The following is a 63,648-nucleotide window of genomic DNA, read 5'->3' as shown; positions in this document are numbered from 1 at the left end:
CGCTCCACTCCCGCCGCCCCGCACGCGCCCGCACCGGACGCCGGGCCGTCGCCGCGAATAGGGAGGCGGCCACCGCCGCGCGAGCTGGGAGCAGGGCTGCCGGCGTAGAGGTCCCAGACGGCGACCAGCGGAGAGCAAGGCAGCCGCCTTGTCACTTCGTCTCCCGTGCCCACGTCAGCCCGCCACCGCGCCAGGCCGGAGAGACGCCAGGCTGTCGTGCCGCCGCGAGTGGGGAGGGGACCGGGTGACCGTGTCGTCGCTTCGCCTCCCTCGCCCGCGTTTGGCCGCCGCCGCGAACTAGATGGGAGCCGGCAAGGCGCCGCTCCGCCGCAAGTGGGGAGGGGACCAGGCGGCAGCCGTGCGAGGCCAGGGCCGGGGCCCTGCCCTGCCACCGTCATCCTTGGCGATGGAGGCAGCCGGCCGTCGGGGTGCCGATGGAGGCGATGGGATTTCATGCTGTTTAGCTATTTGTTTTCCAAAATTGTTGTTTAGGTGTTTGTTCTCTATCTCCAAGATTGCAGCAGCAGTAGTTTAGCTGTTTGTCCTTCTGCTTCATGGTGTACCTGAACCTGATTACCTTAGGCTGTGCATTGTCCTGAAACAATAATTTGTTGAGGTTGCACTGTGTTAACCATTGTGGTTGATAAGGAAGTTGTCATTGCTGCTGGGAGAATGATTCTGTAATTTTTTTGTGAGCAGCAACACCTGGGAAAATTGAGAGATTGGTTTGGTTGTATGACCTATGCTGTAATTTGAATGAATCAATGGATGAATAAATCAGTAACTTGTGTGATGTTATTTTCTGAAAAATTTGACAGCATGTCCCCATAATTGGTGGATGGATTGAGACAACACAGAAAGAGATAAACAGCCATATAGAAGTTGATAAACAGCCATATAGAAACTTGGAGCATTCAGACATCACAGATAGCATTAAGACATCTCTCATATAACATTCAGCCCATTTCTCTTTCACCTTGTAAATGCTATCTAACCATGTTTGCTTATGAACTTTGGATCTCATAATCTGAAATGCCTCTTCAAATGATGCCTCATCTTCATGGCCAAACATACAAGCACTAAAATCAGAGAGAACATGCGATTCCTCTTCACCTTCGTCTTCCTCTTCACCTTCATCTTCCTCTTTACCCTTCACTGGAGATAAATGCTTCACAGCATTCTGCATTATGTGAAAGGTGCAGAGACCATGATATGATTCTGTGAATACTATCTTTATGGCTTTTCCTATTGCTGCATCTTGATCCGTGTAAATTGTTTTAGGTTGCTTTCCATTATGTGCAGGTAGAAAAGTCTCAAACAACCATGTAAATGATGCTTCTGTTTCATCAAATAGAAGTGCAGCACCAAAAATAGTGGTTTCTCTAAACTGATTGAGCCCAAGAAAAACACCGAATGGCCTATATTCTTTGTTTGTGCCAAAAGTTGTGTCAAATGTGACAACACTCACTTGCAATCCTCCTCTGCAGATGCTTGGCTCACTCTGGCAGCCCTCCTCCCCGAAATCTTGGCGGCAGGGCAGGGGCCTCGGCCCCCGGCCTCACGGCGGCCGGCCTACCTCCCCAATCACGGCGAGGGGCACGCCTGCCTCCCACCTATCCGGTGGCGACGGCGGGGCAGGCGCTCTGGCCCCGGCCTCGGCTGGTTGGCGTGCTGCACTTCCCCGGCGCCGGCAACCCTGCTCCAAGCGGGATTGGGACCTTCGCGGGATTGGAACTCTGCCGGCAGCCCTGCTCCGGTGCGGGATTGGGACCTCCGCAGGACCGGGCGCGTGCGGGACGGCAGGACTGGAGCGCGCGTGTGGGATTTGGGCGAGCCGCGGGATTGGGCATTGGGCGGCAGGAAACGGAGCGCTTGGGGGTGAAAATGGAGGCTGCAGGTGGGCCGGCGCAGCGGACCGTTCGATCAGATTTCAACGCTCCAGATTGCTCCAATGTCACACTGTGCCATGCCATAGCGATGTCACCGAATCCGAGTCCCAAAAGACGGATATGTAATGATATATTCCTTACCATCTTCCTCTTGTGTCAAAACAGCACCAATGACTTTGTCTTCGGAGGCAATATATAACCGAAACGGTATTCCGGCTTTAGGCGCCCGCACCACGGGTGGAGTAGACAAATACCTTTTCAATTCCTCAAACGCCTCTTGTTGTTTTGCCCCCAAGTAAAATTGGCTTCTTTTTTCAAGCGAAGTATAGGGACAAAAGCATCGATTTTACCAGCTAGGTTAGATATAAATCTCCTCAAATAATTCACCTTACCTAGTAACTTTTGCACCTCTTTCTTGCATGTCGGCGCTTTGAAATCACGAATCTTTTCTATCTTCTTAGGATCAATCTCAACTCCTCTCTCATGCACCATAAACCTTAAGATCCTCCCTGCCGACATACCAAAAGCACACATGAGTAGGTTCACGTTCAAACCATACCGGCGCATCCTTTCAAAAGCTAACTTCAAATCGGCTATATGTCCCTCCATACCATCCGATTTGACAACAATATCATCAATATAGACTTCTAAGATGATACCTAGAAAATCATGGAAAATCAAATTCATTACCCTTTGATATGTTGCACAGGCGTTCTTTAATCCAAAAGTCATAACCACCCACTGAAATAAACCAACAAATCCCGGGCACCTAAAAGCCGTCTTGTACATATCCTCCTACGCCATAAAGATTTGATTGTAGCCGGCATTACCATCCAAAAAGCTAATCACCTGATGACCCGAGGTATCATTAATCATTATGTCAGCTATAGGCATAGGATATTCATCTTTTGGAGTAGCTTTATTTAAATCTCTAAAGTCTATGCAAACTCTAATCTTACCACTCCCTTTCTTCTCCACCGGGACTATACTAGATACCCACTCCGCATAACGACATGGCCTAATAAACCCCGCTTTCAATAACCGATAAATCTCCTCCTTGACCCGGTCATATAACAAAGGATTGAAACGATAAGGTGCTTGTTTATAAGGCCTAAAACCCGGTTTAATTGGAAGCTGATGTTCGACAAGACCACGGCTAAGACCTGGCATCTCATGATACTCTCATTCGAAGCAATCAACATACTCCTTAAGTAGCTCGATTATTTTAACCTTATAATCGGCTGTCATGTTTTTGTTTACAAAAGTCGGCCTTGGCTTAGTTCCATCACCTATGTCTATTTCCTCCAATGGATCGGCCGATGTAAACCCTTGACCAACCTTTTCTACTTCGTCAAAATCTTCAATAGTTTCACCAATATCGTTCTTTGTAGATCGATATTCTTGCACCCTTTTTTGCAACCACTCTAAATTAGCTTCTTTACTCATTACATAAAGTGATATGGCCTTGTCGTGCTATGTTAGCCGGCTTTACAGAAATAGGTACAAATTTGCCATCAGAAACACTAATGAAATCATAGCTAGAAAGATCCATCCCCGATAAGCATTGAATATTACCGTGACGCCACTCAAATGTTGCATCGGCCATTGCAACCTCGGCCGATGTATCCGCTTGAACAATCTCAACATCATCGTCGTCCCATTGAATTAAACATTGATCCAAGGTAGAAGGCGCACAATAATTGGCATGGATCCAACAACGACCCAAAATAACATTGTAGTTACCTTGCACATAGACGATGAAGAAAGCGGTTGGACGTCTTGTTTCCCACGATAAGCTCCACCGAAAAGATACCTTTTCGCCTCCGTTGGTCTTCTTTAGCTCATCATCTCCACGCCCCAACTTCTTGAACAACGAGTACGGCATCAAATTCACGGCGGCACCTCCATCCACCAACATCCTAGAGACCGGCTTCCCATCAATATGACCTTTGAGATAAATAGGCTTCATATGACAGTTTGACTCATCGGGCTTCTCAAAAACCGCATCTTTAGGACCTAGTGAAAATTGAGCAACTTCGGCTTCATCCATAGCACAAAAATCCATAGGCAACATACACATCATGTTGACATCCATGTCTTCCTTTGGATATGATTCATCAACCGATTGTTCTTCCTCCTCCTTTTGCACAACAACCAATTCTTCAATATCTATGGACTTACGCCTCCACATCTTTGTAGGCGGTGGTCGCAACTCATTGAACCTTCTATCTCTTTGCTCTTCGGCCTCTCTCTCTCTCTCTTAATTCTTGGGCCTGAAGACGTTGCAACCTCCTCTTTTGAGCAGCTGTCAAATCCTTAGGCATCCACCTTAGTTTCGGCTCTGTTCCAGAAGGTAAATAATGCCCACTTTTGATTTTACTCGAAGACGATGAAACCCCCGAACTACCCTTTGAAATTCTCCCATCAAACCGGCGCTGAAGCCCGGTCAGACCGGCCAGAAGGCCCGGTCAGACCGGCCTGCGACAGGCGGTCAGACCGGCCTGAAGGCCCAGTCAGACCGGCCTAAGAGGTTGGTCAGACCGGCTGACTGCGATGAGTTGGTTCTGGCTTCGAATTTGTTGCTTGAAGACTCTCCAACCTCATGTCCAGAAGGTATTAGCACATCATGAGACCCCACTTTGATAGTAATCACTTCTGAAGTCCTTGTCTCCACCTTGATGCGCTTTCCTTCCCTCTTTCCTTCATTGACCTGATTTTTAGCATAAAACTAACCATTATTTGGTGAAGATAAACGCTCACGAGCTGGCCTCCTTGGTCCTCCCCATCCTTGGTTGTATTACATTGGAGGCATATGATTGAACATTGGCGGTATTGCCCCCCATGGCACGTAGTAAGGAAAAGGATAACCCGGCGGCGGCATTGGATAAGGCCCCCATGACATGTCTTGAGAACGATGATATGTAGGTGATTCCGAACGTCTTGGTGAATGACCAAATCGCTCCCTAGGAGATGATCTTGGTCTCTTTCCTTTATTGCGAGTTTTCTCACCACCTTGCTTCTCATACTTGTTCAAAAGCATAATGAAGGTCATCTTAGTCTTCTTAGGAGCTTTGGAACTTGAAGCCTCACTCCTATTCTCCTTCCAAACACCAACTTCTGGATTCTTTGGCACAATCATCTTTGGCCTAGGCTCTTCACTGACCATTCCTTTCCCCTTAGTAGATTCGGCTTGCTTCGGCCAAATCAACACCTTCTTATCATTGAAATTAATTGTATTCGCCGGAAAAGCATCATGATCAAGCTTCATCTTGGAACCATCGGAAAATTTCAATCGTTCTTCATCTATGGCCGATTGAACCTATCGTCGAAACACATAGCAATCATTGTAGAATGAGAACGAGAATCAATTTGTTTTTCTTGTAAAAGATAATCAAAAATCTTATCACATTTGGCCACATCAAAGCTATACTTAATCTCACTTTGTCGATCTTTACAAGGAGTCGGCATTAAATTAGAACAAACAAAAGGCTTATTTTTATTAGTTCATGACCACTCGGCAACATACATATCATGATCACCCTCATTATTAGAATCACTAGCTTCAGGGTAATCAATCAAATTAACATATGATCTAACAAATTTCTTACTATCTTTAATTCGGCTTTCCTGAGCCGGAGCTTTTTCCATGAGTTGACTAACATCAAGAAATTGTTGGCCAACTAATCTTTCCTTAATAGGAGCAATTAAACCATTAAAAGCAAGATCAGCCAAATCTCTATCAGTTATATTCAAGCTATAACATCGGTTTCTAACATCCCTAAATCCCTTACCATAATCAATGACAGATTCATTGTATTTTTGCCTAACCGATGTCAAATCACTTAGCCTAAGTTCAGTTTCACCCTTATAGAAATAATCATAAAATCTTTGCTCTAATTGAGGCCAAGTATGAATAGAATTTACCGGTAAAGAACTAAACCATGTAAAAGCAGTACCGGACAAAGAAAAAGAAAACAAGCGCAATTAAAAAGTATCGGAACTACTAGCCTCTCCACATTGCGCTAAGAATTGACCTACATGCTCCCACGTGGTCCTACTATCCTCACCACTAAATTTGGTAAATTTGGGAACTCTATACCCATGAGGATATAGGATATTGTCATAGTAATCAGGAGGAGGCTTTTGGTAAACCTTAGCAGGATTCCCAGCTTCAATCCCGAATTTATCCCTAATGATACCACTAATTAATTCCTCTATATTCTCAAGCCTATGCTGGTTTGGTGGTGGGTTTGGTGGTCTAATAGGTTGTGTTTGCGGCGCAATATAATTATATTAGCTATATCTAGTATCGGGAGGACATCCCCTAGTAGGATCGTTGTAAGCATTAGGGATATGTGGGGGAATTTGGGGACTAACAGTAGATACGGGGGGATTAGGTGCTGGAATATGGTATAAAAACCCATTGTTTGTCATTGGATCTACCCCCTGTATAGGAATAATTGCGCCGGTCTGACCGGTCTAGGACCCAGTCTGACCGGCGTCCAGAGGCGCGGTCAGACTGGTCTGACCGCCAGGATAAAACCCGGTCTGACCAGCCGTTGGCCCGGTTGAATCGGCTGTGTGCGTAGCCCACCCTTCGCAGGTTGTTTGCATATTCGCTCCATCGGTTTTACTATATATTTGATCTACAGGAGGCTTGCTAGTACTGGTAGAGGCTTTATCTTTGAATACAAAATCGGCTATGACAGAACCGAGTTTGTTCCTTATATAATCATCAAAACGAGATTCAATAGATGCATCTAATTTAGTATTTAAAGTAGCAATGGATGAATCTATTGTACTCGCTATTTGTTGTTGGATAGAAGTTGATACCTCTTCAGTACTTACCACATCGAAATTAGGTTTAGGCAACCATCCCGGCTTGAGAACCACACCTTGACGGGTCCTAGTGCACGTCTTCATCAACATTTCCTGGGTATACGCCTTGAGATGTTCCTCCATGGCCTTGAGTGCTCCCTCATCAAGCTCCTTCAATGTGATTGGTATGACATTGGATGGTTCCACCTCCGCCTTAGTTGATGGAGGCTTTGTTATGGCGACGTCAAAGCTGAGATGACGTTGAGCAGATTTCCCCAGTGGAGTCACAAAAAATCGTGTTGGCAACTTTTTGTGACAAGTTGACAAACATGATCACAGCACCTAAAGCTTTGCGGTGATAGTAGAGTCGCCAACCACCTCAATCTAGTCAAAGCTAAATCAAGATGGGTTTTGATAACTAAACCGGCTTGCAGAGCCAATTCTAAATAGAACGATAGATAACTACCCATCTCGTGGGAAAAACGGAAGGTTTTCAGGACAAACTTAAAAAGAGGTGTCGCACTTTCGCAGCGGCGGCGGACGATTTACAGCGCAAATCGACAAAGATGGACAAACTAAGCAAAAAACTAAAAGCAATATGAAAAACGATTCGATTGATTGTTTGTAGAATGAACCGGCCATGTCCCTTATATAGGGGTTGGTCTTGCCCTCTACAGGCCCTCCTCCACGTCCAACTAGGGATAGAATCCAAAGGAAACCCGAAACATGCCTTCCCGAGTAAGGAAACCTCGAGACCCGATGAAACAGTCCCAGACTCAGACTCTGCCGGTCAGACCGGCCACACACTGCCGGTCTGACCGGCCTATACATGGCGGTCAAACCGGCCCAACCAGAGAAAAACCGGCAGACTTCCAAACTGGTAATTTTCCCTATTTTATCCCTTGGTGCCAAATTTGGGGGTAAACACCTTCTTTCCTCTCTTCCCCTGATTCCCCGTCCAAATCTCTCTATACAGCTTCTCTCCTTGGTCATCCATGCCCAACCTTATTCATCGGGGGGGATTTACAATTATGACACTGCAAACATTAACTTTTGCTATAATGACACTGGACCCACATTTTTATAGACACAGATGGACCCATTTATCATCCACTCGGAGTGTCAAAACAGCGAAGCCCCAATGTTTGCAGTCCTAGCTCCTCTCCCATCGATGCCGTCGTCGGCTGCTGCTCCCAACGACGACGACGCCAACCGAAAATCCCAGGTTGGGAATTCCCCAACCCCAGCGCCCTTGAGTGAAGCATGGCTCGCACCAGCTGTGTCTCCCCAAGCTCCTCCTCTCTGATCCCCTTCTCTACCTACTTCTGTAATGTGATTTGAATGGTGTTCTTCTGTGTGGTAACATGCTGTGAATTTTTATTCTTGAACTAGTCCTAATGACCAACTAGATAGTGTTATACTCAGGATTATACTGCTGGCTCTAGGGTTCTAAATCAATTGATTTACTATAGTTGGATGATGACTATATGCCATGGATGAATACATGGATGCATGCTCAAATGAATCAAGGATGTGTATTTATTTTTTTTAGTACAGATATTAATATCATAATAACAGGATTGATCCTTTTATATACTTATGCAATGGTTATCAAGATATTGAATTTTTTTTACATGCTACTGCACTAGAGAATCAGATCCTTATGTCCTTGTGCTGAGTAGTAATTCAGATAATTAATATGAATTCCTGTATACCAAATGCATCATAGTAATATAACTAAAGTGATCAAATGACAAAAAAAAATTATGAATCTTGATTTTGATATCAAAATGTACTGATTACTTAAGTAACTTGTAATTAATTGTGTTCTATGGTATTGGTCTTAGCAAGGTTATGTTGATCACCTACCATCGTTCTAAAACTGATATATGTTCTTCTAGGACTTGTGATAAAGACTCGTAGATTCCTGCATATGTATCTGCACCTAAACTAAATATGTACGTTTACACTTGCTATCCATATTAATTCTGCAGATTCGGTATTACTTATATGAAGAACTAAATACATTGGTTGATTTTTGAAACAGTTTCAGTTCACTGTGGGATAAAATTTGTACAAAACTACACTGATGAAAGCTAATAGATGCATGCCCTAGTCTAAATATCATTTACTCTAACTACCCTGTTATAAGTAAATATACCTACTCTGTTATTATACCATATATTCAGAATAATTCTTGTACTGAACATGCTGCTACATGTTCTACTGGATACTAATATAAACTACTTATTTCTCTAAAGTATTATTGGAACTAGAGTCTGATTTGTTTAGGTTATAACTAATTCTAATTAAATATGCACATGTCAATGTTATGCCCTGTTTAGATGACTAGAATCTGAAAGCTTATAAGTTACATGCATGATTTGGTTCTTCTATATATGCTCTATTCCTAAATAATTTATGTCATGAACACTAGTTGATTTTATTAAAAAATTATAGCTACAGACGCTTATTGTTACTATTCAGATTTCTTCTATGATAATTTATATATGTCAGGATTTAAAGACATGAACTTATCTTTAACTTTATCATCAACTTTTGTTACTTTTATTCATTTAGAATTGCTAAGGTTTTAGGTCAGGATGGATGGTATATATCTGCATGAAACTCTAGCTCTAACAAATGCTGTTACTATAAATGCAGGATCTACTCTCCTCCCCTATTTTAGTTTTTGGTTACCTCTGATGATTCTACAGTGATTGAAAAATGTGTGGTTCAGCTCCTCCTTCAGAAATCCAAGTCTTCTCTTCTACTGCTGCTCTTTTAGATCTAAGGTGATTTTGCTAGAACTGAGCTTCTCCACCTTGAGCTTGGTTGATTGTTCCCCTTCTTGAACTGAACCCCCTACTCTACTTGGAACTCAGGTAATTCTCCTCCTTGGCTCTTACCCTACTGGTAATGCTTGACTACTTCCTGACATCTTTCTTGATCTGCTACTGGTGATTCTCTTCCTCCTCTTGAGACTGATCCTCTTGCTTGATTTTTCGCTCCATCTTGCTTCTTGACCTAAGTTTCATCTCCTCCTATAGTTGGAGTTCATCCAAGAACTGAACACCTCTACTTTTCCTTTAGATTTGGTTCACCGCTCTCTGATTGCTTGGCCATGGTTACTACTACTGTTGGTTCATGTATTGGTTTGAGCTGGACTTCAGTTGAGCTATTTCTCTCTGGGTGGAGCTAACACTCTAGCTGATTTTCCTATAGCTTGGTTCTATGGTTGTAACTACTACTGCCGCAGCTGCTGCTTGTGTTGTTTTGCACGACCAAAACGAGACTTGGGTTGGAAATGATTCACACAAATTATTTTATCCCTGGTGGATCTTGTACTGGTGATTCACCTGCTTGCATGGCTATTCCCATTCTGTACCTGTGACACCTCAACATGGCTTGTGTTGGCAACTTTTTTGACAAGTTGACAAGCACGATCGCAGCACTTTAAGCCTTGCGGTGATCCTAGAGTCGCCAACCACCTCGATCTAGCAAAGAGCTAAACCTAGATGGGTTTTGTAAAGATGGACAAACTAAGAGAAAAACTAAAAGCAATATGAAAAACGATTCGATTGATTGATAGTAGATTGATTTTTACAATGAACCGGCCATGTCCCTTATATAGGGGTTGGTCTTGCCCTCTACAGGCCCTCCTCCACGTCCAACTCGGGGTAGAAACCAAAGGAAACCCGAAACATGCCTTCCCGAGCAAGGAAACTTCGAGACCCGACGAAACAGAGTCGGACTCGGACCTGCCGGTCAGACCGGCCACACACCGCCGGTCTGACCGGCCCTCAACCGGCGGTCTGACCGCCCAACACACAGCGGTTAGACCGGCCCACTTCGGAGGAAACCGGTAGACTTTCAAATTTTGGTAATATTTTCTATTTTAATCCTAGGTATCAAATTTAGGTGTAAACAGCTTGTTCGGTGGAATAACCAGACCTATTTGTTAATTTCCCTAATTATTGGAGAATTGGTAGTCTGATGTGTTTGATCTTTTGCACTTGAATCCCTCAAGTATGGTAAAATTGTAAATTACTACAAATTTAGGGACTGATATGCAATTGCCCTAGAGCTTAAGAGTTTTTCTGAAAAATAAATAATTATTGAATCTTTGACTGAGATGATTCAGTTTATGATAATCTATAAGCACCATGTATATGCACAATATATGTGATGCATGCTGTATAAGATTTCTATTGTACAATTATATGCATATATGTATGCAGACCTGTCGTGGTAAATTGTAAATAAAGAATTGTGATTTCTACTGTGCACATGTGTACCTCGTGACAACTAATCTACGCTACAAAACTAAATTATCCCACTCCTCACCAGGTTTACTCTAACTATAAATAAATCAATGATCCATATGGATATGGACGACTTGATAAATAAATGACAAGGAAACGATCAAAAAATTATTTGATCCATAATAGAACAACAATCAACATATTTATAGGTCCTAGCCAGCATCGTGGCTCCATCGACACCGCTCTCAACTAGTGTGACCAAGTCATTAGCGTGACCAGGACTACAGCTAAAACCCGGGATGTTATAGTATGAGGAATAAGAGATGGACCAAAATTAGCAAATACATATGTATCGGGTCGGGCATGGATTATCTGCTGGCAAAAAACAATACCCGGCTACTCCCGCTATGTTCTCGAGTCTCGGACGGGCATGCTCACGGGAAAAAAATTACACCCATGCCCGTGCCCATCAGGCCGGGTATCTAAGGATATCTGGACCCGTGTATGTCTAATAGCAAACCTTCTTAGATATATGTTTATATAGTATCCTAATAAGCCCCTACATTAATAAGATTAGCCATGTGGTGTCCTTTTTCCTTCCTCCACACGCACCAGATAAGTTCATGCACCAAAACGAGCATTTTACAAATTCGTCAACTAGATTGCACCTCGTGTACCAGCGATGCAATTTACTATTCATTTATTTATAGCTTGACAAATCTATTGATCTGGTTTTGCTGATAATATTAATTGTATGAATCATTTTTATTTAGATAAAATATATATTTTTTTAAAATTACTAGTACGACACAAACACTTACAACGCACGTACACTCACCTGTATGAACGCACGCACGCAAACTAGGAATAAAAATAGAATGGATATAGTGTTCGTAGAAAAAGATAAAAAAACCGAGCAATGATATAAGGGTTAGAAATATATAAAATTCATCACTTCCATGATAAAGGATAATTAAAGTAGAGACCAAATTTATAAATATTACATATCTTAGTATACTCGCTACACGTATGCACGTCACATCCTAATCAATATCAGTTCATAAAATTAACATTGTCAAGCTATTTTGGTCCTTGTTCGCACGAACTAGATAAATTCATGTATCAAAACTATCATTTCACAAGTTTATACAGTAAGTTACACCGAGCATCACCAACAGTCTACCTATATGATTCCCAAAACTAATTTTGAGAGATTTTAGTCCAAAAGTCAGCTCCAACAGATCTCCTACGCTTCTACCCGAGTTTTGGAGTTCCCTTCCCCCGGTTCCTCGCTCCGTTTATATGCGGGCGCGAAAGTCGCTCCCAATCACGCAATCCCGCCTCTCTCCTTCGTTCCCACGCGTGGGAGATAGCGATCTTTCTGCGCGTGAAAGAAAAAAAACGGAATTTTCTCTTGGTAGTTTAACGTAAGGGCCCACTTTTAAGTTTTGAAGATTGAATTTAGGCTATCTCTTGAAGAGAGGAGTTTTTTCACTTCTTATTTTCAGTTTAGGAAACCAAAAATAAATTTTTAGGAGAAAATTATAGATAATCTGTTGATGATGCTCTAAACAGTACTATCAATGCAATTTACTCGTAAATGAACAAACCCTATGTCTCACAAAATTTTCTTCCCAAAAGGCCTACAGGAACGCGCTAGCTCTTGATTCTGGAGCGATTCCCGCAGCCTAACCAGAAGCCCCATCCAATCCAGGTCGACCAGCGCGGCGGATCCAGAGCCGTAGCTCCTCGGAGTCCCTGTCTCTGTGGACGCTCTCACCCTAATCCGACGCCGGGCCTCTCCGATCTTCCTTCGCCTTGTGCTGTGGCTTCTCTTCCCCCTCTATATATCCCTATCAGCGAGATGCTCCACTCATGGCGGCATCTACAACGGGCTTCCCGGTGAGTTCTTCCGTTTCCCTACTTCTGTAGCTCGTTCTGCTGATTTTTTTTCTTTTGAATCTGGATTGGGCGAACTATGAATCTAGAGTGTTTAAAATCAAATTCGGACAAAGTTTTCTTAATTCCACATTAAATCTAACCGGAAGAAAAATTGAAATTGATATATATTCGAAGAAATTAAGTTCTCAATCTGATACATCAGCTTATTTAGGTTTACAATTATTTATTTAGCAGGCTTCATTTGTAGAGTAGAAAGAGATTACTGCTGCGAAGGTTGTAGCGGTGCTCGACGGGGAGGCCTCGCCCTCCCCGGAGCCGTGGTGTAAGAAAGGAAGGAAGTTTGTAGATTAATTTTTTCTTGATTTATTCCATCACGAACTGGCCTTCTATAGGTGATTACAATCTGCTAATGAATAGGAACTAACTGAAACAAACCTCAAACATTAAGGATAATTCTTATCTAATGCGAGCAACACATGATGGCGAGAACACCGCTGTGGCGCACCATGCGCACTTACTGGTCTCTCGCATTCCTGCGACGTTCCAAGGGAATTCCCCACATAGCAGATGATGATATATGGTAGTATCTTATTTGACCCATACACTAGTCATTTGTGCTCCTTGGTACTAGGTTTTCGTATGGATCAACAACAACCAGCATTGGAGGGAAAGGGGAGAACAAATGGGGCAAGCCATTTCGGAGCAGATGCTTCCCCCCTCATGCCAATGCATCTTTGTACAACACTGCCCAAGGCGACCACTGAGCTGTCACTGAAGAGATGTATCGAGCAGAGAAGAGAGGGGGAATTAATGGGCTCGTTGTTAGCCATTCCGCTGTTGACATGTTCTCGATGACAATCATTGAGAATTCAAGACACCGTGATGGTTCTATATATAGAAATAAGGCCTTTGAAGGACATTTCTGTATCACTAACCGCGATGAGAGTAAGTGATCAAAACCTTCTCCTTCTTTTTCTAATTTGATATGATTTGTTTTAGTACTAATAAATATAATATGGATTCTGGTAACCAAAATGCCAAGTAAATTTGTTACTCTAACTACAATATGATTTCTTTATATTTTCTTCTTTCCTACTATTGTTTTCATTCGTATGTGCAATCAATCCACTTAGGTGAAATCCAAATATTGTTGTAATTCTAGCCGATCCTGCTGCTCATTATGTATATATCTATGGTTCAAACATACCATCTATTATGTAACTGCCTAAGACGGGTCATTTAGGTACCAGTTACTGGTCGGCAGGATATTAATGTAAATTAAAATTTCAATTCTTAAATTTACCAATCAAAAGTTTAAATTTTTGGAGGTTAGGAGACCAATATTTTTGTGAATACCAGTTTTCAAAACCTTAGCTGTACTGCAGCATAAAGCACTAAAGCATCATTCATATCTCTCCAAAAATTATACTGATCCGACAAAACACCTTACAAATATAAAATTAAAATGTAATAGCTAATTAGTTGTTCTCAATCATAAAACACATATACATGATTATGTTAGAAAGCTCTACCTACGTACTCATATGCAAACATGCATTGTTTTTCTAAAATTTCACAAATAACACACATGCCTAAATATTTATGGCCATGAAATGTTCCCAGCATTACCACATATGTATAAGTAGCCATAAAGTGTAATAAGAAAAGCCTACATATTCTTGTCCTAACCAATGTGGCTATTAGACCTAGAGAGTGTATTTGGTGGTGCCGGACTTATTATTCTCTTAATTCTGCGTACTTACTTAAGAACTCATGTTATTTTATTAGAATAGTCCCAGAAAAAACCTATGCTTGACCTATGCTGCAGACATGGGAAACGATCTACTTATTGGCAATATGGAAGTTTAGCATGCTCTAACAAAAGACAATTTGGTCAACTTCAATGTCCCTTTAAATATTTTCCACACAAAATTCGGTACTTAGCACATAATAGGGAAAGCATAATTATCACTTTGTAATAAGCATTGTCTATTGTTATAATTTGTGAGTTGATATCTTTTGGTGAAGCTCGGTTGGAGCCAATGATGTTCTCGGAGCCAACAGATTGCCGACCTAGTTGGGAAACTTGCAGTATGCATTCAGCATGTGCCATGATGCAAATTTTCTCACTAAAGTTGGCTAAAATTCCTATTGACAATGACTGCATACAATTATATGGATACATAGCAGTGCGGGATGATTTGGATAAATTGCTTAATTATGTTGTCAACTATAGCAGGGATAATCCCATCATTATGCGGCAGGTACACATTTTGTTCATGTTCTGTTGATATGGCTTCTAAAATATGCTTGGAGGTGATTAAATATATCCAAAAGTAGGACATGGGAACTTTCGATTTGAAGTCATTATGATATTAGACAAGTCTACTGCTATGGTGAATGACAATTATAATTTTCTTAGACATTAAACTACATAAATACCCTTTCGACTTCTTGTTTCCAATAAATATTTAAGTTCGCAAATCTTCTCCACCTTCAAAATCTTACCTGGATTGTTTCGTGAATACATGAGCCTTAGAGGATCTGCAAATTATGCTTTCATTTTTATTTGTACTCTGGAAAAAAAATATTCACTCATGCCATGATTTTATATGCGATCCGCATATTGATGGTTTTTTGTTTGCATGATAAATTTTGTTGGGTTTCATAACCCTTTAAAATTTACTTTGTGGACAACTTATGTTTATTGGAGAAATTATATATTAGTTTCGAATTAGGCAAAAGTGCCTATATTTTGCATCTTTTGTTGTGAGACAATAAAATGTGGTGCAATGCTCTCGTGTGCTTTCAAGAAAAAAATTGTGGCTCAACCAAGGGGCGCTCTAGTTTTGTGGCTATTTGGATAACACACGCTGGCAATTATCGTAATATGCATGTGTGACTTAAACCAGAGATAAACCGAAAGAAACTTTTGACCTTAATTTGTTTGCTAGACCAAATGGATGACTTAAGCCTGACCAGTTCTGGATCCATCCATTTGCGGATCAAAAGTATGACTTCTTTCATTGTCAACTGAACTGTTGAATTGTCTCGGACTGTTATGAACACTGGTTAGGCCATACAGTAGTTTAGTTAGGAAAGATGAGGCGCACATGGTCTGTTCTAGGTAACGTAGAGAAAAACACTCAAATCAAGGGTAAATTTACCTCTTGTTTAGATTCTCTATCCTGTTTTGGTAAGATGTATAATAGTGGCCACAGATAGTTGCAAAATTATGCGGCATAGCCATAGCTGCGCCAATGATTTTAGTGTCCTACAGCACATGCTACAAAGTACAAACTATCTTGTCACATGGCCAAATTTGCCTATAATTTATGTTACTGTTATTTGAGATCTGCCTATGCTTTGCTAGAAAAGAAATCAAGCTTTGCATTCAGTTTACTATGAGATGCTATTAAATAATTTTAATGATGTTTTAGGGAGATCTGATTGAAATGACTGGCCCCAAGCGAGGCATATCAATGTGTTGCTCTGTTCTATTGGAGTTTGACATGAGGATAAAAAAAGGAGAGCAAGAAAAAGATGACCTACAGTTAATTGATGGAGCAATAGATTATATCGGGCTAATTACAGCAACGTTTCCATTCACAAAACGCATTAATGGTGATTGTGGTGCAGTTGATATCACTTTAGCACGTGTTTACTGGGCCGTAGAGGCCACCATACAAGTTATCATATCAGATGTGCAAAGTGGTTTCAATTTATATCTCAGTTCCTTGTGTTTTGTTAGTGATGTATGGAAAGAAATTCAACTCTTCAATGGCCCTATTGGTGAGTCATGTGGCTTAAGAAGATATGTGGTTGCTGTATCCTTGGACACTTGGATGCATTTGAAGTTGAAGGTAGGCCAAAAAGGCTCTAACCATTATGTTGAACGCTATTGTTCTTTCAAAGCAATCAACCATGGATGTTCCAGTCAACAAATATTGGGTGAGCTTGCATCTATCTCGATGAAGGTGACCTGGTCAACTTTACTAGATTAAACTCCTGGAATGTGTTTCTTACCAACCGTCACAAATAAGTGATGTTTTTATGATGCATGCAGTCAAGATGTTAAACTTTGACCACTAATATCTCTTTGAATATTTAGATTCAACTTTTAGAAATATTACGGCTAGATTTGGCTTCAATAATTGTTTTAATATATTATATTTCCTCTATTTCATATCATAAGCCGTTTTTAGTTTTTTTCTTACTCAAATTTCTTTAGCTTTGGCTAAGTTTTTTGTCTAAGTTTATAGATAAATTTAGCAATATTTACAACACTAAATAAGTCTCATTAAATACAACATTGAATATATATTTTGATAATATGTTGTATTGTATTGAAAGTATTGTTATATTTTTCTATTAACTTGATCAAACTTTTAAAAAATTGATTAGGAAAAAGTCAAACGACTTATGTGATTATAATTGGAGGTAGTACTTACCAGTAAGTATGCACGTGCACCACACGTCTCTACAAATATTAAGCAGCCATGTTTTTGCTGATTAATTTTCCTCTCCTCCGCTATAGGCCATGCTTACATGTGTTGTATGCCTGTATATACATACATGTTGTTACTTTCAAGTGTATGAGTAGGGCTAACCATAAAATTTCAAGTGTATGAGTAGGGCCAAAAAAAAAATAAAAGTGATCCAAAAATTTAGTACTCCCTCCGTACTCGTTTAGGACAACTGTTTAAGTCAAACCTTTGGAATATAAATCATGAATAACTCTTAAGTTGTTGAGTTTGTAATTGTAAAAATTATATGAATAAATTTGTCTTGAAAAATAATTTCATAAAGAGTGAATTGCATATTGGGCTAGTTATTATGACCAAAGTTTCACTTTGGACCATGGCACATCCAACATTTTTAGTTTAGACCAGAGTCTTTTACCTTGGGTTGCACATTAGACCACCCTATCCATTTCCACATCCCCTGTTTCCACTCAGCCACTGCTTGCTCCTACATCAAGATGCTGCTGGCTGCCAATCGTTTGTAACTTTGGCAGTGACATTGGGTCAAGCCGGCAGGTGAGCACAACACCACCAGCCTGAGGTATTGAGAGCTGCGGGGAATTAATGGCCTTGAAGAGAGGAGCTTTGTCTACATTGCCCCTGATCTCGAGCTCGAGCTCCATCTGTGGCCACCTTTGCCAGCTGCGTGCTTGAGCTCGACCTCCGCCTAACATGCCACGTGCTCGAGCTCCACTTGCACCGCTGTGGCGCCTCAACTGCCCTGCCCTGAAGCTACTCTTTTTTCTCCCATGTGTTCTGCTGATTGCTCTTGCAACGGTAGCGGCAGCAGGATCTGGTTTAGTGCTTGATCTAGTCATCAAGCTCCTAATCTAGATGCTCAAGCTCGACGGAAACAACAGATGGGCAGCGAGACTACTATAGGCAGACTGGAAAGGTAAGTGGAGGGAGCGATAGTGGGGATGGGGATGACTTTTCTGGAGGAGGAAGAGAGAAGGGGAAGAGGGAGAGACACACCTGGTCTGGTTGACATGTGAGCGTCTAGTCCAAATTGCATGCTCAAGTAACTATAGCTGGTTGAAAATAAAAATGTTTGATAACACCTAGATCATTGTGAAACAAGGGTAAGAAAATATAGTCCAACATGCAGTTCACTCTTTCATAAAAGTATACATATATCACTTTTCAATAAATATTTTTAGAGAAACAAGAAGTCAAGGTTGTATTTTGGAGACCGTGTCGCTGTCCAAAACGATTTTCTTTACGAGTACCTTTACGAGTACGGAGGGAGTACACTATAGCGAAAATCTTGTTGTCCATTTCTCCAGAAAATTCATTTTAGTTGTCGATGATTCTTCATCTGAAATCTGAAAAAGAAGGAACATACTGAAATTATTAACTGGAAAAAAGGAACATCTGACATCACTACATATTTCGTCCTGGATTGCCAAACAATACCAGAATTGAACACTGTAGGGATCAATATTAATGATCCACGAAACTGCAGAAAAGCCCATCATGCAAACATTTTGCCTCCCAAAATCTATGTTGTGAATTACAAATTATGACCAGAACAATGGTAGTGTTGTCGAACCTGACATTGCCGGCAATGCATTGTAACATCCTGAAAAATCCTGACAATAAAAGTCACTAAAATTTTGAATTTTTTAAAACTTTTGCATCATGTTGGATGTTATGGTTGCTATTGCTTGCCAAACTTTTGCATCAATGTAACTAATCAATCTACAAACAATCAATCGAATCGTTTTTCATATTGCTTTTAGTTTTTTGCTTAGTTTGTCCATCTTTGTCGATTTGCGCTGTAAATCGTCCGCAGCCGCTGCGAAAGTGCGACACCTCTTTTTAAGTTTGTCCTGAAAACCTTCCGTTTTTCCCACGAGATGGGTAGTTGTCTATCGTTCTATCTAGAATTGGCTCCGCAAGCCGGTTTAGTTATCAAAACCCATCTTGATTTAGCTTTGACTAGATTGAGGTGGTTGGCGACTCTACTATCACCGCAAAGCTTTAGGTGCTGTGAAAAGAACATCTGAAATTATTAACTGGAAAAAAGGAACATCTGACATCACTACATATTTCGTCCTGGATTGCCAAACAATACCAGAATTGAACACTGTAGGGATCAATATTAATGATCCACGAAACTGCAGAAAAGCCCATCATGCAAACATTTTGCCTCCCAAAATCTATGTTGTGAATTACAAATTATGACCAGAACAATGGTAGTGTTGTCGAACCTAACATTGCTGGCAATGCATTGTAACATCCTGAAAATTCCTGACAATAAAAATCACTAAAATTTTGAACTTTTTAAAACTTTTGCATCATGTTGGATGTTATGGTTGCTATTGCTTGCCAAACTATAAATTGTCACGATTGAAGATTAAGCTAAAGCTATACAACTACGTAACAATTATAAAAATAAGATATTTATTATGAACCCTATAGATATTTACGCACAACACAACAAAGCCATATAAAGAGAAGGTTAATTACTAATTTAATTTATAGGTCAAATATTAATATTGTGACTGTGTCATGGCATCCACTCATATAAAATAATTGATCACATAAAATAAATTGATCTTTATATATAGAGATTGAATGATGGGAGTATATAATTAAATATTTAGATCAATATTGTGCCAAGTCTCAATTTCTTTTGTGAAATAAATAGATTAAACCTATCCGTGTGTAAATACATTGTTAATACAAATAAACTCGACCAATGTGCCATTGTATTAATATGGTGATATTAGTATATTATAATTAATAATTGTCCAAGCCTACAAGTTATATAGGATAATTATGTTAAACCAACACATGGTGAAAACGAATAAATACCAAAATCCCAAAAGTATAGGAAATCATAAAAGGTATAGTACAATTTAAAAATTTGGACAATATTAATTTTGAACAAAATTCACATTTGAATACTTCATATTGTCGTTAAAATGCATTGGTGAAAATATAAATTGAAATAGACCTTTTTCCTCAATTTATAAAATCAATCAAAAACCCTAAATTTACAGCCTGGCTCTGTTCATTGTGCGCCAGGTGTTCGACTCGGTTCTAACCCGGCCAAACACCCAGCGCAGCATCCGCCTCCCCGTGCACGCGCACGCGCCTTCTCTGCTCGTGCGCCGCATTGGGCGTGCCCGTGCGCCACACCGCGTGGGCCCGCCGCCGACCGAGCCACCGAAAACCCGCGCCAAAGCCGCGCCGCCACGGGAGCGCGCATCAGCAACGTCGCGTCGCCCATCGTCTCGGAGCCGAGGGGTAACGGCCGCGACGTCACCCCCACACCACCCCTAAACCCTATCCAACCGCCCTACACCCGAAAACCCGCCCTCACCAAGCCGCCGCTCTGCCATCGCCATGTGCGCGCATCGCCGTCGCCACGTCCGCCACCTTATCCGAATGCGGATGCCGGGTCCCTCCTCCATTGTAACCAGCGGGTAAAACGGAGCCTTCCTCTCTAGCTAGGGCTAGAACACACAGTATAGGGGTCATAGATGCAATGATCTGCTACAGAACTTTAATGGAAAAGGAGGAGGAAACATAGCCGCGTCAACCTCCCTAATCTAGGCCGTATAGACAGCCATTGAGTGCACCAGCTGCCGATCCTATCCTCCACGCCATCCTGGCTTATCCCCAAGCCAATCCCCCCCATAAAAACTCCATCCCTATCTGCCTTTTCCTCGAATACATTTCATCGAACACCTTGTGAGCATGCTTCATCATCACTGGTTGGAGCCGAAGCCGGCGTAGCTGACCGCGGGAGCTGTGGCTCGGGCCGCCTCTACTTCTTCTGCTGCCTTGCATCAACGCCGGGAGCCGCTGGACGTCGGGGAGAGTGCGTCGAACACCTGCGTGCGCTGCCGACGTCGATTCGCCCCTGCTTCACCCGCACCGTGCCGCGCATCACCGACCTATGCCGTTGCTCCACCGCACGGTAAATACTTGCGCTCTTAGCACCCTCTACTGACCTAGAAACATTTGGCCCCCTCGATTTGAGGTGTGTGTGCCGCTGCTAGCCTGCCGACGGGCCGCCATTGCGCCACCGTTGAGCTCACCGTGGACGGCACTAGTTCCAAACTAACCTAGGCCATATTATTGCATGAATTAGTTCACTAGAGACCCTAGATGGTGAATTTAGGCTCGGTTAGGTTTAATTCGTCCTCTCCCGCGCCATGGCCGAGCTCGCCGTGAGCTCCGTGCCACCCGTCCGTCGCGTCATGCCCCTTGTAGCCGCCGCGCCTCGTTGCTGCCGGCGGTGGGTCTCCGGTGGTGCGCCGCCGCTTCCCTCACCACGGCCGAGCCGTCCCGGCTCGGGCTGGTCGCATTAGCCGTGCGCCCGCGCCGCTGCCCTGCGCGTCGGGAGGAGGAAGACGACCGAGGGAGAGAAAGAAAGGAAGAGAGAGAGAGAAGCTGTGGGCCCCACATAGAGATTAGTGCACAGTAATCACCTATTAATCCAATGCAAATTAATCTATTACACGTGGGATTGGATGATTAGAAAAATCAAAGAAAAATTGATTATGAAGTTACTGTCAATGGCATGCGGGACCCACCGGGATTAAAGGGCTGGTTTGGACCCAGGTCAAATAGGGCCGGTCCCACTTGTCAATGACTCTCTGCATTTTCTATGGGAAAATAAAAACAAAGGAAAAAGAAATGGGGTGACCCTACATGTCAGCCACTGTAATCATGCCCCTCTCGGCTGCACAGTGCCATTTCACAACTGTTTGAATTAATTCAAATTTGAATCTTTAAACAAGCATAGCTCACTCATTTTAGCTCGGATTTAAATGAAACTTGAACCTAAATTCATCTAAAATCAAGATATAGCTGATGGAATCACTTTTGCTATTTATTTTTGTACTGTTGAATTTTGGTGATTTAATTTGAATTCTAATTGAATTCAAATCGAATCTTTCGCACGTACATATAGATTCCGAGGGAGTGGTTGAGTTGACTGCAAAACAAGGACAGCAAGACAGTGAGCAAGGCAAGTCATCACTAATCTTTGAGCATATTGGACCTATTGCGAACTTATTTTGATTTAAATAAAGTTTGCATGCTATTTATATGTGAATGTCCTACTTTGTTATATGCCATACCTTTGATATTGATTATCCATACAATCTTTGTAATCCATAATATCGTGTGTTTTTAGTCAATGCTTGACCAAAGCATGGGTATGATTTGACTGATAAACCTGATGTTTTATTATTTTTTTTCTTTTTACTTCTAACTTGATTGCCATTTTTTTTGAGAATTCCTTCGTAAATCCCACAGCAAAGCACGGGGAATCACCTAGTCAATACTCCCTCCTTCCAAAAGTCTCAGTCGTATTTGGTTTTCTTGTTTTTCCAGATGAGATGGGCGCATTCCACTCTGCATGCATGCATGCAGGCTTTAAATGTGTAGCTGGTCTCTTCGTTAAACATGCATGGATTTAATTCCTCTCAGCAACCGAACAGTATTCTTTTGCATGCATGCAAATCCATCCGTTGCCTATTCGCGAGCGGTGGGCGCGGACGGTTGCGGTGTTGCACACACGCGTATCGTGCATCAACCGAAGCGTCGCTTCCTCTAAATCCATGCAGATGTAGCGATGGTTAAATGCGTCGGAGAGTTCCTTGGTCTTGGAGCAAAACGTAATACGACTGAGACTTTTGGAAGGAGGGAGTATATATGAGTGAGACCAATGTTTACTTGAACTTTATCTTATTTAGTCTTCTTTACATTGAGAACATCAACATAATGAAGGTTTGTATTTATGTGTCTTTATTATTGCTACATGCGTTCTCCATGTGTAGGGAACAAACCCCATTGGTTTTTCTCTAATTATGCATATATTTGTCTCCATTATATATTCCATTATATGCATATATTTGGGGGAGCATATCTTATACATATATCGTGCATGTTCTAGATCCATGTTGTTCACCTATTATCCTACACTACAACAAATCTGGGCTTCTGTGACGATTACCTAATGACAGAACACATATATGTCATAAACAGAGAGGCTGTTTATGACGACTGTTCATAGGATGATAACTGTTTATGACCAAACTGTGTATTTGTCATAATCATCATCATAGTATACTTTGCATGGGCTCTGTGAAGATAGCACGATGACAATAGTGGATCGTCATAAAATATAGAACTATTATATTTTTAAAAAACAAAAAAAATCTTGTTATACTACATTGCTGCTAGATCACAAATCGTTTGTCCTAGGTGGACTCTTCTTGTCTCTCATTTTAGTATTTTAGGATTGAAGTCATCGCTAGTCTTATTTTATGAATAAAAAAATCAGAATTATGGCGTTTCATTTTATGATTGAATGAAAAAACTTTAAAATGGCTATAAGTTGGTTTGAACCTACATTACTACAAGAAATATGACCTTCTATGACGAATTTCTCGTAACATCGGAGCTATTCGTCATTAGCACATTCCATTTTATGACGATTAATTAGTATGAGATGGGGAGGCTTAGTGACGAAAAATTTTGCTTTAAAAATCATGGCTGGAAATATATTTGTAATATTCTACGTGGTCTAAATTATTCTCTGAAATTTTTTTGTGAATTTTCGGAGCTCAATAACTAATTTTCATACCACAAAGTTCATTTTAACCTATTATAATAAATGGAAAACAAATTAAAATTCCTCTCTATGTACTTGGGCCATTTTCGGCCCAAGTATTACTCTCACCCTCCCTCAGCCTGCAGCCCCTCTCTCTCTTCCTCCCTCTTCAGGCCACCGGCCCAGTCCTTTTGCTCCTCCCTTGCAAGGAAGTCTATTTTCCTCCCTCCTCTCAATTCAAATAATTTTTCGGTAGTAAATGATTTCAATTGAAAAAATTGTCAACAAAAAAGTTGTATAACTTATTAAGATCTACAACTTTTGTTTTGGTCATTTTGCTATATGACTTTGGTTCAATAATTTGAATTTGAATTTCAAATTATGATAACTTCAAACAACATTTTCAAATACTAAATAATTTCAACTGAAAAAGTCATCAACAACAAAGTTGTATAAGTCATCAATATCTACAACTTTTGTTTTGGTCATTTTGCTATATGGCTTTGTTTCAATAATTTGAATTTGAATTTCAAATTATGACAACTTCAAACAACATTTTTGAAATACTAAATGATTTCAACTGAAAAAATCATCAACAACAAAGTTGTATAAATCATCAATATCTATAACTTTTATTTTGGTCATTTCTTCATCCGATAAAGTGATGGTAACATTGTTCACAAAATTTACACATCTCTTATATAGTTTATAAACTATAAGAGAGATATATAAATTTTGTGAACAATGTTACTATCACTTTATCGGATGAAGAAAAAACCAAAATAAAAGTTATAGATATTGATGTTATAACTTTGTTTTTGATGACTTTTTTATTTGAAGTCGTTCACTAATAAAAAATTATATTTGAAGTTCTCAAACTTTGAATTTTTCAAATTTCAAATTATTCAAATAGAGTCAGATGGAGAAATGACCAAAATAAAAATTTTGCATCTCGATAAGTTCTACAACTTTGGTTTTGGTGACTTTTCCATTTAAAATTATTTATTAAACCCAATTTTTGTTTGAAGTTGTTAAATTTTGAAAATTTAAAATTTGAATTGTTCAAATGAACTTATTTGTAAAAAGGACCAATACAATAGTTGTAGATCTCGATGAGTTCTACAATTTTGTTGTTTATGATTTTTGCATTTGAAACATAAAAATCAGTCTAAAATTAAATTTAAAGTTCTCATAAATTAAAATTAAAAAGTACAAGATATTATTTGTATTTTTTTTTGAAAAAAAAGTTAATGCTGGAGAGGCGCCAAAATTTTGGTGTGGCTGGAACCAAATTTTTAGGCGCCAATCTTGGCGGTCATGCCAAAAATAAAATTTAAGGTGAAATGTTCGTTTTATCCATACAATTTGGTAAATACTGTTAAGGGTGTGTTTGGTTGAGCTTTTCAACCTGCTTTTGCTTTTGCAAAAGCTAAAAGCCAACCAAAGGGCTCAAAAGCCACAGCTACTTTTGCCAAAAGCCAGCTTTTGGTGTAGTACAACTCAAAAGCACCTCTACCCCTGCTTTCACCTGCTTTTGGGGAAAAAAAATTACCCACCTATACCATTAAAAAAAACGGTTCGCTTCTTTTCTCTCCCATCCTTCTCCCTCCTCCTCACTTCGCCGTCGCTGCCGCTCCTCCTCGCCCGAGGCCGACGCCGCCACCGCCGAGGACTCCGACGACGCCACAGCCGACTCCGTCGTCGCTCCTCCTCACCATCGAGGCCGACTCCGCCGATGCCCGAGGCCGATACCGCCGCCGCCGCCGACTCCGCCGCCGCCCGCGTCTACCTCCCCTCCACCGCCGCCGCCGAGGACTCCTCCGCCGCCGTGCGATCTGCCTCCCCGCCGCCGCCCGAGGCCTCCGCCGCCGCCGCCGATGTCTCCGACGACGCCGCGGCCGACTCCGCCGCCCGCGTCTACCTCCCCTCCACCGCCGCCGCCGAGGACTCCTCCGCCGCCGTGCGATCTGCCTCCCCGCCGCCGCCCGAGGCCTCCGCCGCCGCCGCCGAAGTCTCCGACGACGCCGCGGCCGACTCCGCCGCCGCCCGTGTCTACTCCCCTTCGCCGCCGCCGCCGCCGAGGACTCTGCCGTCGCCGTTGAGGCCGAATCCGTCGCCGGCTCGCCGCCGAGGCCGACTCCGACACAGCCGAGGTCGACTCCCGCGCGTTCGACTCCGCCACCGCTCGCGTTTGCCTCCCCGCCGCCGCCGGGCCGCCGAGGTCGACTCAGCCGCCACGCGCGTCTGCCTCCCGCGCATCTGCCTCCTCCTCCGCCGCCGCGCGCGTCTTCCGCCGCCGCCGAGGCCAACGCCGCGCTGCCGACGCCATGCGCGTCATTTTTTTCTTTCCTCTTTTTTTCCCTTCTTTTCCGACGGCGACTACCACTGCCGCCGCGACTCCTCCTCCAACGGCTCATCCGCCGCGGCGGTCTCTCCTCCCTATTCCCCTACCTCAGCGTCCCCCGGAGGTCGGCGGCCTATGGGTACGGGGTGCTCGTCGCCTCGTCCCGCACCACGGGCGGGAAGCCACTCACCTACATCCCGTAGGCGGCGGCAGGCCGGCCTCAGGGCCACCAGATCTGGCCTCCCGCCGGCCAGATCCAGCGAGGAGCATGGGGCAGGGCACTCCCGGAGGCATGGGCAAGCAGGGTGGCACCCCCGGTGAGCGCAAGTCTGGCGGCGACGGCGACAAGAAGGAGCGCACGTTCGAGCCCCCCCCCCCCCCCCCCCCCCGCGGCGCCCTCCGGCGAAAAAGTTACCGGTGGCGGCGGCGTCCACCATGCAATGGAGCACCGACCATGACAGGGCTCTCCGCTCCCGCCACCCCAGTCAGTACACTAGACAAGTCCCTTCACTTCATCTCCCTCACTCTTAAATCTCAATCTCCCCCAACCCCCGCGACGTAAGTGAGGTCAAAACCCTGGTCTCCGGAGCGGAGTTGCTAGATCTGGGGGGTTTGATTTTATTTGTTTTACTCGTGTGAGAGCTCGTGTAGTTGGCGATTCCTCCGCGTGGGAAGCTTAGATTAGTGTGTGGTCTAGTCGCGTCTCGCAGATACGATCGAACACTACGATGAATTCGTGTTTCTGGTGTTCCTTTACGGATGAAATTGATCGAAGTGTTTCTGGCTATGAACTGCTTCGTGCCAAAATTCCTGCCTCTGTTTAGCTGTAATTTGAACTGTGTGTGTAACCCTAGCAGTCTAGCCCCCTAGAACTCATTCATTCATTCATTCATGCTGTTACCTTTTCAGTAAGAGCTAAAGCTAATTCCTAAATTTGTCCGGGGACCAAGCTAGTCCTGTTTTATGTAGCAGCTCCTATTTTCATAGCTTCCAGCTGATTCCTGCTAGTATAATACTATAATTTATAATATGAATATGCCATGGACTGTTTTATTGTGGCTGGCTGTTTTCGTCTGCACAAGTATTGTGTCTCACTGCTTGCCTTTCTTTCCTCCGTTGATTTTATTGTTCTATGTTATATTGGAATCTAGTAAGCTAACACAGTGCACCGACTTTTATAATAGCATCTTGTATATAGGATGAGCTCATAGGTAAAAATGTGATGATACTCTCGATGCTATCTGTCGACTTTATGTTCTGAAATTGAACTTACCAATAAAGCTGGCTAATGTTCTGAAATGGAGTAGTAGAACATAAGGGACTAATGATATATTTTGCTTTATACATCGATCTTAGCTGGATGCTCTGCATTGTTTTTTTTTCTTCCAGTTGTTTTCACCACATTGGTAAGTGTTGGCAACTTTTTTGACAAGTCGACAAGCACGATCGCAACACCTAAATGCCTTGCGGTGGTATGGAGTCGCCAACCACCTCAATCTAGCCAAACGGCCAAATCAAGATGGGTTTTGAGGAAAAACAGCTAAACCGGCTAGCGGAGCCGATTTAGAGATCAAAATCAGCCTCTAGGCCGATTTAGATCGATATGAGGATAACTACCCGTCTCGTGGGCAAAACGGAAGGTTTTCAGGACAAACCTACAAAGAGGTGTCGCACTCTCGCAGCGGCGGTGGATGGTTTACGGCGCAAACCGACAAAGATGGACTAAACTGGGGTAAAATAGAAAAACATAGTAAAAAAAACAATTCAAGTAAATTCTATTCAGGGGTTTTACAATGAACCGGCATTGTCCGTTAAATAGGGGTTGGTCTTGCCCTCTACAGGCCCTCCTCTATGTCCAACTCGGGATAGAAACCAATGGAAACACGAAACATGCCTTCCCGAGCAAGGAAACCCGAGACCCGACGAAAACAGACTCGGACTCGGACCCTGCCGGTCTGACCACCCACATACCTGCAGTCAGATCGCCCATACACCTGCGGTCTGACCGGCCCTGTGAAGGAAAACCGGTACTTTCCAAACTTTGGCAATTTTCCTCTATTTCGTCCATAGGTGCCAAATTTGGGTGTAAACACATACCCCCGTCTTTTTGGTGAACATACGTGAACCTAAAAGCATAGAACATGTTATCTCAGGGCGATAATCTAATTACCGGCCATAGGACTTCCTAAGCATCTTGCCAAATGCTCGGGAAGTATTTCTTCAAGTATTTCCCATTGATTGCTCTCTGAAAACACCGTCTTGAAGTATCTTCATCTCCTCAAAGTCTTCAAACGCTTGTTGATGACGTCTTCAAAATTGCCTTCTATCAAAGGTATTGTAATCTTCAATCAACAAGTCGTCTTGCTTGAAATACTGAAGAAAGCCAAGATTTACCTCAACCGACAAAACAGCTTTTTGTCTATAAACCAACTCAAAAGGAGTGACTTTAGTAGCATCATGTTTAAATATCCCATGAACCCATAATGCCTCTGAAAGCACCTCATATCACTTCTTTGAGTGTTCTTCAATTTTCCTTTCGACTAATTTCAACAATATTTTATTACCCGACTCGGCTTATCCATTAGCCTGAGCGTAGTAAAGAGAAGAACTCAACAACTTAAAATCATAAAATTCGGCAAAACTTCTCACCTCCTTGGACATAAAAGAAGATCTTCGATCAAAGTTTAAGGAATACCGAATCTATGAACAATATGCTTTAAAAATAAAGTCAATTACCTCCGTGTAAGTAATATTCTCGAGCGGCACAGCTTCGGCCCACTTAGTGAAGTAACCCATTGCAACTAGCACGAACCAATGCCCTTTTGATGACGAAGGATAAACTTGACCAATGAAATCTAAAGCCCAACCTCGGAACGGCCATAGTTTAATGATAGGATTCAACACAGCGGTAGGCGCTAATTGAACATTGCCGATCCGTTAACAAGCTTCACTCCCTCTATAGCATTTGAAACAATCATCAATTATTTTCGGCCAATGAAACCCCACTCTCCTAAGCAACCAATTTATCCTATGGGCCGATTGATGAATTCCACAAATCCCTACGTGAACTTCTCCCATAGCAACTCTAGATTGATCATTATCCAATCACTTTAATAGCACTCCATCTATATTTCGGCGATATAACTCTCCATCAAGCAAAGTGTATTTGAACTCTTGCCGCTGAATTTTTGATCAACCTTAAGACTAGGATCTTTCAAATATTCTATTCAAAGGAATTCTCCAAGCTATTTCTAACTCATGGGCACAAATGTCCGAATTCACAATTAATTCGGCCTTTTAATCAATTGTAACGTGCCCCCCAGCCCCTGTCCGGGATCGGTCAGACCGGCCACACAATACCGGTCAGACCGCCCTATCTACCCGGTCAGACCGGTCATGCAGAGCTGGTCAGACCGCCGGTACCACCGGTCAGACCGGCCGTGCAATGCCGGTCAGACCGCCCCTGGTCTATGACTTTGCTAATTTCGTCCAAACTTTTGAAATCAAGCATCGGCCTTTAGTATATAATTTTTTTTCACATAATAGCCAGATGCTTGGTGTATCAAATTATTGGACCAAAATTCCTTCTCTCTAGACATATGAAAAACTATAACATCCAACTAACATGTCTAGATGAATACTAATTCAAATGGCTTTTGAAACAATAATCATCATGGCATCAAAACACTTAGCCAATTGAAGTATGATCAATAATGAATCACCAAAATCATATGTGTCACATGCATAGATTCGAATAAACTACAAATGTAAGTAATCGGCTTGAGCATGTATGCAAAATATTAATAATCCCAATGTTCCTAAAGAAAACCACTCTAGAGCAAATCATCATATTCACCATTGACATTAGCGGAATTACTAAGCAAAATTTTCATGGTGCAATAAATATGAAATCTATATATTATATGGCGATCCATAAAAACATCCATAATTTGGCTTCAAATAAATATCAAAGACTCATGAGCCAAATCATACATTCAAACAAATTATATGCCAACTTACCAATTCCACTAATTAGAACTGGTATTTGCAACATGTATGTATAATATCAATTTGATAAGCAAAAACACACATGTGCTAGATAGTAAGCAATGTTCTAACATGGCATAGGCATATAATATGATGATGAACACAATAAACCCATACATTGCCTTAGCATCCAACAAACGACAGCTCAAAGATGTGATGTTGTATCTATCGCCGTTCATCCTCTCTTGGTTCCTTCATAAGCATAATAATGTCTTGCCCCCCAAGCAAAATCGGCTTTCTCGACTGCACGATTTCAAAGGCAAGACGAACACCGCACCAACATCCACAGCATCATGTGAAGGAGACTTATTTTTTAAGGGAAAATTTGAACCATGCCACACAAATTTTGCAAAATTTGTAATATGCCATCCTGACCCACATGTCATTGACTCATGTGGGTCCTACATGTCATTGAGATACGGGTGGCATATCTCAAATTTTGCAAAATTAGGGTGGCATGGTTCCAACAAACCCTTTTTTTAATGACCGATGATTCTTCTCTCATCAAATTGAATCCATCACTACTCCATGAAATCACCGATCTTTTAACTTTTACTTCTTTAGGTCTCCACACTCGCTTAGGTGTCGTTCGAGGCTCTAAATTATTACATGTTTTATTCTCTACATCTTCGGCGTCTTTTTCTTTTTGACCTATGGCTCGAAGACGCTGTAGCCTCCTCTTTTGAGAGCGAGATAAGCCAGAAGGTATCCACTTCGGCTGTGGTTGTTTTCCAGGAGCTAAACAATGATTCTTAATAGTTTTGGGCGAAGTAGAAGCTCCTGTGTTGCTCTCAATTTTCCCGCTCACCTTTAATGCCCCTCGGTCTGATCGGCCTCTGGGCCCGGTCAGACCGGCTGCAAGCCGTCGGTTAGACCGGCCAGGAGGGTTGGTCAGACCGGCCGTAGTCTGGCGATCAGACCGGCCAGACGCCTCGGTCAGACCGCCGATGTGGACAGTAACGGTATCGGCTTCAATCTTCTCCGCTTGTATAGTTTTCGCCGCATCTCGAGTAGGCATAGTTATTAAGACCGGACCGGTAATTGAACCGGTGAGGCTCTCGGTTCAATGGTTCACTGGTTCAACCGGTTAGGCCGTTGGTCTAATCCGGTTCAATACGTGTTAAATATATTAATCATTCTGTCCAAACACAAGGCGCTTGGTAGCGTGGTGGTTCGGTGAGTTAGCTTCCTCCCATGTGGTCCTGGGTTCTAATTCACCCTAGCGCGTATTTTCACTCATTTTTCTCCCCCACCAGCGCGTGCCCATGCGGCCATGCACGCGCTTCGTCGCCAGCCGTCAAGAGCCCGGTTCAAAGCGGTTTTTATTCCCGGTTTAATAGCGGTTTTTCTCCGAAACCGGGCGGTCTAGCCGGTTCATAGCCGGCTCAATTGCATACCGGTCTTTTACCTGGACCGGACCGGCGGGGGCTCTGGTTCCGGTTTTTTCCGGTCCGACCACCGGTCCGGTCCGGTCTTAATAACTGTGCCAGTAGGTACTTGAACATCTTTTACCTGGACCGGACCGGCGGGGGCTCTGGTTCCGGTTTTTTCCGGTCTGACCACCGGTCCGGTCCGGTCTTAATAACTGTGCCAGTAGGTACTTGAACATCTTGAGATTCCTCCTTAATAGTGACGACCTCCGGAGCTTTGGCTTCTTTTCTCACCCACACCTTCTTTACCTTTTTCACCTTTGATCCACCGGACCGATTCTTTTGTGGGAAACGGTCTTGACTAGAGTTAAATGAATGAGTTGGTACTGACCTAGGTGATTCCTTCCACTCTTGATAATACGGCATAGGTGGTTGATGCATCCACAGCATATAATACATAAAAGGATAACCAAATGGTGACATTGGATATGGATACCATGGCATCACTACCGGAGGTTTGTATGGAGTTGGTATAGTTGATGGCTCCGATTGCTTTGGTGTTTGACCAAATCTTTTTCTACAAGATGATCTTGGTCTTTTTGAATCACTAGTTTGATTATCAAATCATTGACCGGCTAATCCTTTATTGTACTTAGCCATAAGCATCTCAAAAGTGAGCTTCGGCTTTTTGGTCTTTTGGGAACTAGATGACTCACCCTTTGCAACTTTATGATCTTCGGCCTTCGCATTTTTTATCCTATTCTTGGGCCGAGGATCCCCAATAATAACACTTTTCCCTTTCTTTTTGCCAACATCAATAAAACTAACAGGGAGAGGATCACTAACAATTCCGGTCTTAGGCATAGATGTAACCGAAATAGTTTCACAAGTGACCGATGAAGTATCAATCGGTCTTTGCTCCATCAAGCTTGCATCTTTAAAATAATCATGAAACTCATGCTCCATTTATGACCATGTAGAAATTGAATTAGGAGCAAGTAAACTATACCATGTAGATGCAAAGTTTGACAAAGAAAGAGGAAACAATTTTAACTTAAGCAAATCATTACTACCGACCTTACCACATTGATCAATAAATTGGCCGATATGCTCCATTGTAGTCATAGCATTCTCACCTGTGAATTTCATGAAGTTGGGCACCTCAAATCCTTACGGATATGGGACCGAATCTACATGTTCAAGATACATGCATAACTATTTTAGATTCTATCTCACTACTATCCCGCAAGACATTATCATTATCTTTTCCAACATCCACATGACTGATTTGTGATTCGGTCTTAGGTGACAATGCTATTTCACTTTCGCTTGTGATATAATCCAAACCGTCACTTGGTTCGGCTATATTTTCAATGATGTCATTGTCTAAACTAGCAACACAATCCGAACCATCACTTGGTTCGGCTATTCCATTATTGTCTAATTTAGTAACACAATCTGAACCAACACTTGGTTCGGCTATAATGGTTGTTGCATTATCATCCAAGCTAGTAAGACAATCCGAACCAACATTTGGTTCGGCTATAATCGCTATGGCATCATTGCAAAAATTATTAACACAATTCGAACCGTCGCTTGGTTCGGCTACACATGATATTGCACTATCATCTAAACTAGCATTTAAGCTATTATCATCCACCCGGCTTTCCTGAGCCAGTGCTTCATGCAACACATAACACATGATCAACATTAAGAAATATTTGGCCATTCAACCTCTCTTTAATAGAATCAAGCAATCCATCATATGCAATGTTGGCCAAATCTTGTCAGTTATTTTCAAACTAAAACATCGGCTTTTAATATCTCTAAACCTTTCAATATAATCAATGACAGATTCATTTTATTTTTGCCTAACCGATGTTAAATCAGACAACCTAAGCTCAGTTTTACCAGTGCAAAAATGATCATGAATTTTTTGTTCTAATTGAGCCCAAGTATAAATATAATTTGCCGGTAAAGAAGTAAACCATGTAAATGCGGTACCGGACAAAGATAAAGAAAACAAGCGCAATTTAAAAGTATCACTATTAGCCTCACCACATTGCGCTAAAAATTGACCTACATGCTCCCATGTGGTCCTACTATCTTCACCACTAAACTTGGTAAATTCGGGAACTCTATAATTACGAGGAAATGGCACATTATCATAATAGTCAGGATACGGCTTTTGGTAAACCTTAGCACAATTCCTAGTTTCAATCCCGAATTTATCCCTAATAATCCCACTAGTTATTTCCTCCATATTATCAGGCCTATGTTGATTTGGTGGTGGATTTGGTGGCCTAATAGGTTGTGTTTGCGGCGCAATATGATTATATTGGCCTTGCCTAGTATCGGGATGATACCCCCTAGCAACATCATTATAAGCATTAGGAACATGTGGGGGAACTTGGGGATTAGTCGCAGCAGTAGATACAGGAGGATTAAATGTTCTAAGATGATACAAATAACTAGAATTGGTCATTGGATCTATCCCCTGAATCGGTATGATTGCGTCGGTCTGACCGGTCTAGGGCCCGGTCTGAGCGACATCCAGAGGCGCGGTCAGACCGGCCTGAGTCCCGGTCTGACTGCCGGGATAATACCCGGTCGGACCGGCCGTTTGGCTGGTCGGACCGACGGTGAAGTCGCGGTTTGACCGGCCATCAGGCCCGGTCAGACCGGCTATATGCGCCACTCCATTGGTTCCACTACTTGTTTGATCTATAGGAGCTTGGCTAGCAGTGGTAGAGGCTTTATCTTTTACCATAAAATCGGCCAAGAGAGGGCCGACTTTAAATCTTAAAAACTCATCAAATTTACCCTCAAAAGTTGCATCTAACCTATCTTTAAAAACAGTCATAGATGAATCTATTGTAGATGCTACTTGTTGGATAGATTGTGTTACCTCTTCATTGCTTACAAAATCGGAAGCGAACTTAGGACGTGGCCCGGGCTTGGTCATCACGCCTTGACGAGTCCTAGTGCACGCCCTCATCAACGCCTCCTGTGTGATCTCCTTGATGTACTCCTCCATGGACTTGCGGTCTTCTCCTTCGAAATCATCCAATGTGATCGGCATGATCTCGTTCTCGCTCATCATGGTTGATGAAGAAATTCCTTGATTAATTTCGGCCATATAGCTCATAGCCGAAATATTTGACTAAATAAATTAATATACGGTGTTGATTTTTCCTTTGAATATAACAAGCGTGTGTGCAACTAAAATAGAATTGCTTCTGTCTCCTCGTGTGTAAGCAAAAATTCAGAAATTCGATCTCACAATAACAGCCGAAACAATATGAATCGGCTTTGATTTTTTTTTAATTCTCTTCAGTAGATGTGCTAATGTATGTGCTAACAGATTGATGTTGCTTCTGCTGCTTGTGACCCGGTAGATCGGCTCTAGTAGCCTGATCTTTTCTCTGTTGCCGTGTGAAACAATAAGGAAACGTTGCTAAGCCGTCTGCTGCTTCCTGATAATGATTTTCGATACACACGGCAAGTGCTTATATGAATTTGATGACGACCAAATAGCTTCGCCGCCGAATAGATTAATCCAGCGATAAGAACAGTGCAGCGACTAATTAAGGTATAGATTAATTTCGGCCGTTTGGCCGAAACAAACTATTCGACGAGATGACTAGATTAAACAAAATTCGGCCGTGATATGGCCGGTTACATCGTTCCCCAGCGGAGTCGTCAAAAATCGTGTTGACTTTTTTGACAAGTCGACAAGCACGATCGCAACACCTAAACGCCTTGCGGTCGTATGGAGTCGCCAACCATCTCAATCTAGCCAAACGGCCAAATCAAGATGGGTTTTGAGGAAAAACAGCTAAACCGGCTAGCGGAGCCGATTTAGAGATCAAAATCAGCCTCTAGGCCGATTTAGATCGATATGAGGATAACTACCCGTCTCGTGGGCAAAACGGAAGGTTTTCAGGACAAACCTACAAAGAGATGTCGCACTCTCGCAGTGGCGGCGGACGGTTTACGGCGCAAACCGACGAAGATGGACTAAACTGGGGTAAAATAGAAAAACATAGTAAAAGAACGATTCAAGTAAATTCTATTTGGGGGTTTTACAATGAACCGGCCTTGTCCCTTAAATAGGGGTTGGTTTTGCCCTCTACAGGCCCTCCTCCATGTCCAACTCGGGATAGAAACCAATGGAAACACAAAACATGTCTTCCCGAGCAAGGAAACCTGAGACCCGACGAAAACAGACTTGGACTCAGACCCTGCTGGTCTGACCGCCCACATACCTGTGGTCAGACCGGCCCTACTAGCCGGTCAGACCGCCCATATACCAGCGGTCTGACCGGCCCCGTGAAGGAAACCCGGTACTTTCCAAACTTTGGCAATTTTCCTCTATTTCGTCCATAGGTGCCAAATTTGGGTGTAAACAGTAAGTTCAATTTTTGCACGAGATGTCGGAGTCTTTTTATGCTATCTGAAACATGTAAGATTGACCAAGCAGATGCCTTTTTTTTAAGGGCTTTTACAGTGATCTCCTTTAGTAGTATAAATCTAAGACATTGATTTATAAGTTCTACTGCTAGTGGTTAAGGTGGTAGTATAAATAGATATAGTCCATCGGATGAGAAAATATGAAAGGTCTAGATTGATTCTGCTACTCCTAGATCCGCTGTAAAACTTGTCTTTTCTTTTATACATTTGGAATCTCCAAGGACACAGTTGTGTAGTGAGGTAAGATGTGCTATTTTTTTTAATTAATAAGATGTGATAAATCGTAATGAACCTTTATTTATATAATAATGCAAAACTGAAACCTTGCTTTAATTGCTAGGAGGATATGCATGCCCGGGAATCCCTCACTTCACCATCAGGACCTCCTTCGACAAATAATAGCATTTGGACAAGGTCAGATCAATCCTCCCTAAGCTAGTTGTATGCTCAGGTACATAGCTTTAACTTGTTTCTTGTGCATTTGCATCCATATCAAGCCTATTGTACTGTTTCATTGGTGGCTGAATTTTTTGTTCATGGTGTGTATCAAAATTGCCTATTTCAATTTACTTGATGGATTATTTATAGTTGTTGTTACTGTGAAATTAGATATTGTTTAGTTGTGACTGGAAAAGAGCCATTTCATTGATTAATCTAGATACTCTATTTTTTCTGGATTATTAGCTGCAAAAGAGCCATTTGTTTGGATTTAGTTGTGACTAGAAAAGAGCCATTTGTTTGGACTTGCTGGAAAAGAGCCATATCAATATATTGTTATTACTCAATTTACCTGCTGGATTATTACTCTCTAAACACTGTTTGCTCATTTGTTTGCCTCCAAATCCAAACAAAATGGACTTTTTATTCATCAGCAACTGAAAACATGCACCTTTTGATGGCAGGAATGAGGTGTCTGAGCTTGGAATTTGATGGCTCGTGTTAATGTAGTGGCTGCTAGGTGGAATTTTTTGGTGCAAGAACTTGGCACTACCTATAGGAACTTTGTAGTCGGCTGGGACTTGTGTAGTTGGATGGTGGATGGATCATTTTGTAATCATGTTTTGTGCTTTTGTATGGAACATGTTGCAAACTGAATGCTGGAACTTGCTTTTGTATGAGCTGGGAAATTAATTATGGCTGGAATGTGATTATAATATAATTATTCAAATGGTTGTGGTTTATATTCTGTGATTGCTTTTTAATTGGATTGGCCCATAAAAGCAAATTTGTAGCTGGGTCAAAAAAAATATTTGGGCCAATTGTAATTGAGAATAAAAAAGCCCATGTATATGGGCCGAATGTGAATTGCCATGTCATTTGCTACATCACCTGCCTTGTCATCTGTATCACATGTCATCATACACGTGGTGTTATTCGGTTCAATTTGTTATGACGAATTTGTCTCGTCATTCATCAATGACAGGAGAACTATCGTCATTGTATCAATGACGATGTCCTTTGGTGGTCACAGAAGCTGGTTAGTGACCCACCTTTTGTGATGACAGCCATTTCATCACTGCTGGCAGGCAGTGACACGAAACAGGCTGATATCGTCATAATGTAATCGTCACAGAAGCCTAGAATTCATGTAGTGCTATATACCTATACAAGTCATCCCCACTAATTTTATTTTCCTGCTCTCTCGCTTTGCCACATCATCTTAATTGTTTTGGACCATTAGATTGGAATTGTGTGGTTTGATCAGCGTTAAACGTCATGTCCCTAGGCTTCTAGTGGACGGGCCTACAATGAAGCCCATTGAAGTCCACCACACCAGTCCAGCCATCATGCAAAACAGATCGTTCTTTTCCCGTAGTCATCAATTGGAACGGCAGGAAAAGAAAACGTCGCGATCGTTATCGCTCCCCCAAATCATTGAGATTCCACGGCGTGATGCCTTCATGCCTTTTTCATGTATGGCAAAACTAGGAAACCCTCATCTACGTTTCATGGCTGTCATGACACCCACCTTTAAATCATAGTGTAACCCATCAAACACCAGCTGAGATTCGTAGTAATTGAACTACTACGAATCAACCATGATGTCCTTCAGCGACATTGTTCCATTACAAACACCAGCTGAGATTTGTTTTTGTGTTTCTGCACGGTCTCAACTTTTCGTTTTCTGTCCTCATCAATCTTCAAGTTGGATAAGGTACATTCTTCTCTTCCCTCATTCTTTCATGTTGAGTTAATTGGCTTACCAAATTAAAACAAAAGTTTTTTTTTTGTTGAGTTCACTGGGTGTGCTTTCCGTCTGCCTGTCCATTGGTGACACCATGTATCACTTATTTTATCCTTTATGAAATTTTATGTTACATTCCCCCTCCTTTCATATTGGAGTAGATCATATTAAGCGTGCCAATACATTATATGCTTCACCAATTGGGAATGTAAATCTGATCACTAATATGTACCTTCATATTTCACTTATGTTATGATTCAGAAGAGAATTCAGTTTTCCTCTTCAATTAAAGTGATTATTTTAGAAATTTCAAGGTTGTATCCCGTAACTTAGTTTCTTTCTTATTGCAGTATAATTTATTTCAGTCAAATAATGTAACCCATCTCTATCAATCAACCATATATATCAAGATGAAAAGAATATTACAGGTGGTCATTTATAGCAAGGTGCAACAAACAGGTTTATGATCATTACACATTTTTAGACCTTTTATATCCGACAGTAATACTCAAAACTTTCATGATCTCTCAGTGAATTTCTACTTATTGAGTTATTATTTCCAAAATTTGTTGTCATGAAATTCTTTTTCCTATAGTTGATCAAATAAGATAAAATAAAAAATCCTAAAAAAGAGGGAACATTTGTTGTTGCGTAATTCCTTTTTCTATAGTTGATCAAATGAGATAAAATCAAAAACCCTAAAAAGAGGGGCAAGAACGCAATTTCACTTATTTGTTAAATGTGATAGATCAAATATTCTCATAGAATTTTGTTACATGTATTGTGATGGATCAAATGTTCTCATTGAATTTTCCCTCTTTCGTTGGTATGCACTATGTCCCGCTGCAACGTGCGGGGTATTATCTAGTTTATATTGGATCTTTGCACTTAAGCTTACATGCAAGTATTTGGCACTTGTGGTCTTGATGAGTACTCAACTATTGTATTCATATATTTCATATGCAACCGATTAGTCATCTATGGAAGGATACAACTGATTTGTCAGGACTAATGTTTTCCTTTGAGTTATGTATTGTCGTGATGAGACTAATGGATGACACCATGTGTTGATGGTCATCAAGACATGAACATCATGTTGACAAGGATGAGTTCAAGCTTGTAAAGACTTGACAAAGGTTGGTTAGGACCTTGGCGTAAATATGGTCCGATCAGATGGTCACAACTGTTGATCCAAGCTCAACATTTGACCCCGAGTTGGATAGAGCAAGGCAAAGGTATAATGTAGCTAAGAATGTTTTTTTTTGTCTTTTCCTGATATTGGAGTTTGGTGCATCCGGGTTGCTAGATAGACGTCGTACTATTGGCTTGATTTGAACCATGTGCAAATCACTCAATCTCAAATGTATGATCATTTTCCCTACGCATGCAATGTAAAGTTTTTGTTCTAGTTGTAGTGGGGAATCTGAGTTGAATCTTGGTACTTTTGAGACTCAACTAGAACTCTTGACATGCATGTAGTTAGAGTTGGTTAGATGTGTATCATGTATGGCTTGTATATCTTGTTTACCCGTAATTCTCGTTGAAGTTGGTTTCGTGGACAAAGAAATAAATAGTCATAAGAGTATCATGCATGGCTCGTATGCCTATGTTGCATTTCCGACTTTTCACAATATAGAACATGTTTTAAACAGAATTTTTACTGTAGCAATACACATAAGCAAAAGAGCATAACACGCTTTCTGACTGACATGATTAACTAAACAAAATATTGTCTTTGAATAGTTAAATCTTAAGTCCATGTTTAAGCTAAAACTAAATACAATGTATGGATAGCATGGATCGTAAGTCATATACTTGATCTAGAAGAATAAGCCTTCTTTGTTTTGTAGGCTCAGAAACTTATAAAGTCAGCAAATTATTACTTCCTCCGTTTCACAATGTAAGTCATTCTAGCATTTCCCACATTCATATTGATGTTGATACAACATCAATATGAATGTGGGAAATGCTAGAATGACTTACATTGTGAAACGGAGGGAGTATTACTTATAGAAAGGACACATGAGACATTTTGTTACCATCTTTTATTTATGGTGGTTTAATTTCATATGGAAAAATTGTCACCAACCAGTATCATATAAAGAGAGAAATATGTCAATAAAAACATATTTCTTCCAACAAACAACTACTGCTATAACGTGAGTCCGTGACATAACTAGTTTCAAAGATAAATATTTATTAGTAAAAAGTTAAGAACATATTTCTACAACAAACATGTGTCATCAATGTTTGATAACAAAATTACTACATCAATTCAGAATGTCAGTTGAAGGACCACTGGATTCCCATGCTAGATGACAACAATTACAAAGAATTTCTAGGAAAGAGCCAATGCAATTTAGAGACAGGTTACAAGAAATGCATGTAAGGGAAAAGTGCACAGTACTCATTGGCTAGGATACCCTGATATGTCCCTAAAACGACGTATTCGTCTCAGATACGTGAGGGGATACGAATATGTATCGAATACGCTCCGATACGTATCCCGTACGTATCCTTCGCTCCATCCCGCGAGAGCAGCGATCGATCCTAGCATGCCGCGCGCCATCGTAGCTGAGTACAGCAAAAAAAAAAAAGAACCACCACTGCCATAAAGCGAGTGAACGGCCTCGGCGCCGGACGGCTGGAGGTGTACCAGCTCCACGCCTCCACTGTTGCGCGCCGCGCCGCCGTGGTCCCTCGGCGCAAAGCTATCGCCAGTGGCCGATTGCTTCTTTCATGCCTAATGAGGTAGTAAGATATTGGCTGTTGAGTTTCTTCCGTCGAACAATTCATCTTGTTTCATCTATGTTCTCCTCACTTATTTTCTTGGGACAAACAATGCCAAATTTCATAGATTTGATGGATTTTAGAGTTGGTAACTAGCTGCATCTATTCCTAATGCTACTGCGGCTGGAGGTTCAAGGTAAAACAAGCAAGGGAAAGAACATTATATTTTGTGATTTTGAGGACTTCTTGTTGTCTTACACTAATTTATACTATCTTTGTTCTTTGCTGTGTGGACGTCGGTGATAGTATACAAGACTACAAACTAGAAGGGATATTGGAGGTCATGTGCTAGCTTAGTACTCACCGATCTGGTATACATTTGCAAGCATGATTTAGCTACAAATATGCATGGACTAATTTTCTTAAAGAAGTTCAACATTTTTTTGTATTTTTATTAAATTTCCAAATTCATCAAATTTCTATATTTTATTAAATTTCTATATATATAGATGTATCTCCGTATCCTTGTTTTCTAAAAAGTGCCATATCCTCGTATCCCCGTATCACGTATCTGTATCTATATCCCCGTATCTAGGTAACATAGGTAATTGGCCTCATGAGCCATCTTCTTCCATGGTCCAATCTTTTCGCTCTATGTCTAGATCAAGCTTCTCATTTAATTCTCTTTCTTTGACATCGATCTATTGGAAAGACAATGGTTAAGCATTGTGTGATGAAATATTGGATAAGAGAAGATTGATTGGAGAGCTATGCCACAAACCGCATCATATATTTCACCATTTTTCTCAAAATCTCCTTTCTTTCTGGGATGATATGGATGTGGACATGTGGAACCGTTTGACTAGCTTGTGGGCCATCCTGATAAGCATTGTACTGGTGAGCAAATAGCTAAATATTTTTATCCAAAGAATACAATAAGAAACAAAATTCTACAACAGGTATATAAAAGGTATAGATAGAGCAATTGATCAAAAGAAACAAATATATCTTTGTTTCACACACAATAAGATAATCATATTTTAGACCCCCTACAATCAAAACCAATATGGTACTCCTCTTAGTGATACGAGTAAAACATTAATCATGAAAAAACAAACAAACTCTTAATTTAGTAGCATACACCAAACTTCAATAGAAAATGTGAGTGAAGATGTTTTATGGTATTGCAAGAGCTGTACGTCAACATCCTTCACAATAACCCATAATTCACCGTCTCATCAGAACTTAGATCAGCAAATCGTTTCACTTCACATTTGGGACAAACAAGAACATATGTGTATTGTCAAGGTAATACAATGACTAAAATATATCATATTTTCTTAATATATCAAACTTCAAGTAAAAGATAGATACCCACCAATAAAATTATGAAAGCTTTGCCCAACAATGCAATACATTATATCAATCACAATCAAGTAGAAGTAAACACTACAAATAGATCAGTTGCATGGACAAACAACATGTCATGGTCGAGATGACACTATCTGAGAACAACATGTCATGGTCGGGAAGTATAGTTAGATGCAGCAAAACTAAAAACTTACATCGCTGCTTGAGCTAATCCCCCAAAATGAACAATTGAAGCTAACATGGTCCCCATGGTAGATTTGATATTTATCAAGTATAAAAGAAGAGTAAAGTACCGCATTCTTTTCATGAATAAAAAAGTTCCACACGTCTATTTCTTTTGTATTATCTCTCTTTTTTAAAAAAATAACTTCTTTTATATTAGTTTAAACAGCCTTGATGAACTTCACCAAAGCACAAAACAACAAAAGCAAACACATTCTATGAACAATCCCATTGGGACTAGCAGTGCGGGCATATGACTAGTACTAGCTTGAAATTGATGTGGGTTTCACCTTCCAAGGCCCATTTCAGCCATCTTGTTGTCTGGACAGGTGGGCCTAAAGCATTAAAATGAGGAGGAAGTCCATTTTTTTCATCCCTCAACTATAGCCTGAGTCCGATTTACGTCCCTCAACCAAAAAGCCAAAATAGAAACTCTCTCAACTATCAAAACCAGTGTAAAGTAACTCCCTTAGCATTGCAAAGTGGTTTTATCTGATGTTTCAATACAATCATTAGAAAAAGAATAACAATAGGACACCATGTAAATAATACACCAAATCTCTTTTGATCTCCAACAACTCCTCACCTCCCCTCATGCTCCGTCGTGGCATCAAGCTTGGGACAAGCCACGGAGGTGCAGAATGAGGGGTAGGCAGTGGCGGTCTGTCACACCCAGAAATTCACGAACCAGAATTTCTAAGGTGAATGTGCATTAAACCTCTGTCCAAGACCAGCCAGGGTACACAAACGACAATTGTTGACATACAGATCCACGTCTTACAAAAATATAAAAGATTACAAATGCAGCGGAAAAGATAAAAGCGAGTTAAGCCTGAAAACTTGACTCCTGTAGCGGGCGACTCCATTCCACAGGCATCCTTATCGGAAGCGACGAAACCAACTTCTTCGAGACAGCTCCAACTGAGAAGAATTTCAACTCTGGTGTGGGGGGGGGGGGAGAGAGAGCAAGACTGAGTACTACCCACTGTACTCAGCAAGTCATACCGGAAGAGAAGGTATGATGCAAGATATAACCAAAGGAGGCTAGAGGTTCATTTGCAATAAAGCAGGCATTTAAAAGCAGTAGTTGAAAGCAGTAAAACAGTTGTAGTAATTAATCAATATTAACCAACCACTGTCCAACGCTACACCACATTGCAACAGGCCCAACCAACCACCTGAACTACACCAGTTCATTAGCTAATTAGGGGTGAGACTAATCACGGTAAATCCGGTTGACCGCCCATAACGGCGGGCACGACTATTCGAATAATTTTGCTCTGATCAGAGGTGTACAACCGTATCCACAAGACATAGCCCCATGACACGTTTCCGTGTGCCGACATGCCACCACGTCATACCGGAAAGAGGCCGTGACAGGATCCTTCGCATAACCCCCTCTAACCAATCGCACCACACCTCAGGTTTCACCCCCACTCCTCGTAAGGTAGTGGGCAATCCCCTCTCGTGCCACGGTGAATCCGGAAGCCGATCAACCGGACACCCAGGCCGACCCAACTCCATCACGCCCACCCTAGCCTGGGTACGTCAGCTAGAGGAAAGCTACACTACAAGCCCAGCCGTTGCCCACGCTGGCTTGTGGTAAGCACGATAAATTCTTCCAGGGTTTCCCGCGAACCGGTCCTTAATCGCCATGGGCACGACTAGCAAAACCATGCACCCACAGCCCACCATGTGGTGTATTTTAATTAACTAACACCATTGCGGTGGCACTAATCCAAAACTATGCCAATAAACAAAGTCTATGCATTAATGTGATTCCCCATTTGTGTGCTAGTTGAACTAAGCACGGCTAAGCATCTCCTAAACCAACATCTAGTCATTTTAATACCCACGTTATCAATGGCGTAAGGGAAACAACATATAGCTGAGTAATAGGACCCATCCCACATGATATCGTATAAGAATGCAACGTTTAGCAGAAAATACAGGATATTTGTAAATTGGGTACAATATGATCAATTGTAATGTATGACTTGCCTTGCTCTCGCACTGATGAGACCACAGCAACGTCTTCAAGAAACCGCAGATTGACGAAACGGCCAAAATCTACGCGACAAACAACGCACACAAGCAAAACATGCTATAAGTCTACTGAAACAGGAAACAACCATTTTTAATGGATTCTATGCATTTTTATGAATTTATTGAGACTTGAATGGACTTAATCGGAACTCGGATGAATTAGTTATGATTTTTAGAAGATAATCTGTGTTTTAACTAATAAAGAAAAGGCCTTAATTGATTTATTGCGCAATAATACCCAGGGCTGACGTCATCCAAGGGGGCCGGCACCGACAAGCGGGCCCTGCATGTCAGCGGCTCATAGAGCGCCGGTTCACCGTGGACCGGGACCACACGGGTGGTCCATCGCCGGTCCACGGGACCAACGGTCCGGATCGACCGGGAGCCGATCAGATGGCGCGGCGGCGGCCAGGCATGGCGCGGCCTGGCACAAAGCCGACCGGCCGGCCATGGCAAGGTGGCGGCGGCGACCGGCGCGAGGGCGGCGGTGCGCACAGGAGGCGGCGACGCGCACGGGTGAAGGAGAGGAGGAGAGGGGGGGTTTCTCACCGAGGTTGGCCGGCGCGAGAAGAGATGACGGCGAACGACGCCGGCAAGCGGTGGATGGCGAGGCAAGCGGGTGGACGACGTCCGGAGTGACCTAGGAAAGCAAAAAAGAGGATTCAGAGGGAGAGAGGTGGTTCGCGGCAACTGGCAACACCGGCCGAAGGCGAGTAAAATGGAGGGGCTCACCGGCGGCGGGGAAGACGATTTCCGGTGGGATTTCAGCGACGGGAGGTGGCGGCCGAGGTAGCTTCCGCGGCGGCGAAGCTATCAGCGGTGGTGGTGCGGCGCAGCGAGGGCGCTAGTGGCGACGGCGTGCGGCTGGAGATGGGCGGCGGCGATGGAGCTCGGGGAGAGCGGCGCAATGGCGGTAGAGAGCACGGGAGGATGCGGCGAGAGCGGAAAAAGAGAGAGGGGGCTTGGGGGAATGTTTTATAGGCGAAGGGGGAGGCGGACGTAGCCGGGGAGGGGCCCAATTTGCCGGCGACATGGAGAGGTGGAGAGAGAGAGAGAGAGTTGGGGAAGGTGGGCGCGCGCGCCATTTGCGGCATTTGCGGGCGCGCGCACTTGCGGGAGGTGTGGGGAAGGTGGGCGGCGACGTGGAGGGCGTGTAGTGGGGTGCGGAAGGCGGAGGAGGTGGGCGGCAGCGGCGGTTGGGGCAGGCGGCGGCGGTTGCCGGCTAGAGGAGGAATAAGGGGCCGACAGGTGGGCCCCACCTGTCGGTGACCCGGAGGGAGGAGGGAGGGGACGTGGGCCGGCCCAGCAAGGAGGAGGGCGGCGCGGGAGGAGTGGGCCGACGGCCCAATAAGAGGAAAAAGAGAAAATGGAAAATGAATTACCAGGGACTTAAATATTGCTTAGAATTGATTTTAAATGGGTTAAAATTATTTTCGAGGCTCTGAAAATTCCACTAAAAATCCTGTTAATGTATTATGACATGTGGAACCCAAGAAAAATCCCACAATGCCATTTCCCATTATTGATTGCATTTATTAAATAAAGAATTAGCTCTAGGTTAATTTGAACCAATTTCTTCAAGCGATTTATTAAACAAAAATTTAAAACTAGCAAGGGGAACTTTAGGGCGTGACACAGTCCGAGCAGGCGACTTTGGCTCCTAGCAGTGGGCTCCTCCACAGCGTCGATCTAGTGGCTTAAGAGGTGTCAGTCTCGGTCCTCATCTGAAGTTGGTTGGCCTCGCTACCACCTCACACCCATGTCAATGCAGCGTTCCATGCGGTAGTTCTCAGAGGCGCGAGATGGAGCTAGTGTTCATGCAATAGGATGGGCTTCCATCAGGCAACAATCTGAGCTGGCTGGGGACAAACCAGAAAGCTCCAATTAGATATGTTAGCAAGCACGGGTATCAAAATGTACACAAGCAAATTGGAATTAGCATGTTGCATGTACCGGATATAAAAGAAGTGGGACTGCCTATATATTTGTCGATAAATTTTCCCCCAAAAATTTGACAGATGTAATTACAGTACAATCGTAGTGTAGTTACACTGTAACTTATATGTAATTACACTGTAACTTGCATGTAACTATAGTATAACTTATATGTAAGTTTCACATAATTTTGAATCGTTAGATCTATTACAAGATTTGTTTTGGTGAGGAAAAAAACAAATCATAGCACACACATATATGAAAGAATTTGTTCTCACGACCTCCATTTTACCGAAATAACATGTTACGGAGAGATTTTTGAAAGTTACATACAAGTTACACTATAGTTACAGTGTAATTACATGCAAGTTACAGTGTAATTACACTACGATTGTACTGTAATTACATCTGTCAAATTTTTGGGGGAAAATTTATCGACAAATATATAGCAAAATCGAAAAGAAGTAGATTAGGAAGACATGCACGACCACAGTGTCTGCTCCGCCAGTGAATTTCCCTAGACCCAACGCGACATGTAGTGATTGGTTCAGTGGGCGGAGGTAGTGGCGACGTTGGAGGAGGGGATGGCGATGACTGACACAACGAGGACTCTAGGCTCATGCGCACTGGCGGCGGTGGCATGTCATCCTCGTTATCATAGTCTTCCTCTCTAGGCGATATGGTCTTGTGTGGCTTTTGGGGTGGAGGCTGCTTTGCCGGTGATGTAAGGGATCACGGTAAGTCGGTAACGAACATGCCCGATGTGCAGGTTGTGGTGGTGGACATGCACAGAGAGGGCAATGAGAGGGATGGAGAGATATGAATAGGGTTCAGTGAAAGGTGGGTCCTATAAACTGACTCATCACCATGAACAAGTCAAAGTGCCATGTCGGATGAAATCATTATGCAAACTATCTACTATGCATTGGTTTTAATAGTTGAGGTAGTCTCTTGGTTTTATAGTTAAGGGATGTAAAGCGAACTCAGGCTACAGTTGAGGTTGAGGGAGGCAAGATGGATTTTTTTCCTTATAATGATGTCAAGTTGATTCCGGGAGGATCCACGATCTCCACAACTTCATCTTTCTCACCGTAGCGTTGTCGTCGAACTTAGGTCACACAGTTCATAATTACTCCTTCCGTTTTCAAGACTAGAATATGGCCATGTCCCTAATTGCTTAGTTTTAATTTCAACATTTAGTGTTAGTGTTAGAGACAGATCTAGCCTCATCAATCGTGTATTACTTACTTATTAATTCCTCGAATGACATGAACTGTATAAATTGTGTAAGGTAATTAGTTTTGACTTATTTTTTTTAACCTTTCTATGTTTAATTAAGAGATAATCTATTCTATCACATTAAGTTTGCTCTAGTTCAATAATTTACCATCAGGATATTTCTATACTTTTTACAATATGCCATTTGGCCGAATACTTTTTCAAAAATACTGAAAATGCCATTGTGGACTCAAAGAGTTATAATGATTGGCCATACTAGAAGTTTTATATAGTTATTTTTTTCTCTATCCTGGAATAACATAAAAGTTAGTCTATACATTTCAATATTTTTGGCCTTTTGCATGTATTTTTTTCTGAAATACTTATCTATTCATGTGATAAACAACTATATGGATACCACATACCTAATAGTAGTTGACTAAATCTCGGCAGGACCCACCACATACCATGTCTTATACGAAAACTGACTTCGGATATGGAGGGAGTTCCGGAGAAGGGAAGACAACCAGAGTTCTACATGGAAACGACAAGGACTACTCTTGGACAAGGGGACACTTATGGGTATAAAATACAAGGCCCCCTAGGAGGAGAGGGGACACAGAACAATAGATCAAGACACAAGATCAACATACAAGCCAATATACGCCAAGACACACCGCCGGATATCGACATCAGAGAAATGCCTGGACTGACCCTATCCGGTACCTACAGAGGCCGGGTATAGGGATCTAGCGCTGTCTCTGATCTCGCCGGGCACGAACTCGAGGAGGAAGACTACCCTGTTGTCGACAACAGTTAGATAGGCTACTCCAAATATTATACTGGTGTGATTATGGTGAATAAGAGCAACGATCGGCTTCGGCCAACAGGATGTAGGGCTATTACCTGACAATTCAGGGGCCCGAACCTATATAAAAATCCTCATCTCCGTCTCTTTTACCTTAATCTCGCATATATCCTGGTACCAAACGATCCCCATACTGTGCAAATACCGGAATCGCGACATCAAACGTCGACAAGTCCTTACTTTTTAATATGATTAACCTAAAACTATTGTTTATTATAAAAAAATATTATAAAAAATAAATATTACTCCCTCCGTTTCACAATGTAAGTCATTCTAGCATTTCCCACATTCATATTGATGCTAATGAATCTAGACATATATACCTATCTAGATTCATTAGTATCAATATGAATGTGGAAAATGCTAGAATGACTTATATTGTGAAACGGAGGAAGTATTGTATACTCGAACTGAACTTGAGCGAGCCTACTTAAAAGCTCAAGGTGGTATAGATTTGGCTCGAGCTTTTCTCAAGCTCGAGCCTATGTAGCCTGGCTCGGTCGAGCTGATCAGCTCGTTGACATTCCTAATTGTTTTGATTGTCATCCACTACCAACAATCGATATACTCGATTATATCGTATACTGATTGATCTCCTAATATAATCACTGCTTGGCGCATGATCTACTTGCTCACTACATGATCTCATCTAAAAGGACAAAAAAAAAATTCTAAAACTTTTGATGTTGTTTGGATTTTAAATTTCGTAAAAAAAATAATCACCTCATGAATAATATTATTAAGAAATCTTGAACTAAGCCACATTTGTCACTTGTCAGCAGAGAGCCAGAGATGAGGTTTGGCTTGCCTGAGGGGTTAGAATGTAACAAATCCGAAGCAAGAAGGGTATAATTACAATATTACATGTTGTTTAACGAAGATGAGAAGGCCAAAAAAATCTGAGCCCCTAAACCCCTCAAGATCAACCACCCAGGTGCCACGAGGGTTTAAGCGAAAGCCCCCGCATCGAACCAAACACCGGCTCCCCCAACCGCACCCCCCTCCTTCCGTTGGCGGCGGCGGCGGCGGCGCGGCGCCATTCCCCTTCCTCCGCCACCCTCCTGTTGATGCCCTCCTCCCCAACTCCGGCCACCGCACCAATCTCGTGTTCGCCATCTCCTCCTCTCCACCTCCACCTCACCGCCCGCCGCCAAACCCTAGCGCCCCCCATGTGGCGCCGCCTCCCCGCCCGCCGCCTCGCCTCCGCCCTCCTCTCCTCCTCCGCCCCGCTGCCCCACCCTCTCCACCGCAGCCTCCTCCTCCTCCTCCCTGCCGCCTCACAGCGTCTCGCGCCGTCGCAGACGCTGCCGCGGTTCGCGTCCTCCTCCGCCGCCGTCGCCGCCGAGTCCGTCTCCTCCGAGGAGGTCGACGAGTTGCACCACGCGATCGGGGAGATCGCCCGCGGGGACCCGAGCGTCTCCGCCCCGGCTCCGGCGGCGGGGCAGGAGGGGCATAGGAGGAGGTCCGGGAGAGGGAAGCACTCGGCCGAGGCTATGGCGGTTCCGGCGGCGGGGCAGGAGGGGCATAGGAGGAGGTCCGGGAGAGGGAAGCACTCGGCCGAGGCTATGGCGGTGCACGGGGTCGGGTACCACAAGTATGCGATGCTGCGCCGGCGGCAGATCCAGATTGAGACGGAGGCGTGGGAGCAGGCCGCCGAGGAGTACCGCGAGCTGCTTGCTGACATGTGCCAGCAGAAGCTGGCGCCCAACCTGCCCTATGTCAAGTCGCTCTTTCTTGGCTGGTTCGAGCCACTGCGAGACCAGATCATTGCCGAGCAGGAGCTCGTGGGTGAGCGCGGCGCGCGGGCCTCCCATGCCCGCTATTTCAACATGCTCCCGGCTGATATGATGGCCGTCATCACCATGCACAAGCTCATGGGTCTACTCATGACCGGTAGCGGCGATGGAAGTGTCCGAGTCATCCAGGCTGCGTGCCAGATCGGCGAGGCAATAGAACATGAGGTTTGTCGGCTGTGGCTGAGTTCTGTATCTTCTTGTTTGTTTTACTTTTCAACTCTGCGCTCCATTCAAGAATAGTTATTGGTTAATGATAGCTTTTAGGAATGAGAACAAAACATAATTCAGGGGTATCAGTCCTTGGGTCACAAAATATTTTACACGCATCACGACATGCCACGGTAGGTGCGGAGATATGATATGACCATAGGCCATTGGACCTTTAGGATGAACGCTGGCAGAATTCAAAATGTTCTATATTTCAATACTATTAAGTTAAATATATTTCTTCCTGCAGTTTTCAGCGCTTAACATCATTAGAGCTTATCATGATTGCATTACCAATTTATTTTTCTTTTGGAGACGTATGGTTGTATGAAATTATTGGAGAAGTATGTGTGTATGAGTTCAACTATTATTGAACCATGGTTGAAATAAAGATCAAGAGCCTCCTAATATAGGCCTCATCAGAAGCCTATATGATTTGGTTAGTTCCTTAGAATTGTGCTTTGCTAGCAGTGGGGCTCCTTCAAATAACCTCAGGTAAAAATATTTGTCAAATATGCAGAATTTTTTCTACCATAACTGAGAATAGTGTTCGTGTTTTTCAGATATAATTTGGTAGTATTCTTGCAGAGCTTTGATTATCTAGCTAGTTCATGTTTCCCTCTGAACCCACCAATTTAGTTAAAAAAATTCCAACTATTGTCCAAACAAAGTTATGCCATGAAATTATACCTTTATTGGCTCTCATTCGTCTATTATTTTCTTAAATATTTTGAGAATATGTTAATTTTCAATTTTCAATATTTTGTTTCGACTAAACTATTATTGTTGCCAGTGCACCAATTATGGCGACAGTAATTTATGCAATAACATTGCTGCTGCTAATGAATAAATGTATATGTCTTTGCCCTTTGTTCCTGTATAGGTTCGAATCCACAAATTTCTAGAGAAGACAAAGAAAAAAAGCAATAAAGAAATGGATAATGAAGAAGAAGGAGGTGATTCAGACATTGCCAAAGAACAAGAGCGTCTAAGAAAGAAAGTCACTGATCTGATGAAAAAGCAAAAAATACGGCAAGTAAGAAATATAGTAAAGAAGCAAGATAACTCCAAGCCATGGGGTCAAGATGCTCATGCAAAAGTACGTGTCTCTTGCTGAATCTGGTTAATATAATGTTTCATTACAACACTATTTTGACTGATGATAGTTTCTATGTCTTGCTGCTTAGGTTGGTAGTCGTTTAATTGAGCTTATGATTGAGACAGCCTACATACAACCACCTGCTAGCCAATCAGCAGATGGTCCACCTGATATCCGTCCTGCTTTCACACATGAAATGAGAACTGTGGCAAGAGAGCAACAGTAATAATGGCAACTCTAATTTTATATCTTCTTTTACAAAAGCAGTTTGGTGTTTCGTCCTAACTCATCATTGTAATCAAACAGGAAGAGTAGTCGGCGATATGGTGTGATCAAGTGTGATCCGCTGGTCCGGCAAGGGCTTGATAGAACAGTGAGTGGATCCTTCTGCTATCGTCTTGATTCTGTCAAAAGACTCTTCTGATCTTGCATTCCTTGATTTCCTCATGAATAATGTTTTTCCTTTGACAGGCAAAGCATATGGTCATACCTTATATGCCTATGTTAATTCCGCCTATCAGTTGGACTGGGTTGGTACCTTTTGCTTATCTATGTTTCTTGGAGTTCTTTGGCTGCTATACTATCCATTTTAACAAATTAGATATGTGGTATATTTTAAATAATATGTTATTGCACCTAATAGTCGAGATATTTTTTTCTAGTCCTATCTGATTAGTTCAGTGCAAGTTGGTGCTGTTTGGTGAGGCCATTGTTGCATTGACACTCTGAATATGAAGCAGACTGCTCTCTATTGACATCATGCAAATATTCTATAGGTATGACAAGGGTGCACATTTATTTTTACCATCCTATGTGATGCGCACCCATGGAGCTAGACAACAGAGAGATGCTGTCAGAAGAGCTCCAAGGGAACAAATGCAATCTGTGTTTGAGGTATTCATTTAACTTGCTCATAATTTTTATGCAAATTATATTAATAATTTTTAAGATACAATCATAAGATATTTGAGCACACCTGTTGTTATGTTACAGTTGCTTCTATTGTTCATATGCTCTTGGACATTGACATGTTGATGCCTTTTTATGAAGAGAAAATTCTCTATACTCTACATATCCACTCTGTTAACATGAATTGCCATAAGTGTACTGGGTGTCTGGGTCATAACCCTAAATACAACCCCCCCTCCCCCCCACCCAAATCCCCATCCCCACGATACATTCCACATGCTGCTCGCTTCTGCTTGCCTCTGCATCTCATGACTATGATTGGCTGTTCGCCTCTGTTTGCAACTGCCATTGACACCACCCACCTTCTCACCCTGGCAATGCTCGCCTCCACCCACTGTTCCACCCCTGACCGCACCCAATGCCAGCCTCCTCCCCAGCTCGGCCTCTGCACCCTGTCGGCAACGTTCTCCACCCCCAGGGACGCACCTCCAGCTCCTCCCAGGAACCCTAGTTCTGTTTTTCGGAACACAATAATATTATCATTTGCAGCTTTGATTAAAAGAAAAGCAATTTTTAAACACCAAAACCTCTAAAACAGCTGCACCAAATGAGATCTATCATAATCCACCTAAATGCCAAGAGGAGCTTTTGTGGTTCAACCATTTAATGCATTATTGGTCACAGGCCTTAAATACTCTTGGGAGCACCAAGTGGAGGGTTAACAAAAGAGTTCTTAGTATTGTCGACAGAATATGGTCAAGTGGTGGCCGGCTTGCTGACTTGGTCGATCGCACTGATGTGAGTTGTCATTTATTCTCATAATAATGCTGTGAGCATGTGACTCAGATTCAATGGTGGTGGTTTTATCAAGATACTTTAGTTTTAGATATCAACTAAAAAGTTTCATGTACTCTAGGTTGCTTTACCAGAGAAGCCTGACACAGAAGATGAAGACAAGTTGAAGAAATGGAGATGGACCTTGAGAGCAGCCAAGAAGGAAAATAGTGAAAGGCACTCCCAGAGATGTGATGTAGAACTAAAACTTGCCGTAAGAGACTATAACGGGTAACCATCATTTACTCACTTCATTGCTTCATCTAATGAATACTCATGTTGGTAACAGGTAGCTCGCAAAATGAAGGATGAAGATGGTTTCTACTATCCACACAACCTTGATTTTAGAGGCCGTGCTTATCCAATGCATCCTTACCTGAACCACTTGGGTTCAGATCTTTGCCGTGGAGTTTTGGAGTTTGCAGAAGGTCGTCCGCTTGGTAAATCAGGCTTGCGCTGGCTAAAGATACATCTAGCAAATTTATATGCTGGTGGTGTTGACAAGTTATCGTATGATGGCCGAATTGCATTCACGGAGAATCACTTGGAGGACATATTTGACTCAGCTGATAGACCTCTTGAAGGCAAACGATGGTGGCTTGGAGCTGAGGATCCATTCCAATGCCTTGCAGTGTGCATAAATCTCACTGAAGCTTTAAGAAGCCCCTCACCAGAAACGATGATCTCACATATTCCTGTGCATCAGGTACCTTAACTTTCTCTCATTTGCTTTAGAGAGCAATGATCAATTGGTAAATTCCTTATTTATGCAATATAGCTATGTAGTGATCATTTGATGGGGCTCTTGTTCTCATAAATATGGTTTTTTTGCTACTGATACATTTTTCATATGGCACTGCACGCCCATTTCCTATGGTTCATCTCAGTTGTTATCATCTATTTGTATTAATAGAGTTTGTTGTGAGTTATAACTTTCCAATACTTGAATCATTGTTGCAAGTTATTTCCTAATCATAATTGGTTGGTCGACTAGGTAGGTAACTGATGCAGTCTAACATATCTCATGCATATTGTAGGCATTCCATATCTGCTTTCGAACCACAAGTAGTTGGTTGACTAGTTGCTCACTTCGCTGAATTGGTCTTATACTGACTTGACTCAACGTGATAAACAGACTTAAAAATGATGTCTAACATTGCTTCCTTCTTTTTTAGTTTGTTGAGTAAATTATATATTTTTTTCCAGTTGGAGAGGGAGAATAACATTCATGTGATAGTGAAAACTCGCACATGGCTCACTTGCCAGCCTCACACTGGATTCTGTTTTCCACCACTAATTTCCTAGACAGAATAGCAAAATCTAGTGTGTTGTTAAATTTGTTTATGTTTTAATCCTTCTAAATGCAGTCTACTCGCAACACAGTTTTGATTTTCGCTAAGATTCACTTCCATGTTTAATCATAACTACAATAACATTTTCCTTTTTCAGGATGGTTCTTGTAATGGCCTGCAGCACTATGCTGCTCTTGGAAGGGATAAGGTCAGTTTGTGTTTGAATAGTTTTGGTGTTTTCATAAGGATTATTTAGTCAGGCATGGATCATCATCATCATTTTTTTTTTGGCTAGTAGAGTTAATGATTTTCTTATCAATTTCATGTAGTTGGGAGCCATTGCTGTGAACTTAGTTGCCGGGGAGAAGCCTGCAGATGTTTATACTGGAATAGCTACCAGGTATGTTTGGATGGCATTGTGTTTAGCATTGCACCTTGTTTATGGTAGGATGCAATGCTCCATTGCAACATACTGGGCATGTTTGGTTGTCTGCATTTTCCCAGCCTGGTTCACATGTCTCATCCTGGCTAGCCTTGGCCTGGCTTCGCAGATAAAAAATGGCTTGTTTGGTTGCCTGTATCCTTTGGGCCTTGATTAAGATTTGAGATGTTTGGTTGGCTAGGAAAGGAGGGTGGTCAGATTTTTGCATGCATAAAATTTTGATTGGTTGGTTGGTTGCATGAACATTGAATTTGGTTGCCTTGTCACTTGGGTGGTGAGATTACCCACTTTGCTCATGGGAATTAGCTATTGTATATTCGTTAACAATATATTAACACCTGTAGTTACCTGTACTAATTAATTGTTATGGGTCTGAATACACAGAAGAAAGACAATGATGATATACCTGCCACTGGTTCTTGGTCCCACATTTACATGTCTTGAGAATACTTTTGAGTTTTGACTGGCTCATTAGCACTAACTACATAGTACACACACATTTTATTAGCCATCTAGTGTTGGATAGCCTTTGTAGCAGTAGTTCTTGTAGGAAAAAACATGATTGTGGCAACCTTCTCCAGCTGCATATCACCACCAGCTTGCTTGGATTCAAAAAAGAAAAAAAATATCAGATACACAGCAAGCAGTAGTAACTACAAGACATAGTATGGTTAATTGAAGTAACAAATCAAATTGGTACATGAGATAAATCCAAGAGGAATCAAACAAATATGCCACCAATTGCTAGATCCATGCAGTTCTTAGCTTCGGTGCAAAAATTTCAATCACTTACTTCCTCCGTTTCATAATGTAAGTCTTTCTAGTATTGCCCACATTCATATAGATGTTAATGAATCTAGACATATATATGTGTCTAGATTCATTAACATCTATATGAATATGAGCAATGCTAGAAAGTCTTACATTATGAAACGGAGGGAGTAGTTTTTAATGTCAAATTCCAACCATTATGCATAATTAACAGATCTAGCCAAGATTGATCTCAAATAAACCCAAAAAGCTAGGAGAATTGACCATTAGCAACTTTACTCCGCCCAGACTAGGTACATGATAAATCAAACGCTAGAGCGAAAAAAATCACAAGAGGGGAAAACCAGAAAGGAACGCAAGGAGGCATGCACTGCCTCCTTGATACCAGTTTCCACCATGAGCAGATCCAAATAGCACACTTCTGACGTAGACATCAAGCTCTGCCTCTCTTCCTATCCCCAGATTACTAGGTTTGCCTCAAGTACAAGAGCACATGCACAGATGATACTGTTGACGGGAGCACATGTGCGGTAGTGACAACATGGATCTGGAGTGGAAGAACCGGGAATCGCTTCTGTGGTGACTGGTGCTGAGATTCCCTGGTTTTCGGCAGTCGATTGGCAAGCTCAATCAGGATGACCGAGGAGAGGGGGAAAGAGAAAGATGAACGCAAATGAGGAAGGGGAGGTGAGTGGAGCCTAGAGGAGAGAGAATGTTTCCATCAGGCCTTGGCTTGGTGAGCCGTTTACATGAGATGGGCCTGGCTGGGAGCATAGATCAGGCAACCAAACAGTCCAGTTTTACATCCGCTCATGCAAGCCAATCCTGACCAGGCAACCAAACAGACCCATAGCATATGCTGTACCCGTACCTATTTGCATTCTGTGCATCATGCACACTGAATTCCTCATTTTTGGTGAATTCCAAATTATTGCGTGAATGCAATATTACAAGCTAATTCTAGATTAGTTCAAAGATGTAGTGTGTTATTTTAATCCATGGCTTAGCAGAAAGAATTTTGTTTCTGCAGGTTACAACACTTCCCATTGAGTAAGCAAGTATTCCAGTATTATTCTAATTTTTAGAACTATATAACCAAATTGGGTCCTACCAGATCATAGAGATGCATGAGAATTTGGTTTGTTATCATGATGTACAATATTGGATATAAGTTTTAATCCTTGATTAGAAAATGTACTCACTGATACAATTCATGCTCACTATTATTTATCTGTAACAAGGTCACTGGAATAGGCCAATATTCTAATGTACAGTATCATACACAATCAAAATTGATATTTAGTTGAGGTCCTTCTTAGTCATTTTAAACTAGTGCCTAAAAATTGATTAAATCTAGATTTGAGGATCATCAGGTCTAGTTTATCAATCTTGATGCAACTGATGCCATATCTTAGAATTAAGATGGCGAGTGGTTCATAGTTTCTGTACTTGTGCTAGGGTGGTGGAAATTATGAAGAACGATGCGCTAAAAGATCCTGCTACAGATCCTGATGCAGCACGCGCACGTCTGCTACTTGATCAGGTAGTTCTTCATATATTTTTTAGTTCCTGTTGTATTTGCTCACATGACTAGCAGGATGGATGTTCTCAAAATCGAAGAGATTTGGTTTTCAGATGAATATAGGCCTGAAAACATTAGTCCTCAAGAAAATCGCCATCTGATGTTTTGCTACAATCTATTAAATTCTCTAATGCTATTTACGATAACTATATGTTAAAAATGGCTAATTAGGTTCCTAAACAACACTTTATTTCATATTTTTGAATGATAAGTACCGATTCATCATCCAATTTTGCCCAAAATGGTTCACAGTGAGTTGTCTTATTAGCCATTTTGGAAATTTGTTAAATCAGTGCTCAGGGAATGAAAGAAGAAATTACTTCGGGATTCTTTTCTTTCACTTAATTGATCTGTTTATGTAAAAGTTTGCTGCCTATGAAATAGTGATAGAAGGGTGTTTTGGTGCTTGATGCTGTTCGGTTGATACATAACCTTGCTGTTGAGAGGTCCATGGATTAGAGTTTACCCTTTAATCTTTTACCTGCTTGATTATCAATTGCAGGTTGACAGGAAATTGGTAAAGCAAACTGTGATGACATCTGTGTATGGTGTCACTTATGTTGGAGCACGTGAGCAAATAAAAAGAAGATTAAAGGAGAGAGACATGATTTGTGATGATTCAGAACTTTTTAGTGCATCATGCTATGCTGCTAAGGTCGAATGTCTTATTCAGTGGAACTGTTTTATTTCATTATCCTACATAAGTGTAATTAAATTGACCATATAATATTTATTTATTTATTTATTTTTGATGCTTGATAGGTTACTCTGACAGCACTTGGTGAGATGTTCCAAGCTGCCCGCAGCATTATGAACTGGCTTGGTGACTGTGCCAAGGTACGATAGTTATCCTAAGACAGCTGCATTATACCAATTTGATGCTGTAAATACATTTTGCAGCAATAAAATTCATGTCTATATCAATTTTTGCATCAACAAAATCCATGTCTATGTCACTTTTCTACAGTGGCATCCTACCTCTTTAATTGGTATTGCAATTTAGGAAAGACGCAAGTTGTGAATTACCTCACCTGTTCTTTATGACAGGTAATTGCTTGTGAAAATGAACCTGTGAGATGGACAACCCCTCTTGGACTCCCAGTTGTTCAACCATATCGCAAGCTTGGGAGGCATCTTGTAAGTGTTATAAGTATTTATTTTATTGTTGCCAACTTGCAATATGCCTCAGACATGATGTAATAAGGCAACATGTGCCTTCTGTTGTTCTGATATTAAAGTGGCATTCTTGATGTTCTCTTTGCAGATTAAAACATCATTACAAGTCCTGACTCTTCAACGTGAAACAGATAAGGTATTATCAATTTGGACTATATTCCACATTCTGACAATATCGCTATCAGCTGGTTGCTGGTCGAAGTGTGTGTGATGATGACATGTAGTAGTGTAGTGCACTTTTTGATTAAGGAATGGACCAGATTTCCCATCAATGGGTCATCTAATGAATTGTGTCACGGCTTTATTCCTGATATTTCATTCATCGTGGACATATGTTAAGATCGGATGAACTAGGATTAACCCATATCCTTTCCTCAAAGTAAACACCTCACTTGGTTTCTATTTTATTTTTTATAAAAACATTCCACCAGTCACTGACTACCGGGTGCTAGTGCCTTTTTTCAGATTTCCCGCTTAGAACTTAGTTTTGTTTAGCACATGTGTTATGAGAAAACAAGCTTTTGAGTCCACAAGTATGCTCTTGTTAAGTGTCTGGTTTGAACTTTTGACATTACCAAATCAAGGTGAACAGCCATTATATTTTTATATTTTGCACATCTGCTTAAACAAGCTGAGGCCGGCAACTGCAATTTATTAGCTCATCGCATCAACTGTGGTACTCCAATCATCATTCAACATCAGCACTATGTACAATCTGCAAAGACTGATGCCATGTTTTGCTCATTTGCTTACTGATCAGTTCACTGCCTGTGCAATCCCTGTGGTAATTGTGCAGAAAATGGGTTATTGAACTGTGGACGCAAATGGATTATTTTCCTCATCACTTGCTGTTGTATCTTGGAATCTAATAGATCTTTAGAATACTTGATACTTTACACTAAAATTCACTCAACCAGGTTATGGTGAAGCGGCAGAGGACTGCTTTTCCTCCAAATTTCGTGCACTCCCTTGACGGTTCTCATATGATGATGACCGCTGTTGCTTGCAAAAGGCAAGGACTAAATTTTGCAGGTACCAGTTTTACTGTGTTCTGGGAAGTGTTTATATTATCCCTTGCATTAAGCGCTTAAGGAGAAGTACATTAGTCGCAACATTTTTTTAAAATCAATGCAGGAGTGCATGATTCGTATTGGACACATGCTTGTGATGTTGATACAATGAACAAAATACTACGAGAGAAGTTTGTGGAACTCTATGATACGCCTATCCTCGAAAATGTGTGTATTTTCTTATCCCGGTTATTATCACAGATATTTAACAACCATTCTATCTTGTTCAGAATATCACTTAAGAAAAATCAGATTTTTTTTTCTGGCATACTTTTCTTGCTCCTTAAGTAATTTTGCTTGGATTATTTTTCAAGTTCCCCAACAAATATATGGATTAATATGAGAATGAGACCATCGAAATATGTGAGTTATGTGCACCTCCTAGCATAATTAGGGCATTCCCAATAGATAGTTACTATAGTTTAAATAACTAATAAAAGAGAGGAAGAGAATGCCTCTAATAACAATTGCGTTAGTTTGTTGCTAAGCATGTTACCAGGTGAGAGTATTGGGTAAATTAATTTGTTTCTGCTTGTATCTCTCCTCAGAAAGCATTTTTTCAGTGTGAAATATTTGTCTAATGGTGCAATTGAGAATAATAAATGTGTGTTTCCCTTGTCTTCCCATGCTTCTAAAGTTGTTGAGTGTTAAGCATTTCCATTTATTTGCTATGTAGGGTAGCTGAAAGATAGTCTGAGATAAGTGTTCTCTTTCATAATATCCTAGAAATATCAGTATTAATACAGTTTTTCTTTGCAGTGCATGATTTGCATGTTTACCGTGTTGGCATTTGCTGGTTTTTCTGTGTTATTCTTTGTGTGATAGTGAGTGTTGAAGTGACAGGTTGCATAACTGACAGTATTTTTTTGGTGCAGTTGTTGGAGAGCTTTGAGAAATCTTTCCCTGAATTAAAATTTCCTCCATTGCCAGAGAGGGGAGATTTTGATCTCACGGATGTCCTGGGATCCCCATATTTCTTCAACTAAGTCAAGCTGTGGTGGAAAGCATGTTATTCTACCTTGCTTTGCTGCCCACCTGTGGCCTGGAGTTCTATTGAAGTATATGAGCGGCCCAGCAGTCTCAGATGACGAAACTAATTCTTTTGCTAGCTGACTGAAAAATTCGTGGATGTCTTGCGTGAAAGCTGAAGGTATACCTAGAAAAAAGCATTTTAAACAGAGCTGGCCAAGGAGATAGTTGAGGGGATGTCTTCAAGCAACAGTCAAATAAGTGGGAACCGATCAAGAAAAGCTCTGGGAGTAGGTTTTGTTGCGTTTAGGCTTACTGTAGTTTATATATTAGTGACTTTCTTGCTATTCTTTTTTTTTTAATATCAGGCTCACGTTTAGCACGGATACATCTTGGAAGATGTTCTGGTCCATGTAAATGTAATTATGTAATTTTTTGCCCTCTTAAGTTTTTTTCTTTTTTTCTTTTGTGCAATTTATAGAGGGGGTGAATCTGATGACTAAATACCGGCAAAACACTAATTTATACTAGTTATCATTGCGGTTGTAAGGTAACATCTTAAATAATAAAGTGATATAGGTTGGCTTCCTCATCATTTCAGACGTGTATGTTTCGGGCTTGCTGACCTTGAAGATATCATGCTTTCACAATTCTGTCCAACGTCTCAAATGTGTTGTATAACCGAGTGAGTGTTCATTTTGGCGCATCTCATTTTTGTTAAATTAGAATGATTCCAATATGTTTTCAATGGTTTGTGTTTGCTATGATTTCCGATTTCTTATATACCCCACCAGTCCATCAAAGTTTTCTTGAGTTTGGTTGTGAAATAATTGTACCCATTATTTTATTTATAATAATTAATTATCCGGAAATTAAATAACCAGTAAATCAGCAGTGATATTTTTTTTACTATTTTCATAATTTGTACAATATTTACTAAATATTTAATTTCGTGATAATTAATTATTATATATATATAAATTTTGGGGTATCGTAACTAAAATGCATGGCATCAACCCGAAGACTTAGTTAGCATTTGGTGGTAAGTCTAAGGACTGTTTAAAAATATTTTGATTGTCTTAACTCCTAAATGTATTCTCCGATAAAAACCTACGAAACGTATATCTAAAAATATATGTATAAAAACAGAAAAGTAACTAAGCGGAGATGTCCTTTTATTTCACCGCGCGTCTGTACGCTCCACATGTGACCGGATCGAATTTTATCGTCAGTTATCTTTCTAGCGAATCTCTAATTATATATAGGTCTGGTCAGTTACCTTCCTAGCAAATCTCTAATTATATAGGTTTGGTCTTTTTGGGTACACGTGTATGATACATGGTCTAGCCTAAGGCAATTCCTTGGATCTACTAGTACAAACTACACCACGATCATATGGAAGCCCTAGGCACTGAGAAAATAAGTTCTTTGCATAGCTAATCGTACAAAAATAGAGTATGGACATCAGACCGACTCGCAACACGTGGATGGCAAAATAATGCCTACTGCCCGCTGGCCTCTTTGCCGGCATACCATGGAGACAGGCCTACACCTCATGGCGGAATGTGGATACACCAGAAGGTTTGGAGTTTGATTTCTTACGATCAAATCGAACCAACAAATTGGAGGAACCCTGTGACGATCCACGAGTGATGGTCGAACCTGGCTTTCACCCCGTAGGTACCAAAAAAAAGGCTTGCGTAGCCTTATCCTTCTGACTTCTTAGAAACTATGGAAATGGTGAAATCAATCGGTGTTCGAACTCAAAAAGCTATCGGCAACAAATCTAGTCGCCAAGATCAAAGAGGAGGCAAAAACTTGGACCTTGGCAGGAGCAAAGGGTCTTTGTAGCATAGTACCTTAGGACTCACGCTTTTCCCCTTTTTGTAAATATTCCATAAACACTGTACAGTTTTTCTCATGCTTTCTTTTGGGGGAAAGAATGCTTTATTGATCACTCATTGATATAATTACAGTCATTAGCGAGTGCCTCAAGAATACATGAAGGGGCCTGCAAGCGCCAAACTGCTGAGTGATTTGTTCGCATAGCTAACTTGGCCAGATTATGAGCTACGCTATTGCATTCTCTCCTAGTCTTCTGGATTCTAAAATCCGGTAAAACAGCCAACAAAGACTTTATGCTATGAAGTGTATGGCACAGCTTCGATCTATCAGTTCCCTGGTTCTTCAGCAAACATACCAAATTTGCACAGTCTGTTTCAAGGATCAAAGGTTGTTTCACCCATTCAGCTGACAGGTTTACACCCTCCCAAGACGCAATCGTTTCCGCTTCCTCAGCCGAGCTACAGTGATTAATGACCCTCCATGGGGTAAGCAGAACCGAACCAGTGCTATCACGGATGACAATCCCCGCAGGTCGCGCAGCCTGAACTCTGGACGAACGAACCGTCCACATTAGCCTTTGTCTAGCCCGTCGGTGGTGGAGTCCATCTATCATTAATGGCAGGGGTTTGGTTACAGTTCTCCTTCAGAACACTCTGTTGCAGAATAAGGGACCTTTTCCTTTCTCATCTAACTTCCCACCAATCCTGGTCATTGTTAAGGACTCCCATTAGCTCTGAAGGAAAATTGAGCTTCCCTGCACTGATGCTTTCCCATAGCCATGCACACAATCATTCCGGAGAAACCATGATCTCCAGAGAAGCAGGAGGAACTTTGCCCGGCCCTCCGGATTGATGGAATCAAGAATGATTAAGA

General features: G+C 41.7%; 3 protein-coding genes and 1 long non-coding RNA gene across 5 annotated transcripts; all 4 read left to right on the top strand.

Annotated features, from left to right (window-relative positions):
- Positions 1-12,637: 12,637 nt before the first annotated feature.
- On the top strand, positions 12,638-17,028 carry LOC4346494 (uncharacterized). Its single transcript, XM_015757005.3, has 4 exons — positions 12,638-12,874; positions 13,506-13,819; positions 14,903-15,138; positions 16,315-17,028. The coding sequence occupies exons 2-4, from the start codon at positions 13,654-13,656 to the stop codon at positions 16,876-16,878; spliced, it is 966 nt and encodes a 321-aa protein (XP_015612491.1). The 5' UTR covers positions 12,638-12,874; positions 13,506-13,653; the 3' UTR covers positions 16,879-17,028.
- Positions 17,029-21,076: 4,048 nt separating this feature from the next.
- On the top strand, positions 21,077-22,617 carry LOC9272125 (uncharacterized). Its single transcript, XR_001540138.3, has 2 exons — positions 21,077-21,328; positions 22,328-22,617. It is a non-coding gene; the product is annotated as an uncharacterized lncRNA (long non-coding RNA).
- A 1,282-nt stretch (positions 22,618-23,899) lies between these two features.
- On the top strand, positions 23,900-27,378 carry LOC9271578 (uncharacterized). Its single transcript, XM_015757006.3, has one exon. It carries the CDS (start codon positions 25,710-25,712, stop codon positions 26,637-26,639), a length of 930 nt encoding a protein of 309 aa, XP_015612492.1. The 5' UTR covers positions 23,900-25,709; the 3' UTR covers positions 26,640-27,378.
- Positions 27,379-49,760: 22,382 nt separating this feature from the next.
- LOC4346491 (DNA-directed RNA polymerase 1B, mitochondrial) lies at positions 49,761-61,525 on the top strand. 2 transcript variants are annotated; one of them, XM_015756868.3, is made up of 19 exons: positions 49,761-50,744; positions 51,670-51,885; positions 51,974-52,107; positions 52,192-52,258; positions 52,357-52,415; positions 52,662-52,779; positions 53,479-53,592; positions 53,711-53,842; positions 53,918-54,334; positions 55,078-55,128; positions 55,250-55,320; positions 57,592-57,676; positions 58,218-58,370; positions 58,478-58,552; positions 58,763-58,852; positions 58,980-59,027; positions 59,809-59,923; positions 60,026-60,129; positions 60,837-61,525. In XM_015756868.3, the coding sequence occupies exons 1-19, from the start codon at positions 49,851-49,853 to the stop codon at positions 60,945-60,947; spliced, it is 3,054 nt and encodes a 1,017-aa protein (XP_015612354.1). In that variant the 5' UTR covers positions 49,761-49,850; the 3' UTR covers positions 60,948-61,525. The 2 variants fall into 2 exon arrangements, with proteins under 2 accessions (XP_015612354.1, XP_015612356.1); XM_015756870.3 differs by lacking the exon at positions 60,026-60,129.
- The last annotated feature ends 2,123 nt before the right edge of the window (positions 61,526-63,648 follow it).

The sequence above is a fragment of the Oryza sativa genome, chromosome 9 (genome assembly GCF_034140825.1).
Source record: "Oryza sativa Japonica Group chromosome 9, ASM3414082v1".
Classification (NCBI taxonomy): Eukaryota; Viridiplantae; Streptophyta; class Magnoliopsida; order Poales; family Poaceae; genus Oryza; species Oryza sativa.
This window is presented reverse-complemented; position numbering and strand designations above follow the sequence as displayed.

Coding starts and splice junctions, on each gene's coding strand:
- LOC4346494 (XM_015757005.3), top strand. CDS start 13,654: ATGTATCGAGCAGAGAAGAGAGGGGGAATTAATGGGCTCGTTGTTAGC. Junction 13,820..14,902: donor TATCACTAACCGCGATGAGA/GTAAGTGATCAA, acceptor CTTTTGGTGAAG/CTCGGTTGGAGCCAATGATG. Junction 15,139..16,314: donor ATCCCATCATTATGCGGCAG/GTACACATTTTG, acceptor ATGATGTTTTAG/GGAGATCTGATTGAAATGAC.
- LOC4346491 (XM_015756868.3), top strand. CDS start 49,851: ATGCCCTCCTCCCCAACTCCGGCCACCGCACCAATCTCGTGTTCGCCA. Junction 52,259..52,356: donor GGCAAGGGCTTGATAGAACA/GTGAGTGGATCC, acceptor TTCCTTTGACAG/GCAAAGCATATGGTCATACC. Junction 55,321..57,591: donor TATACTGGAATAGCTACCAG/GTATGTTTGGAT, acceptor TACTTGTGCTAG/GGTGGTGGAAATTATGAAGA.
- LOC9271578 (XM_015757006.3), top strand. CDS start 25,710: ATGCCCGAGGCCGATACCGCCGCCGCCGCCGACTCCGCCGCCGCCCGC.